Genomic DNA, 70,764 nt, shown 5'->3' on the forward strand with positions numbered 1-70,764 from the left:
ATTCTATGGGTCAGCTAAAGTCTTCCATTCATGTATTTACTTACAGGATTCTTGAAGGCCTGAAATTGCTGGGAGACTGCGGCTGCCAGCTATGCAGTGTAATTAGTTTCCTCTGGTGAGCATTATGAGTAGCTTATCAATGCCCAGGGAATCAGGGTGAGCTGTCAGGCTGTTATTAACTCGGTGAACGAGACCTCTGGCTGAACATTGAACCCTGGGTTCTTTTTCCACCTGCTCAAAGTCGTAGTGACACAGAATAGATCTCGGGTTAGTGGAAGCCATGACAGAAGCACAGATCCCAGATACCGTGTGAAGACACATATGGTAACCACCTGCCCGGGATGCTGACGGTGTCCCTGCCCTGGCTTATGTCAGGAACTAACCAAAGACCTGACCGCTCCTGCAGCGCTCTCGGTGCCAGCCAGGGCGGGCGGCCCGCCGCGAACACGCCATCCCCGCCGGGGACACAAGCCTCACTTCCCCGGCCCAGCGCGCCCCGACCGCCGCGGCGGGGGAAGGCGGCGGATCCCGCCCCCGGTGCGGTGACGGCGGCCCGGGTCCCGCCCCCCGCCCGCTCTATAAAAGCGCTGCCGGCGACGGCCCCTTCTTCTCGCCCCGTGTATCCGCTCGCTCGCTCGCAGCTCATCGGCCGCGCTCTCATCTCCGCTCGCCGCAGCCCCCGGCCCGCTCCGGCTCTGTCTCTCTTCGCCTGTGCCCTCTGGTCCCAGCGCTGCGCTGCGCTTTCCCCGCCGGCCGCCCCCGCAGCCTATGGCCCTGGAAGGCGCCGCTGCCGCCGCCTGTATTTCTGCTGTAGGTTCCCACATCCCTCTTTAAAAATTCCGCCTAAAAAGAGAAGACGATTTACCAAATCTTTCGGGCCGTTATCTCACGTGAGTACCGGAGCGGGAGTCCTGGGGCTCTCGCCGCCCGTGGGGGGTGGTGGTGGGAGTGAGGGAGGGAAGCAGTGGAGACGCCCACCCCAAGCTCCGAGCCGGGCCGGAGGGTCCGTGGTCACCGGCGGCGGGTGGTAGCGTTAGGGGCTTCCCTCTGCCCGGGGCCTGGGGCTCGGGGCAACGCAGGGAGGGACGGGCAGCGGTGGTCGTGGTGCCCGGAAAGGGCGGAGGGGCAGCCGGCGGGCAGTACTGTGGCGGTGACTGCTGGGGAGGTTTGGGGATGGGGCCAGTTCCTCCCGCTGCCCTTTCTCCGCCCGGCGGCATGGGGCGAGAGCGGCTGCCACCGGCAGCGGCAGATGGAGAGCGGCGGAATGAGTCAGGGCCGGAGCTCCCCCCGTCCCCCGGCGCGCCGGGCGGTGCGGGGCCGCAGTGCGGGGGCCGAGCGGGCGGGCAGCGGGACCCCCGCACCCGGGAGGTGTCGGCGGCGGCGGGCGGAGGGTCAACGGCCGCCGCGCTAACATGGCGGACAGCGCTGCGTGCGAGCGGTGACGGGGCGGGAGCGGAGGCCGGGCACCGGGGTGAACGCTGCGGCTGTGCCGCCGGTCCCCTTCTCCCGCAGTCCTCGGGACGCGGAAGGGCGGCGGGGCCGCCGGCTTCGCGGCCGGCGGGGGCTCGGGGCGGCCGCCCTAACATGGCGGATTCCTGCGGAGGGGGGCTGTACGGTGTCTTCCCCCTCGCAGCCGGGGCAGTGCCCGCGGCTGGAGACCCGCGCCCACCGGGCGCTGCTGCCTCTCGCAGGGCGCCCCTGCCTGGGAGTGGGGGCCGAGGGGAGTCCTCGCCTGGATCCCTTAGGGCGAGGGACTGCCCGATGCCCTGTGGCAGCAGCCTGGGCTGGCAGCACGGGCTGCGGTGCGGGTGCTGCAGGCTCCCTTTACGCGTGTGACCCACACGCCGTACGCTCCCCCGAGCCCCCGGGGGCAGCCGTGTGTGACAGGCTTCAGCGTTGGCAGCCTGACGGGGGCAGAGGCAGAAGTGCTGGTGGCATGGCCGCGGCGTCTCCTCGCCTGCTTCTCAGGGGCCATGTTGTGCTTCTGTGAGCGTGATTATCCATCCGGGCTCCCGCTGCCATGCTCCACTTTTCCCCTCACCTGAGCTGCACGAGGCCTCCTCACCTGTCCCCTCGGCATGGTCAGCAGGGGCCACGCCGAGGAGCAGGGCGGCAGCGCCGGCTGTCAGAGCAACGCCCGAGCCGTAAGGGCATTGCACAAGTGACGCTTTCCGGGACTGCCTTCACGCTGAAGGGCCGTGGGGTCATCCGGCATTTGGAAGGGGAACCCTTCCCTCCCGTTAGCAGTCCTCTCCCTTTGCCCGGGGAGTAGTTCTCTGGTGATTAAACGGGTGCACCCTTGACCCTTAGTGTAGCAGTAGCAGGTTTGGTGCCGCCGGTCCTTTTGGAGGTCTCTTGGTTGAGCTCAACCTTCTGGGCTTGGCTGTCTCTGCCAACGTATTTTGGTCCATTTGGCCACTGGTGTACTAGTGGCTTTTGGAAAGTATGGAGAAGAGATTCTGGTTCAGCTGCCAGCTGAATTCTTGTGTGTAAAGTGTGTGCACCCGAATGTTGGGGTAGCCAAAGTGTGTGCGTGTTGCCTGCAGTGCCGTTCCCTGTTTGGTAGGAGGACAGCAGAGTTATAGTGGTAGGAGATCAGTGGAGGTGTCTGTTCCTGGTGGTAGGGGAGCTGAAGGCACGGTGAGCAAGTGGCCTCGTGTGTGCATAAGTGGGACGGTGTCGTGGTGTGGCTGAAGAGGATGCTGGTATGACTAAGTACTGGACAGCACTGCAGATCTTTTCCAGTCATCAGTCTGAGCCCATGAAGATGCCTGTGTGTGCTGGGGGTTACCTGGTTGTGGTGAAAAGGCAAGAAAGTGAGCTTAAATCTTTTGAACCTTTCTGAAGGCATCCCCTGCGGTACTAAATCCTGTACGGCTGCCTTGTGCCTGTAGGCAGGAGAAGCACTGCATTTCAGACCTCTGCAGCAGTCTCTGGTGACTAACCAGGATACAATTGTGTAGTCCCAGTCGGTTGTAGCCACCCTGAATGAAAACACGGCGTGAAGGCAAATAAAACAGCGTAGAAATGCCTACCATCTAGTCAGATACGTGATTGGGTCTCTTGTGTGTGAGTGGATTGGGGGGTAGTCCTGCCCTACTTCTTCTGCCCTCCCCAGCTGCCGGATTTTTGTCTCTGAAGACACTGCACTTGCCCATTATTCTTCCTTGGATAAACGTGGGAGGCAGTGGTGCTGGGGGGGAGGTGGGGGTTGTGAATAATGGTGATGGTAGGAGGGGTTTGTTCCAGTCTGGACTGGTCCAGTCTAGTTCTTTCCTTCCTGTCACCGTGTGAACAATGCTGCTGCTGCTGTGGCTGATGGCTGTGACAAGGCAGCCCCTTCCCCGTGTGCCTCTGGCTGTGGCGAGCTCCCTTCTCTGCCTCCTCTAGGCCAAGACCCCCAGCCTGCTCTCCCCCATCCCTCCTGCTGGGCATTGAGCTCCAGGGGAAGGCTGTTAAACCCCAGAAAAAGGAGGCTCTTTGGGAGGGGGAGGGTGTTGTTTGGTGGTGAGCAGCTGTGGGAATGTTTCTCCTGTGGGCACAGTTTTACTGGAGGCAAGAGGCAGGATTACTGCCTTTCAGCACTGCAGCCGGCCCCTGGACCCGCAGCTCATGCCTCTCACTGCTCCCTGGCAGGCTGCTGCAGGTGTGTGATGGCAGCAGTGCTGCTGGAAATGATTCCAGCTCTCCAAATTCAAGGGCAGACAGAGTGCTCTGGAAGAGAATTAAGACTGTCCCTTCCTAGAAACGAGGCTTAATCGTGTAGTGCACTAATTGAGGTATAATGGTAGATTTCAGCTCTGGATGCCGTTGACGTATCACAGGAGCAAGAGTGTGGTTCATGGAGAACTCCTCAGGGAGCTGTGCTTCCTTCAGGACCTGCTCCCCCCCGGGCATCCCCTTGCCACAGTGTCCTCTCCCTGCTCTGGAAAATGCTAACTGTAACTCCAAAATACCTAGGTTTTTCTGGGAACCAGAGTAAGTTGGTGCCTTGGAGTCTGTCACTTGGTGTAAATGTGCAAGGTCATTGTAATTCTAGATTTTTAGGGTTTGGTTAATGGATATTTTTGCTCAAGCCACTGAAGGGTCTCTCCTCAGAAACAGATGCAGTGGATTTTTTTATTTTTTTTTTCAAGAAAATGGATTGATGCCTGGTTTTGTAGGCCTGTTATCACACACAGGGAGGTGAGGGGGGCCAGTGAACTGGAAAAAGCCTAGCCCTGCTGGGCACTTACAGGGCTTGCTGCAGGGGTGCAGGTGTTCTGACAGCTCTGTGCTGTGGACAGCTGGGGGGTGATTTGGGTCCTCAGGTGAGTTGTGACTGTTGTTGCTTGAGCTGTAGTCAAACCTCAGGAACCTGCTAGTAGAGTATACCAACAGATGAGAGACAAACACGTGCATATAGGTGCCACTTGAATATTAAAAGGCAGAGCTACCTTGCTTAACTATTCCCACAACTCAAAGCTCACTGCTTAGCAAAAAATACTTTTATACCTACTTTAAAACCTTTAAACAAGGAATGCTTCATTGTGGTTGATAACATGTGCAATTTTTGTAAAACTGGGTTTGCCCATATGGGTTATGGACATCTAACACTCTTGTGCTTAGTGGTAGCCCAGCTCTGCCACTCAACAGCAAAATCCCTTTCTACTGGTTAAAATAGACTAAAGTGACTGCAATTGGAAAAGCTCAAATTGTCCATTTTCCTCTGAATGTTTACAAGTGGCAAAGCTGCACAGAAAGAGCAGTCAGACTATTTTGTATATGTTTGTGGAGATCCTTTACATAAATATCATTTAGGAGAAGTTCTGAAAGACAGTTAGAACTTGGCACAACTCAGAGTTAACTATTGCTACAGAAAATTGTTGGGTTTCATTCCTGCTCCACAGGAATTTTCACTGTGACCTTTCCTCCCTGGGACATGGGAGAATATTTATTGGCATAATATTGCAGGTGTTATTTGGCTGAAGCATTGCATTTTAAGTTTTGCACTTAAGGTTGTGTGCTCTACCTAGAAGCACTTGTGTTTAATGACTTGTTTGGCTAGGAAGGTAAACTTAATTCCTGTCACTGGAAAATTTGTATGAATTCTTGAGTATAATCAGAAGAGCAGTAGGAAGTAGTGTGACTACCAGTTAATTTTAAATGTTGGCCACACCTTCCTGTTGTGTGCAGAACTAAATGTTACTAACTTCTTGCTTTAGTGAAAGAAAAGGATAAGCTTATATGTAATACATATGCATTAATTCTAGCTGGCAAAATTCTGTAATATCTCAATTTTGAAGCATCGAGGTTTGTTTTTAATGTTGCATGCTAGTAAATGCTAATTTATGTGGTAAAGCTGCAGGGATTGTTCGGTGGGAGCTGCTGTGAAACAGTTACCCTCAAGTTTCATTACCTCTGTGTGTTATGCAGTACTTCATGGAGTGCACTTGTTTAGTTTTCCAATAGCAAGAATTAAGTGGAAAAGTGTATTTCAGGAGTTTAACTTACAGGGCCGTGATCTTTTGTGTGGGGTGATTCCCAGAAGTCAGGCTTTTGTAGTCAGCTCATGTAGTATTACTTAAATAATGGAAGTAGGAATGGTTCATTTTTAGAATAGGTTGATATGTTCTATGTTTAATGCCATATATCGCAGTGACTTTGTAGAAACTTTATTGTATGTTGGGTTTACATGTGACCAATTTGGTAGTGTATTTAATTGCATGAAAATTATTGTTGCTTTTAGGAGGAATAACTTCTCAACAGGCCTAATAAATGTTTCCTTGACTGCTTTTATGCTCATTGTTCTGTTTGTGTGATTGCTTTACCTTGAGTAAGCTAGCCTTGTACTTTAAAATGCTGCTTTGCTGATGTGTGTAATAGCCTTTAAGGGCCAGCTGAAATGTTTCCTCATTCCTGAAGACAAGCATAAGTTACTTTGTTTTTACTGTCTTGCTCATTTCTGGATTTGTCTGTGTGGTGCTCAGTTTCACTATATAAAGCACTATTTTTCACCCACATAGCTTTTTCACCCACATGCCATGTTCATTCACAGCAGAGGGAGTAGGAACGTGGCAAGGGAATTCTAAAATAGAAAGGAAGTAGGGAGGGGAAGAACGCAGTGGTTACAGGGTTAAAAACACTTCTGGGAGAGTAATCCAGTGTTAAGGCATACTTACCCTACCATAGGATCATGTAGAGATCTTTGCCATTAGTTTTGAAAATCTTCTCATTCAGACTGTGAAAGATAAGTAAAATAAGCAGTCTCATGTGTTTTAGCAGTTCTTTGTACATCTGCCTTGTTCTGGCTCAGAGTTTGTATTAACTCTTGAAAACTGGGTGTTTGATGTGATTATAAACTTCCATGGTGGGGTGTTGCAAGCCTCCTTAAAAGCACTACTGAAAAGGTATTTGTTACATGTTCTATGATAAAGCTTTTATTCTGTTCTGGCTATGAAATTTATTTTTGTGTGCATTTTTCTCCCTACAGGGCAAAATCTCTGATCAAGTTTACAACTATCCAGAGGGCTTAGGAGAAGTGCTTTATAGAGAGCAGTTCGACTTCAACGCTGAGCCACCTTGGGAACCTAGCTGATGATAGTAGGGTTCCATCTCCTAACTTGTCCATGTAAGTCTCTCTTCATCTGTATGCAGGAGGATAAGCACTTGCAAAAATACAGCTTGTTTTTTGATAAGCAAGGTCTGGATGTAGATTAACAAAATTACATAGGACTTTCATTCAGGATGGCGAGAGGGACTAAACTAAACATTTTATTCACCTAACACATTTCTCAGTGCAATTATCTGATGAAATTCTGCAGTAAACTTGGTAAATAAAGCTACTTTTCTGAATTAGGGGTGTTGGCTGCAGAAATCCTGAAATAAAATGCTGTAACTTCAGTCTCAGTGATAATTCTGAAGTCATGAATTGGACTGCATGACTGTTAAGATCAACTCATGACTTGCTAAGTGCAGTGTAGTTTGAGTAGTTTATACTGAAATAGTTAAGATTTGCTATTGTAAACTAACTCAGGCTGATCATGAAGGGTGTGCCTTCCCAAATGCCTGTCTCCATTATTTGTTAATTACTATCCATTTCCACAAATAGTTGTAGTGGGGTTAGAGTAGAATGTGGAATTTAATGTTGGATGGAAAATGTGTACCAGTTATAAATGCCTTTATATTTTGAGGTGGCAAATGGGTATTAAAGGAAAACAAGACCATGATAATGGAAAACAAATGAATGCACTTAGCTGATCTTAAGGAGCATAGAAAACTCTGAAATGTATATGGTTATCATGTTTTGTTAACTTAAAATAGTTTTATGTGGTTTTTAACAATAGTCTTAGATATTACAAATGCATTCAAGCTGACTTTATACAGTATTTGTACAGTATTACTTTTTTCCTTTCTAGCTGAAGGCATTTTTGTTTGGCTTACTACCTATAAATTATGGAATGCTTTTTAATGTAGAACTTGCAAGTGGTTAAGTACATCTTACTGAGCCAGGTACTTTTTAAAGACCACAAAGATGCCAAATGCCAGTTGTGTTAGTATGCATCCTAATAAGGTACTTAATGTAGATAAGCTCGTTCTTTGAAAATACCACAATTGCTGAGGCACAGGATGAGCTTGGTTTATCCTGACTTTTGGCTCTATCTCCAGAGGTTATGTTCTTTGTTTTGTTTGAAACTTACTGAATTAACTGCATATATCTGGTTCTTTGTAGTTGAATACTCCAGTCAAGTGAATTCAGTTAACACTGAGAATTTTCTGAATATCACTGTTATGTTTAAGGTGTGGTTTTTATAAGCAAAATAGCTGAGAAAATTGCCTCTCCTGTTCAGTTTAAGTTTTGGGTTGCTCTTGTATGTGGCTAGAACTCTTGCATGACATTTTGCATTTGAACAGGAATAAAGTAAAGTAGTAAAAAGCTAGGAAAGGCAGAAGAATTGTTAGAAAGGAGTGAATAAAGTATACAATCTTAAGGTACTATACATACATCTTAATTTCTAAAACTGTTCTAAGAGACTAAAGAGAATTTTAGCTGTGACAGAAGTTCTTACTGTTGAGATGAAGGCTGTTCTGGTACCTTCTTTGAGATATTCCTTCTCTAACTGGTAGACTCCTGTGCTGTGACAAATGATACAAGGTATAAGTTGCCCTAGAATGGAAATGCCACTGGATTTGCTTCATTTGCAGCTGAATGTTCAGATAATGTGTATTTATTTTGAGGTTGGATCTATTATGTGTTCAGCAATTATGTACTGTACACAAATAGAAGTGATTCAGTATTGAATGTAGTGGTGATGTAGGTAGCAGTGGTGTTTGCCAGGAAATCTGCACCTGTTTTGGTGTGCTGAAGCACAGGTCATTGCCTCAAATGCAGCTAGGATGCAAGTTAAAAAGCTAATTGGTACTTTGTCTTGTTCAACTTGCAAAGTGATTTAATTGGAAAAAGGTCAAGTGAGCTTTTAAATATCACTGTAATGTTATATGTTAATGTTCCAGTGGAACTAAAATAAAAATCTTCTGTCTGAAGAAGATGTACTTACATTTCCATTAAACTCACTTCCTTTTTATCATTTTCTCCATCTCACTTTTTCATTGTATTACACTGGTGGGGGAAGACTTGGGGTTTAGTTCCGTCTGCTCTTCAGGCTCTCGCTCCCTGAGCAGTCCAGCAACTGTGGCCTGAAGTCTCGCTCCTTTAAAATCTCTTCTATGTGTTGCCCCATCTGATTGGCCAGAAATGATGGAAGTCTGATGTATTAGCAAGCTCTGGCTATGCTAAGTGGAAGCAGTAGCTATCTGGACTCACTAATTGACAGTCCAGGATACTAATTTTGAAAGCCTTAGTAACCTAGTGTAGCTGGAACTGGTGGCAGCTGGGGAACAGGAGGGCTGGGGGCTGGGAGTCGTGGGGGCAGTGGGGAGGCCAAACACTAACTGAGCAAGTAAGGAGATGGAATAGGGAAGTGACTGCTGGCACTGTTGTAAAAGAGAAGTGCTGCTCTGCTACCACGGAAGCATATGTGCACTCAGAGTAACCATTCTTTTGTAAGCTTTGTGACCTTCTTGGGTCTGAATAATGTATTCAAACTTGAGGAATGCAGAAGGAGGTTTTTGTTCCTGTACAAGATGCTGGATGGGCCATTATTTTTTCAGTTTCTATCCCAGTTGCTTGCTTCAGCAGAATTGTTCTTTCTACACTGCTCACTTAACTGTGTGGAATGCTGCTGAGAGAACAGAGTAAGCTGCAACTGACCTAAGCTGTACAGGTACCCTACTTATGGCCTTCAGTGGATTTGTGCTGAGAGATAACTTGAGTAATGCAAAAAAAGACACCTGTTTCAGCATTTCCATCAGCTAGTTAGTGGTGGTGTTCAGATAACTGAATTACAGTTGGTGAAATGGTGTCTTGGAATTTTTTTTTAAAAGATACTTCCATTATAATTAGGTATTCCCTGCACTGAAAGCGGAGGACTCGTGTATAGGGAGTATATATATAATATATATACTTCTCTACTATACCTGTTCTGTACTGAATTGCTCGTGTCAGTGACAAAATTTCTTGTTTTGATTTGTTACCCCTGCAGAACCAGTATTGCAAGGAATGAGAAAATAATTTGTTTTTAGCCCTTTTTGATTTTTGCATCAGCATAATTGTTATTGGTCATAAATACTTTTGTTTAATAAGTTGTGGTTGAGAGGCATTATTTGGAGCCCATTTCATTTGCAGAGACTTTTTTTGCAGAGGAAGTTTTTAATGAAAGACCTAAACCTATAGGTGTTTGGGGTTTTTAAAGTTCTTTTCTTAGGCCAAACAATGCATAGTTTGGACAATGTAAAGAAAATAAAATTGTGTGTGTTACGGATGCTTACATGTGACAAGCGTGTGTTTAGACTCTGTTCAGAGAATTTTAATTTTCTTTTATTCCAGATGTCTGCAGTAATTGCAGTGTTTAAATATGTACACTTTTATCTTAGAGTTCTTCATCTGGGAAGCCATTGTGTTAAAGAGCCTGAGGATGTAATGCTTACTTCAAAGAAAGCAATTACATGCCTATGTAGAAGTCTCATACCACTTGACAGCTTTTGTTTGACTTAAAATATATGTCCTGGAGCATTGTGCAGACTAACATTTCAGGTGTGAGAATGGATGGTGTTGCCACACCAAGTCTGTCAAATAATGACTTGCAGTAAGTCAGCATTTCCAGCAAGGAGTGAGCTCTGTGCTCTAATGAGTTCTGACTCATCTTACAGACATCAAAAAAGTCCTAAACCATAATTTAGATTTCCTTCTGCAAATTTTATCACTGATTCTCCTCACCCTCCTCAGGAGGGAACTAGTCAGGACAGAATAAGATGACAGCAAAGTCGCAAATCCTACTGTAAGGTATTAACCCCTTAAATTTCTCTAGCCACTGTCTTGTAGTGGTGCTGTAGCAGTGCTTCTAGGAATTTGTTTTTTCTTTGTAGAATATTCTTCCTATCAAGACTGAAGAGATGTAATTTATTCCAAAAAGGGGGAATTTTGGACAGTAGTCAAACATTAGCTTTTTTTCTACTAGATTAATTTTGTTAAAAGGAAAAGCTTCCATGTCTTGGATGTGCTTAGAAAAGGCAATAACTGTTTAGCATGCTGGGAGAGGATATATCAGTTGTTTATGGTTTGTTGCAATTGTCATTCAATCTGTACTGGCATATATTCCTTTTGGTGTTCCTGCCTCTTGACCATAAGATGCTTTTTGATGAATGAGCAGGAGACAAGTCTTGTTTAGGAAATAATCTTAATCAAAACTAACTTACTAGATAATTGTTCTTTTTGTTGGTGGTGGCTTTGGGAGTTAGTGTTAAAGAGTCCTCCCCCCCCATGCTTTACTTGAACTGAGTCTCCCCAAAATTAAAGGGGCAGCTTTTGAAGGAAAGTATACTTTTACACCATCTGTCTGAAAGCTGTGGACACCACAGTCATTAACTATGGAAAAAAAAGCCTTTCTTTTAAGACTACTAAACAATTAGCTTAAATCTACTCCACTGTAACTCAGATGAACATCCACACTCAAAGAGGAAAAGTGTGCAGTTAATTAGATTGGGCAGCTTCATTTGAAATACCAGGTACAAGCAATTAGCTATGTGTGTCTGGTGAGTGTAAGAATCATTCAGGGCTGTGCCTGGTTCCACTGGGTGTGCTGAGACCTTCCAGTAGGGTAGATCTGGGGTGGAAGGGCTCTTGACTGTCTGCAAGCTTTAGAGTGTAGGAAGTGGCTTGTAACATGGAAAAAAAAAACCTCAACCAAAATTTAAAAATCTAGCTAAGTAGTGCCCTTATATATACAGTAATTCCTTAAAATGTTTCAGTAAAAAGCTGATGCCAGCATTTCTTTCTTGGCGGGGGGGAAAGATAACTCAGCTTTTTGGTCCTCTGCCTCTGAAAACCATGGATATTTTATGAAGATGACTGTAGTGTTCATCTTTGTTGGACTGATTCTAAGGCAAACTAAGTTCACAAGCTTCTTTTGTTCAGTGGTGGTATTTTTTAAGGAGTTTTAGCTATTAGTCTCATTCTGAGATATGACTGACTAAAGACTTTTCTGGTTATTATAGTCTACCACCTAGTCATTGTTTTTATAACTCATTAAATCCTTACACAAATGTGATAATTATCTTGCTCTTCTGTGATTTGGATCTTCAGGATTCCCTTAAATAATCATAGGACTCACTATATATGTGTGAGACAACTTATTTCTTACCTGCTCTACTTGTCTTTATCGTTCAGCTTCTGAACAGAACTGAATATTCTTGCTGCTACTGACTTAGCTCACCTGGCAGTAAATTCCTCTTGTAACAAACATAGGGGGCATGTTTGAGTTCTGCAGAAAGCATATAAAAAAACCCTGCTGGCTCCTTTCCCGTTATTTGGCATAATGACAAGCAGGAGCAACTGCTGCTTAGTTGTGGTAGTATTAAACTACAGCAAAGTAACTTTGTTCCTATTGTTGACAACATTAACCAAACCTATGTTGCAAATTGTGTATTTTTTTTTTTTACTGTATGGAGGTGGTGGATGAAACATGAGACTGAGTTAATACCATGGCCCTGTGATGATTTGAAGCCAAAATTATCTTAATTTGTATAGTCTTAATGAAGTATTTTTGGCTTTCAGCTGTAATGGTTGTGGTTTCTATAAATACTTTTAATTAGAAAAATAATTCTGCTATTGTAAATCTAAGTGCAGGTGGCTTTAGAAAACAACCATCACATTTTACAAGTACTATGCAACTTCTGTTGAGATATTCAAAAAGCCTTAGGTCTTCATTTAGAGAAGGAATCTAGTTAGCTAGCTGGTTTTGATCCATCTTGTGTTAGTCATAAAGATGACAGTTGAAACAAAAATGTGGTCAGTGGGTTGATGTAAGCTAAGAAGCTGTTTTTAAACAACACCCACAACTCTAATGGAATGTGAACTGCAGATTGTTCTATTCATCAAGTAAAGCAAATGAAGGTATATAGTCAGCTGTTGGTAATTTTCTGCTGTCTGCTGATTTTTACTTGAGATTAGTCAATCTGCATTCTAAGACTATATTTAACAGTATTTTCAGTGTTTTGACCTTGTTGATTTAGATTGTCTTTTGGAAAACACTGTATAAACTACTAACTACCAAGCTAATTTGCAGTGAAGATCTGAGGAGAAGCAAGATGCAAATAAAGTTAGACTGTAACTGTTACTTTATTTTAATAACAATTCTACTTGCTAAGATTATCACTTTTTTAAATTACTTCTAGCCTAGTGGCTTCTTTTTATTAACCTCTGTTTTGCAATTAACAGTTTTAAGTGTTGTAGGCAATGTTATGAACAGAACAACAAAATAAATGTCTAATAAATACGATGTGTAAATGCAGTGGTTATAAATTAGCATCAAAAGAACTAGAACATTAGTACAGATATCACTGCTAACATTTAATCAATAAGCTACAAGTTTTGTATAACAAATTCAGGAATGTTCTGTTACAGGCAGTCTTCCAGTTGCACATTTGAATGCTAGCATTGCTTAAGATGCTTTACTTGAAAAGAACTGAGCTGAGGCATTTGTACAATTATGCTGCACTCGCAGTATTTTCATAGTTTGCATAAACTCAGTGCAGATCAGTGTGCATACAGTCTGGAATTCTTCTCAAGAACAGCCTTGCATCAGTTGTATCTGGAAGTTAGTGTCAGATTTTAAGTACCTAGCTTCTGTTTTATTCTTGGCTTCCATAGAATTATTCTATCCATATCTCTGACAAATGCAGGGTGAGCAGAGTAAAAACATCTTTGGTCTTTGTAGAGGGTGTGTTACTGTTTGTAGGACATCAGGTGTAGAAAGCTGATTTTTAAACAGCAGCATGGTGTGCTTTGTGCCTCTTTTTCCATTGACACTTGTCTTCTTTCTACAGTTTGTTGCATAATTTAAGGACCCGGATTTAAGGCTTGGAAGCCCATCCCTTGTGTTTCTTGGTTTATGACTGTCGGCTTTGTGGAATACGGCTGAGATGAAAGGATTTCTTGAGGATGCAAATTACTCCATTGGTCTGTTGGATGAAGGAGCAACTCTTGCAGATGTTATTGACAACTGTATTTATGAACATACTCATGTAAGTTTGCTTTTCAGGTCTTTTCATTTAGTTCCCTAAGTCTTCAAACTAGGTCAAAGTATTTTAGAGCTGATGAGCTGACAGCAACAGAGAAGCAGTCAGCTAAGCCTCACTCACCTTATTTATAATGTAGTTTCCTCTTCTAATTCTGCTGCTTTGCTGTTTTCTTGCTTTGGGCAGAATTCTGTTGGGGAAATTTGGGCATCAACTCTTACTGTCCTGAGTGTGACTAGCAGGAAAGTAGTCTGGCTGATATAATTAAATACAGGTTCCCATCTCACTGTTTGAAGAGATTTTATTAGCAATGGGGTTTAGATCAAGCACCTAAAATTATCCAAGTGGATATATTCAGTTAGAACCTTTTTGTTGTTATTTCCTTGAAAATATGGCAGAGTTCTGAAAAATGTTTATGCTGAGCCTGTTTAAAGCCATGTTTAAATTTTCTGTGGGCCATCATGGTTAATATTCATACATCTTCCTGTTACCCTCTCCCCAGTGGAAACTCTGGTACAAGCACATTGTGAGGTTCTCTCTTTCAAGAAAAACTGTAAAAGCTACTGAAGTTCAGCTGCCAACTGGAAAGAAAGTTGAATAATTCTGTGTATACAGTAGTCATTTTTTGAATAAGGCTTCACTCATTTCTTAGGAGGCAGGAAGATGTAGCTTTTGTTCTGTAGACAAAATTGTAGAAAGAGCAAACTTTAAAAATGTTTCATTAAGCAAATCCTGTGTTCTTCATATGCCATACCTGTGAGTTGCTCACTTTTCCCTTGGTTTATCAGAACTAATATTCATGTGCAAATGGTCAGCTATAGTACATCAAATAGCTAAATTCCATGGCCTTCTGAACTCAGGTGTAGGATTCCCAAATCCTGATTCCTAATATTCTTTTTCTGTCTAGCAAATAAATAGGTAAACTACTGGCAACATGTCATGTCTCCAACCACTGACTGGCTCACAGAGGATAGCTGCCTCCTGCTGCTTTCATTTACTCCTTTAGCTCAAGGGGTAGAGGCCTGTGCCATGGATCTAAAGCTCCAGATCCCAATCCTGCTGGTGACCCGTACAGGGGGTCAGTATGCTTCCACCCGATGGAATTTCTATTTGTGTTTTTTAAACAGAAATAAAGACTTTGTATAAAATAAGCCACAACATGTAGAGTTTCATATCTGCAAAAGTCAAGTGCTAGAATTAACATTTGATGTAATACAGTCTTGATTCAGATCCATCATGTGTTTTGTGATGGTCTTTGATTGATTTACAGTAGGGCATTCACCTACAGTACTTTTGCAGAGTGCACATTATGGGCAAATCTGGAATGATCTGTTTGCAGTTGGATCCACTACACCTGCATCATGACTCAATAGTGAGAAAGACTATATTGTAATAGATGTGCAGAACTTCACATTCCAGAAAAGTCTGTGCATTTTCTTAAAGATTATGTACTTGATTCTGTCACCTTTAACGTGAAGTCTAGTTCTTAAAATTCCTTTTGAACTTCATTCTTCACAAGATGTGGAGAACAGTCTCAAACTTGACTTCCTGAACTAAAATACCATCAAACAAATTTTCAGTAAAACAAGCTATTAGATGTTAAAATAATGTTAGTGCATCAGATTTTATCCATTTATAATAAAATAATTCATTGAGACTGTGGAAGCTTTCATCCCAATGGATCTTCTTCCTATAAATAGCTGCAGACTTCTGAAAATAAAAAGTTGAAAAAAGTGTGTAACTTAATCTGTGTTTTTTTATAAAATCAGCATTTGGCATTTAAGTAGAATCTTTTATTCAGGAATCTCAGAATATTGTCAATAGCATTCATAATATCTCTGAAGTGGTAGGTATTCCCTTTGGTTTTTTAAAACTAGTTCATATTGCTAGTTGAACAGAAAAACATTATTCAAGGTCAAATCTAAAAGTTAAGAGCAGGGTAAAAAAAGGTACATAGTTCTTTAAGACTTGGGGTTGTTTGTCTTGACAGCAAACCTACAATTTCAGACATTTTATTTTCCTATTCTTCCTTTTGCAGACTGGAAAAAAGGCATTTTATGTTGGAGATCTTGGAAAGCTTGTAAGGAATAACATGCAATGGCAGAACGTGATGGCACCAATAAAGCCATTTTATCCTGTAAAATGCAATTCTACTCCAGGTGTACTCGAAATTCTGGGAACCCTTGGTGTTGGTTTTGCATGTTCCAGTAAAGTAAGTTTTTCTTGCCTGTGTGCCTTATTTTCTTTCATATGTCTGCTGGTGTAAATTCATCTCTTCGGTGCCAGGTGCCATGATTATAAATAACATTTGAACTGTGAATTCATTTGTGACTCGCTATTGAAAATCTGTACTTCTGCCCTAGAAGCAGTAGATAGTTTTCACTTTAGTGTGGTAGAGGAGCACATCTAATAAAAATTCAGGAAAGATGGTGCCGTGCACTTTGTCAAACTCTGGTATGCTCCTGCTTTTCAGTCTGAAATGGCATTGGTACAAGACCTGGGCATTTCTCCTGAAAATATCATCTACACAAACCCTTGCAAGCAAGCCTCTCAGATCAAGTATGCAGCGAAAGCTGGGATAAACATCATGACTTGTGACAATGACATTGAGCTGAAGAAAATTGCACGTAACCATCCAAATGCCAAGTAAGTGTCAAAATCTTGGTTTTGCTTTTAATGTAGGGAAACTTTTTGCCTGTATTCTGGGTGGTTTGAGTTGCAAGCAAAGTTCATGGCTTCTTTAGTACAAATCACTTGTATCTGTTCTTCTTCTGTCTCCTTCGAAAATAGCATTTTTGCATCTGTTCCTACTGAGTCTTGGCTTCTAATACAATGGCCCTTGGTTTGGGAAAGATCTTGGGAGAAAGTGATTTTTTTTTTTTTTTAGGGCAATCTTCATGTAAAGGTTTCAGGGATTAAAGTTCAGAAGTCTATTATTTCATCATCTGCAAATAAACATCTTCCTCCTGCTCTGTTTTGCCTTCAGTGTTATGTTCCAGGGAGTTGTATTTGGATATTAGTGGCTCTGGCTGAAGTCAGGGCTGAGCTACCAGCAAATGACCATGTGCATTGGATCCCACCTGGGGTTTGGGCACACTCTGCAGGTCTATTAAATATACCTACAGGCATTTCCACATAATTAAAACAGGGAGAAATTTTTTCAGTCACTTTGGTATTAGCTCAGCTGCTCTCTGTAGAATAGTGGTCAAAGCTGATAATCTGGCTGTTAAATATGGCAACTTTATTGCTAGCAATGTATAATGGTCTTTTGGACTGACAGGCACTCCTGTCATTTCACATCACATCCCTCACATATGAATGCTTTAACTTTGGGCCATGCCTTTAAGAAATATGGAGCCAGAGTGAAGTGAATGTTACAGTGCTTTGCAGTGATTGAAGATGTAGCTTTCTTTAAATGTCATTGGAAAACATGAATTCCTGATATCCTTAACAAATTCCTTGGTTCTGAACAGTCATGATTAAAGTATTGTGTCATCTCCCAAAACTGTGACTTGTTTTGGTGCTTTTTTGGGGGGTGGTGGTATTTGAGAGAGTTTTTTTCTTTGTTCAAGACTACAAGATTTAATATTGCTGTTGCTGGTGATTACACTTCATCCTCATGGAAGTCTGTTTGTGCTTTGCATACTGGAGAGAAATTTCTGTTCAAAAATGTTATGCATGATAGGTAAACTTTTCTGTAACCGCTGGCCCTGGTATACTTAGTGGATTCGAAAGCCTTGGCAATGCTAAAGCTGACTGTTAAACCATTAGTGTTTTACCAGTTATTCACTGGTGGCTTTAGAGTTTTGTTAGTTTTTATGTTGATTTATTTCCATGATTCTAACAACTTCTTAGATTTCTAGAAGTCAGATTTAGTGGGTTTTGCTTGAAAATACCTTGATTCACTTAAAATGCTGCTATAACAATTTGTCAATTTAATGTTGGATGTCTTAAGGAGAGGTTTTAACTAATCTTAATATGAGGTTACAAATCATAGTATGGATTTGAATTTTTCTATTACATTTTAAAGAGTTTGACTTGTAACAATTTTTTGCTTCAGTTAGCACATTTTTCCAAATGCTTCACAGAATATTGTTTGACTACAGATTTTTTGAACACAGTTTTCTGTGCTAGTGAGAAGCAGGAAAGGAAATGCTCGTGAGTTTCTCAAGATTAAATGGTACAAATTAACAAGGATTGCAGGGCAACCTGTTTGAGAACTCAGGACCTTTTGCTCTTTACAAAATGCATGTTAAACACACCAGGAAACATTTGGAAAGTACTTGTAGAAGTCATGGTAGATGTTAGGCCAACTGTAGTGGCCAGGCTGAGTTCTGTTTGGTGCTTGTCTTATAAAGAGCTGTTTCACTCTGTGTGCAGAGTTTTTTTCACTCATTTACACTCCTCATCCTGGTTAGCTGCAATGTGCTCTGCCCAGTCTGCACGTATGTCATGACACCACCTCTGCTTAGTTTACTGGATGAATAATTACTTGATCTTATGGGGGGGAGGGTGTGGCTTTCTCAGTGGACAGCAGTTTGAATTTGGGAGGTTTGGGGGTATGTCTCTAGAGGTTTGGATGTGACCATGCCTTTGCCCCTCAAGTGTTACTTTAACATAGAGAAAGGTCAGCATTGGCACTGCAGTTTGCCAAACCTACCCAAAATGAGGCTTTGACCAGACAGAGGAAGGTGTTCCACTGCATAAGAATGTAATAAATGGTGCCTGCTGCCTCTGTGCTCCACAGTGTCCTGGAAGAAGGGGCAGGGGATGGACTGACCACCCTACCCCCTCATCCTGAGTCCATGTGCTCAGCCAAAAGGGGAGGTTATGTGATATCGCCACGGTGTGCTTTCAGCCTGGATGCTGAGTTTAACTAAATCTGATACATGTCTGACTGAAGGGGAACCTCTGGGCTGGGGAGGGGTACAAAGATGGGAAATATCATATTAGTCTTACTGATTTTTTGAGGAACTATGCTTTATTAGAAGGTAACATTATTTTTTATTACAGCACTCAACAGACTCTTGCTGCTGCAAGAGTCTTAGTTGCTGCATTTCGAAATCCCTTGTCCTTGTTGGCTCCATGTTTTAGCCCCTAATTGCTAGTTTTTTCTCTGTACAGGATTGTTATTATTAGGTTGCCTTGATTCATCCATCGATGGAGCTGGAGTACTGACAACATAATCAACACACTTCTGACAATCTTCAGGCTTCACATGTGCTGATGATGTAAACCAACTGCCCCAATCATCTTCCCCTTCTCTTAGGCTCTTACTGCACATTGCCACAGAAGACATTACTGCTGGTGAGGAGATGAATATGAAGTTTGGCACCACCCTGAAGAACTGTAGGCACCTTATGGAATGTGCTAAGGAGCTGGGAGTCCAAATAGTTGGTGTCAAGTGAGTAACTTCATTGTCCTCTGCTGGCTGAATAGATATTTGTGTGAGGTACTTAACATGTAAAAGAGAAAAGGATTTTTCCCTGGTGACACTATTTTACAGGGTTTTTAAAAAATCAACAAAAACCCCAGACAAACAATATCTTATTAATTTAGAATTGTGAGCTTTTGCTTGCAAGCACAAACTAGTATGAAACAAAGTAACTATTACAGGGATCAAAACAACAGGAAACTAAGTATCATAAATTCCTTCTGTCAGCATGAAAACTAAGTTTAGAAGCCTCTCTTATTCTCTAACTGTACTCTTGAGCTTCTATGGTAACTTGATTTGTATTTTTCCACGAATAAACATCATAACAGAAGTGCTAGTACAGCATGGAATAGGTTGGATAGTTTGAACAAGATGAACATGGGGTCAGATTTTGTAAGAGTTAAGGTTCTATATCACTCTTTGATCATCTCAAGACAAAATACTCAGATAAATTGTTGGCTTGCAGGTGGCAGGAATGAATCCTAGAGTTCCAAATTCTTACAAATCTGTGGTATTTTAATTGGAAGCTTGATGGATATTTTACTGAATCTGAGAAAAATGCATGCACAAGTCTGCTCTGTCTACCTTCAGCTACAAATCTATCACATGCTCATAACTGTTTTAGGAAAGCAACCAAACAAATAAATGGGTCATCAAGACAATAAAAAATTGTTAAGCCAGATTTTGATGATTTAAACCGCAAATGTTTTGTTGTGTATCTGTTTGAAATGGATGTTAAAGCATAAACTGCAAATGTCTTAAAAAATAGATACTACTGAAAAAAACATTCCTCTTCATATAGTGTCTTAACCAACTTTTATAAAAACCATTTGCCTCTTGTGCATTTTTTTAAAATAATTTTTAAATCCACACATGGATTCATGCAAGTAAGTTTGAAAAGTGACCTTTGCCTCAGAATGGCATTCTTTAAAGGAGTAGACTTGGAGTAGAGAACACTGTGTCTCGGGTGTGTGTATGGTCTGTCTAGAAGCAGTGGGCCATGTGCCTCTTGAGGAATCCCATGGGAATGCTGGCACTTGTTCTAGCACCTCAGTGACTAAGTGCATAGGGCAGTACTTGAATCTCTTGAACAAGGAACAAGAGGGGATTCAGGTGCTTGTGGTAGGCATCAGTACTTCTCTGCAGCTTTGGCACTACTGAAAAACAACTTTCAGCTACTTTGATAGTGAAGACTGAAAAATTCAGTAAATCTGTTGTTTCTCAAAGATAAGAATATTGTGGAACATTCTTAGGATTAAGAGGAAGAGAATTCTCAAGTACAAATTCAATAGCAGGCAGTGGTGGTCACAGTTTCTTTGCACAGTTGCTGTATATTATCATTTAATCTTGTTTTGGGGCACTTGGGAATGAATTGCTTCTGTTGCTGTTTTATATGATGAAATTATTTGCTTGGTCTGAAAGCTGCATGGTTCAGTGTATTTACTGTGTTTTTATTTCTTTCAGATTTCATGTTTCAGGCTCTTGCAAGGATCTGCAAACATACATTCATGCTTTGTCTGATGCTCGGTGTGTGTTTGACATGGCTGTAAGTACATCTATACTCACAAGCAATTGCTACAGTAGAGGAGCCATTCTATTCTGATTATATTAACAAACCAACTACATTCTTTCCAAAAGAAATCCTTGGAAATTGAACTTTTAGTAAGGGACTAAATACTGCTTTGTCATGTGTGATAGAAGTAAAACCAACTTTGTCCTAATTATGGTAATGAATACTGTCCCACTGACAGGCAGTAGCCTTACATGCTGTTTAAATTAGTTTCCCACTTTGGGTCAAGCCTTTTTGATATTCAAATCTCAGTCCTGTAAATACACAACTGATGCTTTTAGGTTACATTGAAATTGAACAATTGTATGCTGGCATCTATTGTGGTATGAGGAGTTTGTAAACTAAACAGAGAAGACTGCAAGTCTTTTTACTCTTATTACTGCAGTGCCTTAGCTGTGGCTGGTAACATGTGGGGGCAATAAAACTGAGGATCTCACTGATCTTTGTGCAAATTTGTTGCAGTGGTCTTGTCACAAAATTTGTGAAATCCTAAAATTGTTTTGTCAGAATACACCACCTGTTCAGCAAATACTGTCTGAATATAACAAAAGCCACAAGATGGGAGTTGATATTGCTGTGGGGCTTGCAGAGAATTATATAACCAGCCTCTACTGACATCCCAGTGCTTTGCTTCTAGATTTACTGGAGCTGTACTATGCCCTTACTCCCTCATTAGATGAACTCAACTAAATAGTTTCAAAAGCTTAAATACACAGAAAACAACCACAGTAAGGAGCAACAAAATCTTTTTGCATTTACTGTTGTTTGCGTACTTACATTCTGCCTATGCGTTTTAGGAAGAATTTGGCTTTAAGATGAACATGTTGGATATTGGTGGGGGCTTCACAGGTTCAGAACTTCAGCTGGAAGAGGTATGCAATGTGTTGGAAATTGAAACTCTTACTTTTGAAGATATTGAGTGTTTAACCTTCAAACTGTAGCTTGAATTGATAGCTGAAACATGGTTAAGTTCCATGTTAGACTGTAACTCAAGATGTCACTAGTTGGGTTTGTATTCTTGATCATGGATAGTGTAATCCCTTCTTGGAGGTGATCATGACTTCTTTTTAACCCTGTTCATCCGGGGTGAATGCTCATTTAAGTGTGTTAGAGATTAAATTGCTATCTGAAGCAGCCTCAGCAATAATACTTCAAGGTTTTTCTTGACTATTGTCCAGCTAGTGACTCTTGCATGGTTTTGGACAGAGTGCCTTAGCATGCTTTGGATCATTAACCCTGTTGCTACTGGATGAAAATTTCCAGTATTTTGCTTTGGAACAGAAAGCTAAAGGTCTTGATTTGGCTGGCCTCTGATTTGGCCTAAATGCCACCTTTAGTATGAAGTGGCATGTAGAACAGGATACCCAGTTTACACTGGTATGTTGTCTTAAACACAGGCTCCATGAATTCAGCACAGTGAAAATGAGGTGTTGCTAACAGCAATCAGGGCTTTTCTCTCAATTCTAATGGTTCTGTTAATGGATCCAAAATAAATTTGTTAATCTTGACATATCTGTCCTAATATATGAGCATTAGTATTAAATAATTCTGTTTCTAATATGATACTATTCAGAACTGATTATGAAAAGGTCCTTTACCCATTCTTGTGGGTTCATATGTAATTTTACATTATCTGATGTGCTGGATGGGCATTGAAGTTACTGGTGCACTTGTAAGTACCACAGCTTGAGCTTCAGTTGTGAAAAGAGACTGTGTAGTACTCAGACTCATGATTCTCAATCTTCAGTGTTTAGCAGAATGACCAGTTTTCTTACATGTTTTTTTTTATAAATTGTTTACCTCTGGTAAAGGCATTTCTCAGAGATTGGAGGGGCAGAGTAAGCATTTGGTGTGCTGACTAGACTTGTTGCTGACTGGAAGTATGTGTGTGATACATCTGTAAGCTGAGTTCTTTGGCCTTACCTCTGACTTCAATTTCCTAGGTTAATCATGTCATCAGGCCATTGCTGGATGTCTACTTTCCTAAGGAATCTGGTGTTAATGTGATTGCAGAGCCTGGATGTTATTATGTTTCATCTGCATTTACACTGGCAGTGAATGTCATTGCAAAGAAGACTGTTGGGTATGATAAACTTCTTCCTTCTGGAGGTAAGGGTTGGATTTGTTTTCTGTGTTACGACTCAGCACAGGTAACTGCCCACTATTAGTTGGGATTGACTAGTTTGTTTATATGTTTAGTGCATCCCCTAATTCTTACACTGTAATATGCCTTCTGGATTCTGACCATATGTTATCTGTGTGTCTCACTGGTACTTTTATGTGGCACTTCTTGTATCCTTACTAGGTTAAACCTGTATTGGGTGCATCACAGATGGTGTGTTAGAAGGTTCTGTATTAGAACATAAAAAATCATGTCACAAAGCAAGCTACTTCCCTGATTCTCTGGATTTATATTCTTAGCAGTGGTTATTACTAAAAGTATTAATTGTATTAAGCCTCTCAATGTTATAACTGAATTTATAATCTGGTCTCATACAGATTACTCTGCTTGTAATTCTCCTATTCTAGTATATATGGAACCCCCTTGTCAGGAGAAAGCAGCTGACTTAAGTTAGATTGCAGAAGGACTACTTATGACAAAACATGCATGCAAGACAAGTTCTTTTTTTACTTCCAGTGGAGCAAACCAGGAATGATGATGAACCAGTATTTACATATTACATAAATGATGGTGTTTATGGTTCTTTTGCAAGTAAATTGTCTGAGAAACTGAATACTATCCCAGAGGTTCACAAGGTGAGTCCTTCTATATTCTTCAGAGGTAGTCCTTTCTATCCTTGTCTATTGAATATATATTTAACACTTCATACATATATAATTGCATATTATTTATTAAATTAACCTTCTGTATATTTGAAAATTCTTGTTCAATAAACTGAAGCCTGAATTGCCTCAATCATTTCCATATAGAAATACAAGGAAGATGAGCCTCTGTTTGCAAGCAGCCTTTGGGGTCCATCCTGTGATGAGCTTGATCAAATTGTGGAAAACTGTCTTCTTCCTGAGTTGAGCGTGGGAGATTGGCTGATCTTTGACAATATGGGTTCTGGTACCTTGGGTGAACAGTCCGCCTTTAATGACTATCAGAGGCCACTGATTTACTACATGATGTCTTTCAGTGACTGGTAAGGAAACTGTCTTGGTAGTGGCAAGGTTGCTTTTGCTTCCTTCAGGAGTGTACACTTACAAATTACATTCAGTGGCAAATACAGGGAAATGCTGAGTGCAAGAATGTGCCTTTTTAGTTTGTGGATTTTTTTTTGTCTCTGTTGTTTTGACTGCTGAGACTAAACTGAGCTCTGTGATAAAATGCCTACTTTGCTTTAGGGCTGACAAAGGAAAGCAGAATACCTGACCGATCTTACCTGTGAGTTCAGTGGCAGTCGTAAAGTCTTGTACTGGCTTAACAAAAGCTGTTTAACATCAACCTTTGAGCTTTCCTAATACACATATCCACAGCTTGTGTGCAGTGTTGTCACCGCCGTGGGCAGGAAGGGGAGTGATGCTCTTGTGGTGATGGGGAGTGTGGTACTCCATTCCTGTGCCCAGGCAGGGCCCTGTGCTCCCACCCTGGCGAGTGGCAGCATTTCTGAGTGCCAGGCACTGGCACAGCTGGGCTGCCCTCTGCTGAGCCAGGGCCAAGCATGCGGGGGCAGTTGGCTGCACACACTGCGTGGCAGCTGCTTTCTGAAGGGAAATTGAACCGGAAAACCTGCTGTTACATCTCTTGACCTTTTCTGCTGCAGGGATGAGATGCAAGATGCTGGGATTGCTTCAGACACATTGATGAAGAACTTCTTCTTTGTGCCTTCGTGCATTCAGCTGAGCCCGGAAGAACGCTTTTCCACTGCAGCTTAAACAGGCATTAACGCTTCATTTAGACCTGCAGTTGCAAGTCTGTAGTTTGTCTGGTCAACATTCCAATCTGGAAGAAATGGAACAATCTTCAATTCAATTCATTCTCTTCAAAACTTGAAAACATATTAATAGTAATGGGGACCAGGCAAAACAAGCTACAGCTACAATTCAGTGGGAGGGGGGAGGGTTAGATAATGGTGTCCAAATTTAAAATCAAGTTCATTCAACCCCTGAGCGTTAAATATGCAACAAAATGGATGACTTAGTGGAGATGGAAACCCATCACTTGGGTTCTTCAACAGTTTACATACAAGTACACAGTTTTTATACTAAGGATTCCTGTTAGAAAAGTCTTGTAAAGTTATTGTCTTTCGCCCAGATATATCAAATGTCAGTGGGAGACCAGTGTGACTTCATTAGATGTTTTAGTGTATTTAGAATGTGTAAATTTGTGCTTTGAACTGTAGTTTAATAAATGTAAAATTGCATCATAGTATTTGTTGTATTTGACCCATGATGTATCCCTTGTATGATTGCAATAAAACTTTGTGTAGATTTTACTGTTTTTCAGGCTAACTTTGGGAGGAGCTAGGCAGATAGCTATAAAGTAGATGTATATATGATTGATTTGAGAAGCTTTCTTTTCTCAAGCCCATTGGTTCAGCTTTGTGTTAAACAGTAAAAATGTTAAGATTGATCAATCTGTATGAAGTGAAAGTCATGTAAGTTCCTGGAAGGCTAAAAGGCAATTTGTGATGTGTTTTTAGAGCATGACCTTAGATTCAGTTCTTCACACCAACCAGCTAACCTGCACTAGGCATGGGTGTGCATGGAGAGGTTGTCCCAGCTTGTGTGCATGCAGTGCCCTGAGGCAGCATGAGTTAGTCCAATTCTGCATGTTGTCACAGAACCTTTGGCTCCTTTTTTAATAGTGTTTGTTTGAAAAGTCTTAACTTTCAACTTTAGCTAGTTCTGTATAGTGCTGACTCTAGGGTAGGGCTGCACAAGACTACAGAAACCTCAAATGCTCTCTTGCACTGGACTTCATTTCTGTATCCATAATGTAAAGGTAAATCAGACTGCTGCAAGTATATGTGCATTGAGTAATGAACTGCTTGAACTGGTCAGAGAATTTCTTTTTGTGTTACTTTAGCCTCTCAATTTCTTCAAGGTCCTTTGCTTTCTCACTTTAACTTTCCCTACTTGAAGACTGGGGGAAGGAGGAGAAGGGGGTTTTAGGGTTTTGAAATAATGCACTGAGGCCTAGATCCTACAGATAAAAGGGACTTTTTGAACCCTTTAGTTGGAGGTAAAATTTATACCCTTTGGCTGCAAGTGTACTTCACATGAGTGCCAGCCAGGAGGAAATTTTATTTTCTGACTCTGTAAAGGAAAGGTTTTATGAAACTTCATTAAGTTTTACTTGAAAGTAAATTCTCAGTTTGGATTTTTCAGAACAGTTTTACAGGTCAGTTAGGAGATAAAAAATGGCTTATGCTTTGGAGATGCAGTCTAAGAAGCACTTATTACTGTAATTAAATGTACAACTGAAAAGGGAGTAAATTAAAGGGGGGAATGTGTGATTTGGTTTGGTTTTGGTTTTCTTTTTTTTTTAACCTGAAGTTACTAGCTGACCCATGTCAAGCAGTGATAAGCTCTTCCATTTACTGTTGAGGTCTTTCTAGACAAGACAGACTGCTGTGTGGTTTTTGACTAAATGCAACTACAGTTGCCTAAGGTTAGATAATCAAACAGGTTTCTGTCATACAGTTTTTAAAAGTTGTTTTATGTTAACATACAGAGAAGTAGAAAACAATTTCTCTATAAATGCAGCAGTGGTCAGAGCAGAAATACTTGCTGTACTTGAAGACAGTCTGCCATTAAAGCCAACCTGGAGTCTGAACACAGTATGTATTTCAGTTTGATTTGCTGCGTGCTACTGTTTATGTTGTAACTGCAGTTCGGAATTTTTACCAGATATGAAAGCTGGATGATTTCTTTAGATTACTTGGAGGTGATGTAGCCCTGTTGTGCTCGCTGGACAGCTGCAGCCCCTCCTGCTGCCGAGGCTGTGCAGGAGCAGGGGTGTCTGACACAGGCCTGCAGACGCTGCTTCCCTGTGTGCTGTGCTGGTCCTGCATGGCCTGAACGCTTCCCTGACCCAGCCCTGCAGCCTGCCTTCCATTGCCTAAGAAGGATCCAGGGCTGTGGGCCCAGAAAAGGCTGTGGTACTGGTGTTGCCAGTTACTTCTTAGGAACAGGAGGAAACGGTTCCAACTTTTCATTGTGTGCCCAAGCAGCTGCACGACTGGCTTACCTTGGATCAGAATAAAAGTGGGTGCCCTGGATCCACGACTGGATCTTTTGCTGCTTCCTATGTACTCTTGTTTCTGCTTTTTGGGGAGGGGGAGGGGTGTGTGGAATTATCTATGTCTCAGGTTTGAACCCTTGGAGTTCTTTTAATTAAAAAACAAAAAAAACACCTAAAACCAAACTAAAAGAAAACCTGCCACCCAACCAAAAACAACACCCCCCAAAAAAAAACTCGGGCTAGAAAACAGCTTTTAATCCTTGACAGCCAGGCAACTGCCCTTGTTCTGGTCCAGACTGATCTTGCTGAACCAGGACTGTACCTTGTGAGTCTCCTTTTCTGTGAGGTGAGGAGGGGCAATGCTTTCCGGGCTTTTCTAAGGCCTTGGGCAACAGCTGGAAAGCAAATTCAGCCCTAGGAAGTAGCCTGGATGCCAGCAAGGGGGTGGAAGTGGCTGCCTGTAGGAGGGGTTCAGTGGCTGCTGGCAGTACCAGCTGTTTGCTGCAAGGAGCCAGGAGAAGCAACAGGGTATGTACCAAAGATGGCTTAACTGGCCTGATTGTAATTGAAGGAGAAAATATCTGTGGCTGCCACATGTACTGCAGGAGGGTGTCAGATGTTACACGCCTAATTTTTCCTTTTGCTGGAAGTAAAGTACTTGCCCCGAGTTTTAGGGAAAAGCATGATCTGTTGTATCCATTGCTGAGGGGAGTGGGGGTGTCTGTGGCACTGGCGGAGGGGCTGCCACGTGAAGGTCTCTCTAACCCAGGACTCCAGGGCTATTCCCTAAGATCTGGTCCTTTTACAGATGTGGGAGGGTGGGGACCCTTCCTATTACAGTCCTTGTGCTTGGAGTAACACGCATATTCACTTTATTTGCAAGCTTGTTTCCCTCTACATTTCCATCTATTTGCAACTCAGTCTCAGAGTTGAATTAGGGGCATTAACAGGATTACCCTCTTGGCTCACAGGACAAAGCTAATTGTGTTTGTCAGCCTGAGTTTGGATGTGGCAGCAGGGACTCCCTGCTGATCCCCCCTGTCTTCAGCTGGCTGCTTCCCATAAGTTCTGTTAAATATAATCCTTTATTTTAATGTTCTCTTGAAATGATTGAATGCTGCAGTGGGCAGTAGTGCAGAGCCCAATCTGTCACATGTGCATCGTGTCTTGTCCTACTGTGCCATGTCAATACAGGCAACTCCTTCGTATCAGTCAAATAGAGGAGAGAATTCAAGCCCAAGATTTTGCATTTAGATCTTGACTATATTTTGCTTAACTATCCCCTCTCTGAATTCCCTTCTTCATACCCTTAAGCAAACCACTTAGCTATGCGTGTCAGCAGCTTATTACCCCTTTCCAGGGGAAATCCCCGGATTGAAGGTGATGAAGCAAGGAGAAGCTGTGCACTACAGGTCACTTGTCAGTCGCTTGCTGCAGCCAGGGATGGCCGAGGGATGTTCTGGGCAGCAGTGCTGGGCTCCACGGTGGACACCCTCCTCCCAGTAACTCCCCTTTGGAGCACCAGCAACACGCAGCGAGCTCCAGTGCGAGTAGTGCCGTTCGGAAGCAGCCCCTGAAGCAGCGGCCTTGGGGCACTGCTGGGTCTCCCGGCCCCTCTCCTTCCCCCGGCGGCCGCTGGAGCTGTGGCAGCAGCGGGGCCGCGAGAGCTGCGGCCAGCAGGGAGCTCCAGCGCCCGCCCGGAGCCGCTGCGGGGGGGGAGCGGGGAGGAGGGAAAAGCCCTGCCCCGCTCCAGGCCCGGTCCAGCCCCTCTCCCGCCCGGGCCCTGCGACGCTCCAGGCCCGGCCCTGCCCCGCTCCCGCCCGGGCCCAGCCCCGCTCCCGCGTCCCGGCGGCGCCGGGGAGTCCCCGCCACACGCTGCGAGCCGCCACGTCACGCTGTAAGGCGCTCCTTAAATGCTCTTGGAACTCCGAACGGGGAAAGCCTCTGGATGCGTGAGGCAGTGCCAAGGGCTGCCCAGACAGGCTGTCGGGATCCTTTCCCAGCCCCGACGGGACACAGCCCTGGGCAGCCTGGTCTGACCTAATGGCTGAACCTGCCCAGAGCCCGCAGTTGAACCTAAGACCTGCCGGGCCCTCTTCCCCACAGAATCACCCGGTGAGTCTGACAGCGGATCACAAACCCCCTTTGCAGTTTGTGCTGCACCACTGCCCTGGCTGAGCGCTGCTGGCCCACACGGCTGGAGCTGTGCTGGCAGGTGCTGGCTGGAAAAGCCATTCTTTTGAGCTGTCTGAGTGAGGATCCAAAGCCTTTCTGTTTCGTGTGAGAATGGGGACTGACCTACCCACACTAGTACCAGATACAGGGGAAAGGTGGGAGACACTCCAGGACACAGGACCAGGGGACTCTGTCTCCCATACACATACGAACTTTCCCATCAAAAGTTGCAATTTCGACAAATTACTACTCTTTTCCAACAGCGAACACCTGAACAGCAAGTTCCCAGCCCGCCCTAGGTTTTAAAGTGCGTGGTCCTGGGATATCAGCACTGAGGGGAAGGATGAGGAGCGGACACTCCCTTCTCCAGCTGGGCTTCACCGGGAGGCGCTCGCCCCCGCCGGCTCCAGGCCGCGGTCCCTGGCCCCAGGCGAGCTCCCCTGGCACGGCTTCAAGGCCGGCGCTAAGGGCTGTGCCGTCAGCGGGGCTGGTGACATGGCCCATGTTATTCCTGCAGGACAGGGATTAGCCCCACCAGCCACCGCACCCAGCGTCCCTGCCGCTGCACCCGCTCCATGGGCTGCACCGAGGGCAGGGACTGCGGCGGGGAGACGGGGACAAAGGTGGAAAGGCAGCCCTGAGCACCTGGAGAGCTGGCGCGGTTCATTCCCTGGCGGGGAGCGGTAACAGCGGCGGCAGCGGCCCCGCCGTTTGAGGGCTGCATCCCAGCGCTGCGCTCCCCTGGGCTCAGGTTTCCTTCCTCCCCACCGGAGCCGCTGCCAGACCCAGCCCTGCCCGCGTGGCAGGCACGGGCTCCTGTGGAGCCGTCCATCTGTCCGTCCGTCCGTGCTGCAGAGCCAGCGGCAGCTGGGCCTCACCTCCCTTAACCCCGCCAGCTGAAATCAGTTCAGATGAAATTTTCCACTTGAGAATCGTGCGAGACCAGAATAGCTTTCCAGGGTATTCTTGTTTTTTTCCCTGCTAGCTAGAGGAAAGCCAGGCAATGCTTTGCAATATTTGCATTTAAAACACTCTCTAGATGGCTTTAGGAAGTCTGTACTGCATGGGCAGCCCCACAAGGAGCACCACTCAGGCTCCAGCGTGCCAGGCTGTGGCCGCTGACTCGGCTGCTGTTCCCCTGGCAGTCCCATCCCTTGGGACCATCAAGCTGAGTCCCACGGAACCATAGTGCATTTTTCCACAGTGCTGCTGCAGCGGCTGTGGGGGCCCTGTGAGATCCTGCAAGGAGCTGGACAAGTGGGGAATGGACAAGCGGGGGAAAGGCAGAAACAGAAAAGGCATTCCCAGCTTCTGCTCAGGCCCCAAAGTGGTGTTTGTTTGGTGGCTTGTGAGAAAAAAAAAAAACAATCCACAAAGCAAAGTTGGTTTGGCTTAGCACATTTAGCCTGCTGTGCTTCTGCTTCTGCCAAATGCATTTTGCAATGTCCCTGGAGCTCTCCCATCGCTGGTGCTGCCAAAGGGCTGGAGCCCCTCTCCAGCAGCAGCAGGCAGCCACAGCCCCAGCCCCACTGCACCCATGGCATGCACCCACCCCCACGGGCCACTGCTGCTCTGCCTGCATGGCTGGCATGCAGCTGCTCTCCCCTGAGCCTAAGGCCTTGGAGGATGCCACCTGCTTGGGCATTCCTCTGGGGTTCAGCCATCTCAAACCTCAAAGCCAAGATAAGGGGAGTCATCTGTAGCCTGGCAATGAAGTGGCAGGCACATAAAGCCCACAGCAGCCTTGCAGCCCACGGCTCACACATAGCCTGGCTCCAGATCCTGGTGCTCTGGATGACCTTCTGGTGCCTCTCACCTGGCTGCAGGCATGGAAAGCTGTGGCTCCAGGCACTAGCTTGGCACAGCACACAAAGCTGCTGCTGCTGCTGGCCCAAGCAGTCTCTGGCAACCATGAGGTAACACCTCCAGCTCAGAGCAGGGAGTTTCTTTGACATTAAACCTATTAAACCATCAGACTGGTTATATTGGATGCACCTTGAGCAGGATGAGTCCTGCTCCAGTGCAAAACCCTGGAGGACACCAGAATTAGAGAAGTTTTAGAGGAGAGATCTCTGTCTCACATGCCAAGTGCCCTATCATGCACTCACACAGGACTAAAGCACTCAGATGAGATGGTGGCCACAAGGCCCTGGTGCAGGAATGCAGACAGCCTGCATGCCACACCAGGGCCACACTGCAGCCACAGCCAAGCTGTGTGCCTGGCTGCCAAGGCACTGGCATCCTCCACGCCTGCCAGCCAGAGCCTTGCACCTGCCAGGACAGGGCAGGAGACCACTCTGGATGTGACATGGCCAGCAGAGAGAGGAGAGAGGGGATATGGTGCCACTGTCACACTCTGTCACACCACAGCCCTCTGCAGTGCATCACAGCCCCCTGCCCCCAGCAGCACTGGGTTTCCTAGGAGCTGGTGCAGGCTCCCTGTGCCACAGACTGAGCCCATCTGCCCAACGTGCTGCTCTGGGCTTGGAGAGGGTGCAGCTGGGCTTGCTCCACCTGCCTCTTTCCATATGATCACATTTTCTTTCTACCTGTGACTTTCTATTGCCTCTCCAGTGACTACTAACAATCCCCTAAACTCAGACTGACGTTGTCTCTTCAAGCTTCTGGGGTTTGTCTCATACTGCAGCAATTTCACCTTAAAACATTGTCTTGTAAGCTTCTATTTCCACACAGTGCATGTTTTACACACACAGCATACTGGGCTTTCTGCAGCATGTCCCCAGGGTATTCAATAAACCAAAAGCTGTTTCTTTACCCAGTACAGTTCCCAGCTTCCCACATAAATGAGATCTAAGGTGATTTGTTTCATTTTTAATTCCAAATGAATGATTGCAAGTCCCAGGAGCAGGGTTTCAGATAAGATGCACAATGGAAAGGTGAAGCTGAGGACATGCACCATAACATATAAGGCATCATGGTCTGGAATTAGCTACACTCAAACCAGCTGAAGGCCCTGACAGCTAGTCAGAAGGCATTGTTTCAGCATTAAGTAGATTGCTATTTTTTTCCAAAGACAATCAATTTCTACACTAGGCTCCCTTGCCCAGTTGAACAAACTGATAAAAGCAAGAAGCAGAACTGTAATGCTCCAGATGGAAGCACAGTGTTTGGCTTGGTATCTAGTCTGTAATTCACGCAGTGTGTCTGTACTACTGTCTACAAATGGCAGGACCAGATCAGTAGAGACAGCTTATTAAATGATTGTGGCTTCTGTGGATGTTTTAAAATCAGTGATCTTGGGATTTCACAACAGATCTCCTAAAGGTCCTTTTGGATGGTGCACAGGCTGTCCTGTGCCCATGGAAAAACAGCAAAGGAGGAGGATGACATGGTAGTATGCCTGTCTCACTGTCAAGGAAGTTTCTCTCTCCATTTGGGAGCCACTCTGGGAGTCTCACTCACATTACCCAAACTGGGCAGCTCCAGTGAATTGCCAGGTGCCCCACCTGACTCCAATCACACACCACTCACACGGTCACCATCCCCACCCTGCCTTTCCCCTAGCAGAATTTCAAACATCTGGCTCCTTTAAGTATTTTAATTGTGGGGCAGCAACAACAGCTTGAGCAGGTGCCTCTGGGGAGGGAACCCCCATAAAGAGATCTCCTTGGTTTCATACCTTCACAGTCTGTGCACCTGCTCTTCGCATGCCTTGCACACATCTCTGAGTCCACTGATGATCTGGGGTCTCAGCTGTGCTGTTCATCGGGCCCGGGGTGACCGTCCACCCCCACTGGGTCCCCGTGCAGGCAAAGGGTTGGTGTCCACTCATGGCTCGTTTCCTGCAGGCAATTATCCCCCCCAAGGCATGATGAGCAGCTGGCACACCCAGCTACTGGCACACCCAGCTACTGGCACTCAGTGTGCTCCTCAGGCCTCTCCTGAGCTGGCATGGCTTGTAGATGAGTAACTGAAGGGTGATGATGCAGCCATGAGCTGTCACTCACTGCATGTGCTGTAGGTGCTTTCAGCCCTCTCACCTGGAGCAGAGAGGAGCTGCTGGCCACTCCTCATGCCCTTGGCAGAACATGGGGCTGCTCTTGCTGCAGGCAAGAGGGAGCAGGACCCTGGGGATGGGGCTGATGCCTCCAGCCTGCTCTGTGGCCACTCCTGTTCAACCAGAGTCAAACCAGAGTGTGTCTGCAAGTGTGCAAAGGAGGCACACCCTGAGCTGGCCGAGCAAGCCCTGCGGAGGGGATTACACTCATGGCAGGGACCACAGACATCAGGGAGCCACAGGCTCCCCTCCTGAGTGCCAGCGGCTCCGTGAGTCAGGCTACAATTAAAAAAAAAACAAAAAGGAGTGCAAGAGAAGGTGCTGGTGCTCCATGGTAGTTCTCAGCCCTTTTGGTCACAGGGACAGCCACAGGGCATGTGGTCCTTCCAGGGCTTGGAGTCTTATTTGTCAGCTCTTGTTCTTGGGGCTGGAGAGGAAATGGGGAGGGAAGCACCTTTGATAAATTGCTGGGGACAATTGAGTATTTTCTTTAACAAAACACCTACAGCATTTCCATCACTTGCAGACAACCCAAAATCTGAAGTTCATAGCATTTCAACATGTACAGGTAAGGCAAAGTAATGTTTAAAAACGGGTCTAAAGCTATTGAGTTGCATCTTCTTTTGTGTGTGCCTAAAGCACAGCCAGTCAGTCCCATGCTCACTCTGAGAATAAGCAAAATCCCAAATTATGGTATTCCCAAGGAAATCCTCTCCTTGGTGGGAGTGAATGAGGAAAATGTTGCTCTAAACTAGAAGTCAAACCCAACAGAGTGCCACCCAAAAGATTGGCAAGGAGATCCAGGTCAGGTCTGGGGATGGGCTGGTTTTCCCCACACTTGGGCTTGCTCCAGCACTCTGCAGTGCACCAGCCCATCTCCACCATCCAGGCAGCTCAGAAAGGCATCACTCACCCTGTGCAGCCTGGAGCTGCACTGGGTACCCCGCTGACAGTGCTAGGAGCCCCATGTCCACTGCCCGCAGCCGCTTCCACTGCTTGCACTGGCCTCCCCTGGGCTGCGGGCCGGGGATTTCCTTGCAGTGGAGCAGCTGGGAAAGGCACTGGGATGGATGGATGGAGGGATGGATGGATGGATGGATGGATGGATGGATGGATGGATGGATGGATGGATGGATGGATGGATGGATGGATGGATGGATGGAACACGCTGCAGCTGAGGCTCCTCAGGGCTTCAAGCAGCACCTTGCCAGATATGGAGAGTGGCGCAACGAGCCGCCTGGGGAAGCAGCACCCAGACAGGCTGTGCTTTCCTCTTCCTGCCCGGACAGAGCTGCCTGTGCAACATGAGCGCTCCCTGCTCGCACGGTGTAAACAGAGCACCTGCAGCCTTTCACCTACTCTGCTCTGTTTACAGATCCCATCCTCCCTCTTTTCCCACCACTGCACAGCAGCTCCTGCTCTGTGTGCGCGGTGTTGCACTTGGCAGGGCCGTGTGGTGCTCTCCTGACATACATCTGAGGCCAGATACGTAACTGTACTGCTGAGAGATTTAAGATGAGAAAACCTTTCCAGGACATTTAAGCTGTACAAATAATGATAATAAAAGGCCTTTACAGATGTATAGGCTTAGTCCAGACAAACCCTTTGCTACTCTGCTCAGTACAAAATATAAACAGACTGTGATTTAAGAGCTCCCTCAGTAAACGAAACAGCAAATGAGTAAAATAAACTGATATGTGTAGAAAAACAAATGCTTCTTAAAATTCCACTAAAACACATTTTTATTTCATGGCAGCAAGAAAAGAGCACTTAGAAATTATTTTAACATGGAAAAGGTCTTACCCCAATATGCTAAGATAAGCAAAGAATTATGACTGAGATTTTCAAATCTACCTAAGGGATTCAAGCCTCCAATTAAAACAAACAAAGTTTTAATCTTTAAGCAGCCTTGAAAACCATCCTATCTCTGTGCACAGGTCCATGCATATAAAAGTATATAGAGCTTCATGAGTAAAGATCTAGCATAGACCAAAGCAAGCATTTCAAAGCATTCTGAAAATATAAATACATAAAAATGAACTCTGGAGACTTGCGGTATTTGAAAGAGTGCTCATATGATCTAATCAATACTCACTGTTTATTTAACAAGAGTAAATTTGATCCAAAAGTTTCTAAAACCTCTAGCTCTCCAACACCCAGTGTCAGCAGGATTATCCAAGGGCATTCACCCAGAGTTGCCAAATAGCTCTTCAGTAACCAAACAGACCCACACAGCATTTGAATTTGGGCTGGTCAGATACTGTGCCAATAATAGTCATCCCAAAGAGAGAAGAGGGGTCTGTGCATGCAGGCTCACTCGTAGATCTGCACCTAAAAACAAACATGTCTTTGCTGTATCATCTGTGTCATCCTAATTTGGATCCAAAAAGCTTCCTTCAGCATGGGTTGCTATGCTGTGTTTCTTTAATTTAGGAAATGCTTTCCAGACATGGTTTTATTTCACGTTCATGTACTTTAGTGTCTCAGCTTTGCCCTCCATGGCTGTGCTGACCAGGATGGTACAGCACTGATTTCTCTATGACAGCGACTCCTCCAGTTGCTCTTAAATGACATCTGAGCTTTTAATTAACTGAGCCTAAGGAAACAGACCCAAACTGTGACAGGCTGACAATATGTGACAATGCAGCTCACATAGGACACAAAACACTGCAGGGAATAAGAAGGAGGTGTCACACCAATTTTAGGAGTTCCCAGGACTTCACCAGAAGCAGGAAGTCTTGTGAACCTGAAGCTCAAACAGCAGGCAAAGCTTTCTGGAGAATTGTTACGGATATTACATGTTCCAGATAAATTACAGTTTAGATCATTCACTGTCTCATGAGACTGACCTGGATTTGAGGTTAACATCAAAGCTTCCTGAGGACAAAGGAACCCAAAGGGCTTCCACCTTTCTCCTTTTTTTCTGTACTCATGTTCCAGCACTGGTCCCAAACAGTGCTCACTGATTGTGAGCAGGACCCCTGAGAGCAGCATCCACCACCAGTGCATCCAGTTTTGTGCAGCTGAAGAATGAACTCACAAGCAGAATAAAAGTGTGGAAAATGTGACCCACTTTATCTGACAAAGCCTTCTGCAGGCACAAGAAGACCCTGACCCTCACTTGCTGCTTTCTCTTCCACTCACACCCACATTGATGCTGGGAATGCCTTTTTTGGGGGGGCTCTGAAGACTGTTCCTGGTGAGTGCATGATCCTGACTGCACAGAGCAGGATGTACCAGTTTTCTGACAGTTAAAACTGTTCTAGCTGCAAAACAAACACATGTACACACACAGACATTATAACATCAGTGGGGTTTTTTACATCTGGTGCCATCAAATATATGAAGATGGTCTTCAGGACCATCTTGAAAACTTCTCAAAACTAACTAAGGCATCTTTAAACTAACCAAAGCATCTTGTTAGCTTCTTGAAACTAACGACTAGATGCAAGCTTTCTTCTGGTACACACCTCTTTCCCATTGCCTTTTAGTCCTTGCTCTTTACTCTTGATGCCAGTTCACTGCACTGGCATCAAGAGCTGCAGAATCACACTGTCTTTATTTCTGTCCAATATTTGCATTTTCAATCCCTAAAAAAAGGGAGATGAAACAGTATTTTGCAAGAATAATTTTGTCCTTCCACTACTGCAAAACAGTAACTTTTCAACAGCACCTGTGCAAAGGCTTCCTGAAAGTTTGTGATGGAAATGAACACATCAGTCCATTTTCAGCCAATCCTCTTTGTGTAGAAATAGAGCTTACCTTCAAAACCCACCTTAAGGTAACTCAGAAACAGAAAGATACTAGAAAAATGTTGAAAGAAAAAAAACATTTTACAAAACCAAACGTTCCTAGAAGTAGCGAGAAATTAATGTCAACTCTCTCCTGGGAGAATGGAGCTAGTTACACACAGGCTGTCTCCTGACTTTTAAAATTATTTTTCAATACAAAATATACTTGTGAAAACTAAACTGAAAACCAAAGGGATCACAAAGCCTTTTACATCAGTCCTTCAGCTTTACCCAAAGAGACAGAGCCAGGGGCCAAAGAAGAGATTTTCACGATGGACAAGCGTGTTCCTGAAAAACCTGGAGGAACAGAGCCACTGCCCCTCAGCAGAGCAAACTTGCAAGTGACAGCTGCCATGCTGTGCAGCACATCCAAGGGGAATGGACAAAATGGAGGCTTCTGGTGCAGGATAACGGTAACCAAGCTTCCCCTGAGGCAGCTGCTCTGTGAGACCCTGGTTCACTACAGGATCTGAAACTCTCCTTTATGTGTCCTGTCTCAATAGCTACAACATACCTTCTTCTCTGCTTCCTTGGTGCCCTTGCAAGTCCCTCAGCATTTTCACCTTCTCTAAATTTGAGTGCCCATCACAGTGTCTCCTCTCTCCCCTCAGTTTTTCCCCAGGTCTCTTGGCAGCAAAGAGTGGTGTGTGCTGTTTGAGCTGCAGAGGTGGATGTGAACACCTGCACGCCAACAGCCAGCAAACAGCCTGAACTGCTCCCACTGTACCTCCACAGGACTCTGCTCTGCCCAGCTGATGGTTCTTGTGGGCTTGTGGTGGGATCCACCTCACTCCACCTGCTTTGTAGAGTCACCCACTGAGGCTGCTGCCCAGGTTTCCATTATCATCAGGGAGATGGAGTCAACAGAGCTCAGAATGTAGTTCATTCCACATCAGGGAAAATAACAACTTGCTTGAACCTGGTGGTTTCTATTTATTACCCCTTCACTGATGATAAAAAGAGCTATAAAACCAGATGCTTGTGTTATAAACACCTAATCTTAAATGAATTCGACCCATAGTGACTCTGGGTACACTTATATACACTTTGCTGTTGAAACCGAAGAACAACCATGGGCCCAGGGTCAAACACTGCAAACTGGCTCAGTTCTCTGCTGCAGACAACAAGGATCCTTTGGAGTAGACAATTTGTACCTACAGAGAAGATGAAGGGGAGCATGTCAGCACAGGGCCCACCTGCCCAGGTCTTCTTGCCTTCCCATGCCTGTGTACTCTCCATGCTCAAGAGCCTTCCATGGCTGTTTTGCAACAGATGCATGCCTACATATTTACACCCTTTCAGACACTGACCTTATCCGCTGTCCCTTCTTCCCCTCATGGAGAGGAGACTTTGGACCAGGGCAACAGCAGTCATAGGCAGGTTCAGGTTGATGAGCTCTTTAGAAGGCTGCTTGCCAGCCCTTTAATGCCAACACATCACTCACAGGCCCTGCAGAGTTGTGGGCACCATAACCAGCTACATGGACCCAGTCTGCACCACAGATTCGGTTGGAAAAATGTATCCTCGCTACTATAGACAAGACAGTCCCTCTTCTAGAAAAGCTTCCATTAGGTCAGGATGCCACTGTGCATGTCACCTCAAACAAGGCTCATACTGTCCCCTTTTCTTCTTACTGTTTGTTGTGGTTTAACTTCAGCTGGCAACTAAAGACCATGTAGTTGTGTTTTTGCTCACTGCTCCCCCCACCCCGTGGGATGAGGAAGAGAATTGGAAAAAAAGGTACAACACTTTAGTTGAGATAACAACAGCTTAATAATTGAAATAAAATGAGAGATAATAATCATAATAATGAAATATAATATATATGAATATAATGAAAAGGGAGGGAACAAAAAGAGCTATAAACCCAAGAAAGACAAGTGATGCATAGTGCAACTGCTTACCACCCCTGTCCAATACTCATCCTACCCCTGGGCAGTGACTAGCGGTTTCCAGACAATTCCCCACAGTTTATGTACCGAATATGGTATTCTATGGTATGGAATATCCCTTTGGCCAGTTCAGGTCAGCTGTCCTGGTTGTGCTCCCCACTGTTTCTTGTGCAACTACTCCTCATTAGCATAACAGAGAAAGCTGAAAAAACCTTGATTTTTGGCAAGCCCCACTAGCAACAACTAAACCATCAGCTTGTTATCAACATTATTCTTATCCTAAATTGAAAACATAGGACTGTACCAGCTTCGGGGAAGAAAATTAACTCTATACCAGCCAAAACCAGGATACTGTGGCTCCCACAGAGTGGGATGTCTGTAGGACCAAGGATGAGCTGTGGGAGTGAGGTGACTCTCCAACAGTGAGCTGCAAGACCAAAGTGTCTGTGTCCCATGCAGAGCTGCAGGAATGAAGTGTATGTCCCAAAAACTGAGCTGCAAGAGCCAAGTGAGACACACACAGAGGAGAATTCAGGGAGCAGATGGATGCTGGCAGCCTGCTGCCACCCAGGGTTTGGTATGCATAACCTGCTACACCTGGGATCCCAGCCACACCTGGGATCTTGCAAACGGATGAAAATCTTTGGGCAAGTTTTTCTGGTCATGAGGGCAACCCCACTGACAGGGGTTCCCTCCCTGAAGTCTCTGACCAAGCCAACACTGTCCCTGCACATTGTGCATTTGGAAAATAAAGAGAGATCTATCTCCCTGCAGCCCCACATGCCAGTCTGAGCTCACAGTGGAGATACTTGCACTGAGGAACACCAAAGCTGGCTTTCACAAAGGCTCTTGTTTTAAAGATTTAAAGTAGAATTGCTTAGTCCTTATATTGCTGCTAAGAGACTACATGAGCAGCGAAGGTGTGGCTCTTATGATGTCTCTAAATGAAACACAGGGCACTGATCTCCACAGGTCTCACAAGTGTGCCCCTTGCATTAATTCCTGTAAAATCTTAAGAAAAATAAGGAAATCAATTACTAATAGAGAGTGGGTGGCTTAACAGCGTGTTGGTGATGTGTTTTGTACCATGATGCCAAGGGTGTGGTATGTGAGCCAGGAATTTGGCAAGAGACAGCAGCAGGACATGGGAGAGCTCAAGGCCTGCTGACACATACAGAAGGAGTGTATCAGCTGCAAGGGGCCAAACTGGATGCAGTTTAGTCTCTATCAGATGAAGGACATGCTACCTGCCCTTTTTCATTTTAATTTTCCTATCTAGAGATTGTTTGTTTGTTTGAATATAAACTGAGATACACAGTGGGTTCAGGTATTACATTCATAAATTAACACTGTGGGAGCCATTAACATCTCTATCTCATTTGTCATATGAAGATTAAATTAGTCAATAGTCCAAAAATAATTAAAGGTAGATTTAAAGGAAAGAAGATCCTTGGATCCCATGACTTCTATCAAAATACATGTCATGGTTAAAACCCTACCACTCAGCATACACAGCCACTTGCTTATTCCCTGGCAATGGGAAGAGAATCAGAAAAATGAGAAAATTCAGGGACTGAGATAAAGACAGTCTAATAGGAACACAAACAAAGCAAACCAAGGAATTTGGAATTCATTCACCCCTCTCCATGGACAGCCAGGTGTTCAGCCAGCCTCAGGAAAGCAGGGCTCCATCACATGGAATGGTGACTTCAGAAGACAAACGTCATTGCTCCAGACATCCTCCCCTTCCTTCTTCTTCCCCTGGATTTATATGCTGACCATGATATGCTGATCCATAGGGTGTGGGATATCCCTCTGGGATATATAGCTGGCATCAGCTATCCCAGCTCCCTGTGCTCCTCCAGCCTCCTCACTGGGGGCATGAGGTGAGAAGCAGAAAAGACTTTGACTCTGTATTAGTGCTGCTCAGTGATAATGAAAACATTCCTCTGTTATAAACACTGTTTTCAGGACAAATCCCAAACACAGGCCTAAACCTGCTACCACAAATAAAATTAGCTCTACTGCAGCCAATGCCAGCACCTTCTCCACCCCTTGTTCCACACCTTTTATGCCATGCTCAGGTCCCACATGGTGTGGGGACCTGAGCGTGATGTTCTATGGTCTGGAATGTCCCTTTGGCCAGTTTGGTTCAGCTGTCCTGGCTGTGCTACCTCCAGGCTTCTGTGCAGCTCCTCACAGGCAGAGCATGGGAAACTGAAAAGTCCTTGACTTAGGGGAAGCACTACTTAGCAACAACTAAAACATCAGCATGCTATCAATGTTATTCTGATGCTGAATCCGTAACACAGCACTGTACCAGCTACTGGGAAGAAAATTAACTCTATACCAGCCAAACCAGGACAATACCTATAGTGGGAGGTCTGGAAATTCCTGTGTTAGGAAAAAAGGCAAAGTGTCCCTGCTGACTTTTATATTATAGTGCTATGTCCCATACCACCACCACCTCATCTCCTTCATACCTTTACGATGGTAATTTAGGATTTAGCCCATCAGATCATCTTAAAATGAAGCAGCCTTTAGGTCACAGTGTAATAAGCAAATTCTGTTTTGGCAGGAAAAGGACACAAATGTGTTTCTAACACTTCCATTGGGAAAAATATTTATTTGATCATAGCAAGAACAGGTGGCTTTGTTAGCTACACAAGCTTATTCTGCAACGTTTACAGGCTGTCTGCTTCTCATTTTATTGGCTGTCAGTTCAGCTTCTAAGTAACTGATTTTTGATAGCACAAAATTCAAATTGATCATTTAAGTTTTATACTGAATAGTTAAATCAATCATGACACTGAGAAAACTTGAAATATATTAAATATACCTTTTTAAGTGGTGAAATGCACAGACCTTTATGTTATCCTCTCAAGCAGAAAACATTCTCTGTTGTGTTTTCTGATATTTTCCAAGCTCTGTCTGCAACAAAAGCAATGTCACTTTGCCACACTCTTCCACAGCTCTCCAAAGGTACCTATATTGTTGTGAAATGACAAACTCCATGTGACACAGCAGTGTTGCACTTCACTGGAGGTTATCAACAAACCCACCAGCATTGCACAAGTGAAGAAAGATCACACAAGATACTAAACAAAAATAAACACATGGTCACACCATGGGAAGTGAAATAGTAAGCACTGAAGGAATTAACAAATCATTCCAATATTAATTCCTGATTGCCACTGTACTCCCAGGATTTCTTGGGTCAAGACACTCAGTGAGTATGTGACTTGGCTGGTTTGAGCTGACCAGACTCCTGTTTTGGTTTGCCTTCCAAAAATGCAGATGGAAGCAGGGCTGTAGCTGTGCAGGACCCACCATCCTGTACAGTGTCCTCAGAAGAAACACAGCCACAGGACCCAAGGAAAGTTCTTGTTGGCATATAACCTAATCCTGCACTGAAACAGTTGAGTATAAAACCTCTCACAATTTTTAGTGTGTGTTGAAGCAATCTTTACTTACCTGGGTTCTTTCTGTGCTGACTAAAATAGCCATCTTGTCCTACAGTCTTATGTGAAATATGTACTCATCAGAAGTAAAAAATACCCCTTGATGTCCTGACATGAGAAGTGGAAAATGTCTCTTGCTTATTTGTAGGTAGAAATCAAAGAGTTTAGGATAAAGGAACAACTTAAAACACCTTCTTAATTTTGCATGTCAAAGCCAAGATAAGCCACAGATAACAAAGCTGTTTTTCTGAAGTGAGGGGTGAGATTCAGGAGACTGTAGTTTCACCTGACTTAGCCTCAGCCCCTAGATCAGTTAGAAAGCTGGCCAGTACATTACTAGCTGTGTTCCCAATTTTCTTTTCTAATTTATTGTCCCAATCCCATGACAATTTAGCTTTTCAATCAGAAAAACAAGGTACTCTATCCCTGGAAGAGTTCACAGCCAGGCTGGATGGGGCTTTGAGCAACCTGGTCTAGGGGAAGGTGTCCCTGCCTGTGGCAAGGAAGTTGGAAACAGATGATCCTTAAGGTTCCTTTCAACTCAAACCATTCTATGACCTGCAGGATGGACAAGTGGGTCTTCTGGAAATTTAAAGATATAGCGTAAGAGGCATACATAATAACCAACAAGTGCTTAACAGTCAAAATCCTAAACATACATACAAGAAAGAAAAAAGAAACATACATTTCCTCCTGGGTGGCATAAAACCACATTCCCAGCTTCTCTGGGAAACTGATTGGAAAATACTTGTGAATTGACAGTGATCCTTTAGCTGCTTCCAGTGCTACCAGAGATCAACTTCACTGGAAACAGCTCACTTGCCAGAAAGAAGTTTCTCTCACCTGCCCTTTGGCTTCACTAGGGATGTTTGAGGTTTCCCCTGACCCCACGAGGCTGTCTCCTATGGCAGCAGTGCAAACATCAACACTGCCAACAGCCTCTGAGCCTTCCACTGAGCAGGCACAGCAGGACTGGAACTGCAGTGACTCAGGCACAGCCACAAATGCTCCAGAGACAAAGGGCCATAAGCAATAATCTGTAAAATGCACGTACACAGAAACTGGGGTGACTATCACACAGAGCTGTGGAGGAACATGGCACTGCCAGGCAAACAGAATTTGCTCCATCTGGCAATCAGACTGGTAAAGCACAGTAAAACCCATAAACTGAAATCTTAATGACAAGTTCTGTTTTTCACTTGGTATTCCAATCAGCAATTGAAGAACTGGGATGAAGCAGATTTTTCTTAAGGTTAGGATATGTGAGGAAAATGGGGCATGAAGAAGAAGGAAAAAGGAGACGAAAAAAGCACCAAGCTGTCTTGTTGCTGACTGTATGCTCCCTCTCCCCAGTTATCTGATATATCAAGCTTGGCAATTGCTGTCAGTAGCAGCAGAGATACTTATCTAATTCAATAACTGAACGGGAGCAGTAGAAGGACAGGGGGAAAAGAACAGCCCCACACAGTACAAGCCTCTCATGGCCTGGACTTGCTGTCTGCTGCCTCCGGCCCTCCTTCCACCCCCTCCCCGTTCTTCATTTGCTCCCTTCCTTCCGTCCTTCCTCTCATGTTCCCCAGCTGCCATTTCAGAGCTGCCAGTCCCCGGCCACCCCCTCAGCCTCAGCTGCTTTCAGACACCCACTGCATCGTTCTGCATATGAAAATGAGCTGTCACATTTTCCAGCCTCTGAAGCAAGAGATTATTTTTGGGAGAGGTGGTTTTGACAGTTCTGCTCTGTAATTCGAAGGCAGAGCACAGAGCAGGGGGAGAAGATACAGTGTATGAACACACACACAGGGCTCCTGACTGCATTTAGAAGGGACTGGAGGTCTCTGGGGGCACACAAAGCTGCTGTGGACTGTGGGACTCAAGGAGCTGATATGTCTCCTCAGTTCTGAGGACTGCTCTTCCCTGAGCCAAGGCCAGCTGCTACCAACACAGCTACAGGACATGCCACTGAGATGACAGTCGAGCCTGCTTGTGGAGGACAGGCACAGCAAACCCCCTCTCCACCCTCTCACAAAGTCCTTCACCCCACCTGCATCCCGATCCCCCACACCACCAGGCAGTCTTTCTTCCAGAGCCCATACCCCCTGCGAAACCCAGAACTGGTCTGTAGATCTGGCCTAAAGGAGGGGAAGTAAAACAGGTTTTTGACCTACCAGTCCAACCCCAGTCTTTCTGAGTATTTTGGCTGCAGCTGGTCAGTGCACAACGCAACACTTGCAGAGCCCTGCACCTGGATGGCAGCAGCAGCAGACAAGCATTGACATGGTGGGACAAAGCCCAGGGGTGAGAAGAATCTCTCACACAGCAGCATGAGCAAGAGCCTGCCTGAGTAACCAGACAAGCAGACTGGAGAAAGGTGTGGCTGCAGAGGGCTGCTCTGGAAATTACAGTTGAAACAAGCTGGTTTAAAGAAGCAAAGAGGGCAGTTGGGGAGGCAGGGCTGGAAACATCAGTGGCTGGAGGTGTCAGTGAAGGAGGAATACATTAGGGAGGGTCCAGAAATGGTGGAGGAGGCAGCAGAATCTGAATGGCCATAAGTGATGCAGAGCAGGCTCTGGCAAGTGCAGGTTACTGGGAATGAGGCTTTCATGGAGCAAAAGCAGTGCAGACATCATGGAAAGGAAGGTGCACTAAGGGGTATTAAGAAACATGGTGTGTGCCAGGGGCACATGAGACTGGCAGCTGGGACAGGCAAGCCAAGAGGACCTGTGGAGAATCACTGCTGAAAGGGGTGCCAAGGGCAGCAAGGGTGATCCTGCAGCAACCACAGCAACAAAGAGCTGAAATGGCTTTCTGGGAAAGCGAGAGGAGGATGGGCAAGGAGATAAAGCAAGGACAGGGGAGAGAGAAGTAAGAGTGGGAAGAGAACAAAACAGAACAGGCCACCTGAAGCATGAGCTGCCATTGCACGTCACGCCTTTATTTTCTCATAGTCACACCATAGCAGAGTCAAGAATACCTGTCAGTGTTGGATCCTAACTCACTTCATGTCACATAAACAAAGAAATATGGCCAAAACTCCAAAGTCATCCTTACGACAAATCTGAAATGCACATGATCAAGCTTAAACATCACTACACTAATTTCACCTTTCCATTTTATATGAAAATAATTGCATTCCCTCCAAAGAGCACTTTACTTATAGAAGATTACTGTGGAATCACTGTAACTTCTTCCAACAGTCCAGCACACACCTTCAGGATGTTGCCATAGCAAGCAAACTAAAAATGGTGACAGTAGTTCATGTTACAGACTTCTGTTCATGTTGGAAACTAGATTTTTAACAGTTAAGTTCTTACTGTATCAGTAAAATATTTTTTATATGCATTACATACAAGTAAGGGTGAAAAAGTGTCAATTTTCTGCTGAATGCACAGAGAAACTATTAGTTTTGTGAGTGGATTTATAACGTTGGCTGGTGCAACCTTTAAGATTTAGTTTTAGTGGCAATAATTTGTTTCAAATGAGATTTCAGAATGTTTTAAATAAAACTACTTGCAATCACAAAAACTATAACAGAACTTGCCATAAACAGCAAAAAAATAATTTCACCAAGAACTACTGAGTAGTTGTTCCACAACCTTTATTTCAGCCAGGGCAGATGCACTTGTGAGGCAGGAGCTCTCTCCCCAGCTGTGCTTTGTGTGACAGTAGCACCTTCTGGCAAAGGACAGCATGTTCTGGGAGCCAAGCAACCATTTTATCAACATTTTTCCCTGTAGATTTGAGTGTGAAACACACAGTAAACACACTTTCTCCTTTCTCCACCCAGAGACATGGGATCCAATGCAGTAATTTGTAAACAACTGCTTGCTACTAGTAGTGAAAGGAGTTTGGATCATCCTGAAGTGAATTCTCTTTTGGGAATTCCCTCTAGATAAGGCAGTCAAGCCCCAGTGTGTTTCCCTGCAGGCACTGCAGGAATCTTATAAAATCTATCAGAAAGTCAGGCAGATACCCAGGCTGCAGAGACAGGGGATGGGAGATGCTGGTTTCCCTCTATGGCATGCTTTCCTACAGGTGCCAAATGTGGCAGCTGTAGGAGCAAGGAGAAAGGGATCCCACCACTGGCAGCCTGGTGCAAGGGGGCATAGTAGGAGAGCACATCCCATCAGATGTGCCTGGGTACCACTGTGAAGCCAAATAACAGAGATTCCATCTGTACAATGTATCAGTTGAAATACTGAAATTGAAGCAATAAATAAATAAACAAATTTTAAAAGTGTCTTCCTGGGAATAAAATTACCACTCTTGTCAATACATGTGTGTGAAATGATTAAGTACTACTTTAAATTACTTACATCTATGGTCATGTTTTGCAATATTTATATCCTTTTTATCCTTTTTTATCTTCAGGCTGGAGAAACTGCTCATTTCTTGCAGGTTGGTTTGGGTTTTTTGGTGGGTTTTTTTTGTTTGTTTATTTGTTTTGGTTTTTTGTTTGTTTGGGTTGGTTTTGTTTTGGTTTGGTTTTTTTCCTCTTTCAGGCATAATTAAACTCTCTGGGATAGGTGTTCCTTGCTTCCTTGTGCTCCAGCAAGTTACAGGAACACATCATCTGCTGCCAGACCCCTTCTGCCAATTGGGATTGGCTGACATGGGGAAGAATTCAACAGAATGAAAGAACAGGACTGTGACACCATTGAAAAGGGGAAGGACAGGAAGAATGACACAATCACAGAACAGTTAGGTTTGAAAAGGCATCTGAGACCTTTGACTGAACACCACCATGCCAACTGGACCACCTGAGTGCCACCTCCAGTCTTTCCTTAAACACCCCCAGGGATGACTCCAGGGCCTCCCCGGGCAGCCCATTTCAGTGCCTAATCACCCTTTATGTGAAGAAATTCCTCCTAATGTCCGACCTAAACTGTCCCTGAGGCAGCTTGAGGCTGAATTCTCATCCTGTTGTTTGCTGCCTGGGAAGAAAGCTCAACCCCCACCTGGCTACAACCTCTCCTCAGGGAGTTACAGAGTGATAAGGTCACCCCCAGCCTGCTTTTCTCCAGGCTAAGCACCCCAAGTTCCCTCAGCTGCTCCTCACGGGACTGGTGCTCCAGGCCCTACATCAGCTCAGCTATCCTTCTTTGGACTCTCTCCAGCACCTCCATGTCCTTCTTGAATTGAGGAGCCTTGAACTGGACACAGCACCCAAGGTGTGGCCTCACCAGTGCTGGGGAGGGTCACTGCCCTGCTCCTGCTGGCCACACTATTGCTGATGCAGGCCAGGATGCCACTGGCCTTCTTGGCCACTGGGCACAGGCTGGAAGATGTTCAGTAGCTGTTGAGCAGCACCACCAGGTCCTTTTCTTCTGCACATCTTTCCAGACACTGCCCACAGCAGGTAGTGCTGCATGGGGTTATATGGACAAAAGTGTAGGACTGAGCAATTCTCCTTATTGAACCCCCTACCACTGGCTTTGGGCCATGGATTCAACTTGTCCAGATCCCTCTGCAGGGAATTCCTACTCCACAGCAGACTGACACTCACACCCAGCTTGGTGCCATCCACAAATTTATTGGATCCCCTCATGCAGATCATCAGTGAATAAATGAAACAGGACTGGGCCCAACACTCATCCCTGGGGGACACCACTGGTGACTGGATGCCAAATGGATGTAGCACCATTCACCACCACTCTCTGGGCCTGGCCATCCAGGGAAGAACTTGCCTCTCCAAGCCATGGGCTGCCATCTTTTTCAGGAGTATGCTATGGGACATGGAGTCAAAAGCTTTCCTGAAGTCCAGGTAGGCTACATCCACAACCTTCCCCTCATCTACTAGGCAGATCACCTGGTCATAAAATGGCAATCAGGTTGGTAAGGCAGGACCTGGCTTTCCTAAACTATCCTGGCTGGGACTGATCCCGTGGTTGTCTTGTATGTGTCAAGTGACTGCACTCAAGATGATCTGCTTCATAACCCTGCTGGGCACTGAGGTTAGGCTGACAGGCCTGCAGTTCTCTGGATCCACCTTCTGGCCCTTCCTGTGGATGGGTGTCAGGTTGGCCAGCTTCCAGTCACGTGGGACCTCCCTAGTTAGCCAGGACTGATGATAAATGATGAAGAGGGGCTTGGTGAGCTTTTCCACCAGCTCCCTCATCACCCTAGGATGAGTTCAATCCAGTCCCATGGAGTTGTAAGCATCTGTGGCACAACAGGTCTGCTTCCTCCTGGATTACAGGGTGTCCATTCTGCTCCCTGTCCCTGTCTACCAGCTCAGGAGGCCTGAGGATAACTGGTCTTACTGTGGAAGACTGAGGCAAAGAAGGTGTTAGAAAGAAATAAAAAAAAAAAAAAAAAAAGGAAAATGCTGGACTGCTTGGGAGGAGAAGAAGGAGGGTAAATCTCTTAAGTGAGGCTAAATAAGCAGGAGGAAAGAAACTGAACCACAATTAAGCATCAAAGCATTTCTAGCGCCCAACACCAGTCACAGCTGCAGCCGGGCCTGGATCTGGCTTCTCAGGTCCTGACACACACAGTCGCTCTTTCAACTCTCATTACAACTTTCTGACGGGAAAGAGCCCGCCCTAAACCCTGCATGGAGCAGAGCGGCTGACACGGCTCCCGCCCTGCTGGCGCGCCGCAGCCCGCGGGGTACCGCGATCAGCAGTGACCCAGCTAAGCCGCAGCTGTTCCGAGCCGCCCGGGCGGCAGCAGCCGCGGAGCGGGCGAGGCAGCGCGGGCAGACACGGCCGAGCCCCGCGGGGCCGACCTGCCCGGGGTCTCCTCACGCCGCGTCTGCCTCGGGTCCCCGCCAACAGCGGCGCCCTGGGCTGGCACGGGCAGTGCCGGTGCAGACCGGGGTGGTCCCGACGCGTGGCAGCGACCTCCCCCACTCCGAGGGTGCTGCCAGGACACAGCAGCGGGTCCCCCGGGCGCGCCCAGCCACGGGCACGGGAAAGAAAGGCCCGAGGAGGTCGGAACGACCGTGCCGCTCTCTCCCTCCCCCTACCCGCCCGCGGCCCCGCTTCACCTCAGCCCTGCGGGGAGCGGGGGCCGCACCGGGGAGGCTGCTCCCTCCCCCGCCGCCGTGTGACCTCATGCAGGAGGAAGCGCCGGGCCGCCCCCGCCGCTCCCACACGGATGCCGGGGAGGGGAGGGAAGGGCACGGCAGGGGGGGCGGGGGCGGCCGCCCTGACTCAGCCGCCGGCGGGGACACGCCGCGCTGACACTCCGGCCACGCCGCCGCGCGGCCGCCGATCACGCGCGGCAGCCCGGCGCCCATTGGCTACCGCCCCACACACCTTTGCCGGCGATTGGCCGGCGGGCGGCCGGGGCCCCGCCCACCCCCCCGCGCGCGGGCCCGGGGGCGCCGCCGCCCGAGTGGGGAGCGGCGAACAAAAAGAGGAAAACCGGGAGAGCGGCGGCGGCACCTCAGGGCGGGTTGGGCTCCTCCGGTGAGCGAACCGGGCATCCCGGGGGTCCGGGCGGCTGGGACGGAGGGAGTCCCCGGGGGTGGTGCGGCACGGGGATCCCTGGGGCACGTGCGGGAGGTACCCCCCGATAGGAGGGACGGCGGGCGGGAGGTCGGGCTGGGGCAGCGGCTGGAGGGGCTGAGTCGCGGTGTGGGACTGGAGCTGCTGGGGTGGGCTGTAGGAGCGCCGCCCGCGTGGAGAGCCCTCCGCGGGGCAAGCCGGCGAGGGAAGCCGCGGGAGGGACAGAAACCGCCGAGAACCTGTTGGCAGCGCCGGTCCGGCGCCGTGCAGCCTCTTGTGCCTGCGTTCCCGACCAGGTGCGGGCGCTGGCCTCGGCGGCTGCATGTACCGGGTGGCAGCGGTGACGGAGGAGGAGAAAGCCGGGGGGATCCCGGCGCCACGCGGGGTGGGCGGCGCGGCGGCAGGGAAGCGGAGCGGCGCTGCGGGAAGAGCCGGCCGTCGCCCCCGTAACCCGCTTCCCGCAGGGTCGCCGCTTCGCTTCGCTTCCCTTCCCCCACGGCGGGAGGCGTCGGGTGTGGCGGCGCTGACCCCAGCCCGGCCCCCGCCCGCGGTGACGGCTCCTCCCGCCCGGGCTCCTTCCCCCGCCCGCCCTCACAGCCGGCCGCCGCCGCGCGCCGGAGGCGGGGGCACCGCGCGGGGGAACTGGGGGAAAGGTCGGCGCGCGGCGGCGCCCGATCACGCTTTGTTCAGGTGCCCCGCCCCGGGCCGCGCCCTGCTCGGTGCGGACCAATGGGCGCCCGGCGCGGCTCCGGGGGAACCAATAGGGGAGGGCGGGGGCGGTGCGCGCGGGGGCGGCCGGCGGGGTGCGCTGAGGTGAGGGTGGCGCGCGCCCAACAGCCGGGGGTGGGGCCTGCTCCTGAGCCCCGCCCACAGCCTGCGTGAGGGCCGGGCAGGGAATACACAGAGCGGGGCTGCGGACGTGTGTATCTGTACGTGTGTCTCGGTTCTCCGAGCAAGTGATTTCCCTTGCATGTACGTGTGTGTGAGAGAGATCCTTTGAGTATTTTCTAGAACATTTTTTGTTGTTAATACCTTTCGAAGAAAATGTGAATCAGCCCCAATGCGGTTCTTTCTCATGTGCCAAAATAAGCACAATCCTGAGGGGCTGTGTGTTTCCAAAGCAAAAATAGAAAGAGGGTGGGAGGGTGGAGGAAGCTCTGATTTACTTTTTTTGGGGGGGTGTGAAGATTTTTCTTAAGTTCTCAGACACAGCTCTTGCAATGTGGAATAACTTTAACATACTTAAGATCCAGAGTAGTTCTTTTGTCTCAAGTAATTATATAATTTTCATCTGATGGTCAGATTTCCTCGCTAACAACTTCAGAAAAATATTACATAAATAAGGAAGGCAGGAAAACACAGGTACACGAAATGGATTTACCTTGTACATGTTGCCCCATTTGTTTTTACCAATGCCTTCTTACAGGCAGCTGCAAAATACTCAAACTTAGCACCAGGTTTAAAGTTTCTCTTTTTTTGTCTAACCAAAACAGGAGTAAGAAATGGAGATGATGACTGAAAAACAGAGAGATATGAAGTATTTCTGGAACAATACGCCTGAAAAAAGCGATTATGAGGCTGTAGAAGCCCTTATTTCTATGAGTTGCAACTGGAAATCAGACATCAAGAAACATGCAGAAATGAGACCTATAACTCCTGCATCTGACATGTCAGAAGAAAGTGACGAGGCTTTGCTTCCTGGAGCAGCAGACTTCAATGCCATACCAGCATTTGTAAGTTTTCCAATTTGTGTGTGTGTGTGCTTGTTTTTAACAATTAATGTGGTGATGTCCTGTTAGCATCCCCCCTTTACTGTGTCTCTTTCTCCTTCACAGTGCCTGACCCCTCCCTACAGCCCTTCTGACTTGGAGATGTCGCAGGCGATCCATCCTCTCGGCAAGGCGCTGCCCGAGGCTGCCAAGCCTCCTCTGGCCACACCTCGGAGAGAAGCAGAGAGGTCTCCAGCAGCCAGGCCTCTGAAAGCTCGAGTGACAAGTGTTATCCGCCACACGGCTGATGCCCAGCTCTGTGACCACAAAACCTGCCCTGTGAGAGCAGCCAGTGTGCTCCAATACCAGGACAGTGCTCGGAGGGAAGCAAACAGGAAGCAGAAGGCCAAGGAGGAGCCCTCTGTGTGCTCTGCCGAGGCACCGAGTGCAGCCACTGCTGAGGCCAGCGAACTGTCCGAGGCAGAGGGAAGAACTGCAGAGCCAGCTGCTGGTCCCGTGCCCTTGACAAAGCCCTCGGTGAGCAAGGAGGAGTCTGTCCCTGAGCCAGCAGAGCAGCCAGCGGGGGCAGCACCGCTGTCCCCTGCCCAAGGCAGCGGGGCCCCCCCTGTGCCAGTGATTTGCCAGATGGTCCCACTGCCCACGAACAACAATGTTGTGACGGCCGTGGTGCCCAGCGCCGCGCCGAGCCAGCAGCCTGCCCTCTGTCAGCCCATGGTCTTCATGGGCACCCAGGTTCCCAAGGGTGCTGTCATGTTTGTTGTGCCCCAGCCAGTTGTGCAGGGCACAAAGGCTCCCATTGTTAGTCCAAATGGCACGAGACTCTCTCCCATTGCCCCCGCTCCTGGCTTTGTACCTTCTACAGCAAAAACCACTCCTCAGGCTGATTCTTCAAGAATAAGAAGTCACATTTGTGGCTACCCAGGATGTGGGAAAACGTACTTCAAGAGCTCCCATTTGAAGGCTCACGTCAGAACACACACAGGTTGGTTACTGCTGCTGCATGCTAAAATCTAATGTAGGAAACTGTGGTTGTGTGTACACCTTGTTACAGTTGTAGCGATTTCTGGGTCTGTTTATTGAACAAATGGTGGGCCAGCAATGAAACACTCTTTTTGCCAGTGTGCATTATAATGCTGCCTAATCTCTGACGGGAAGTCTCCCCGAGGGGAAGTTGACTCAGCACTTTGTTTGTGCTGGACTCGCTTTGGGTCAGAAGGTGTTCAGTAATGCATCTGTGGAAGCAAGGCATTGCCCAACGTGGAGCATGCTTTCCAGAGTTAAAGATGCCTCAGTAGGCTTTTCCTCAGGAATGTCTTTGCCAGAATGGGTGAAACTTGGAGATAGTTTTATGAGAGGATGTGAGAATCCACTCCAAACTATTCCTGCCTTGGTTATTCTAGAGTAACTTCTCCAGGTTCAGCCCTTAACTGCAGTAGCAGAAAGAGTTCCATGTATTTTCACAGAGGCTCACAGTGCACTTCTGGGGCTCAGTTACATAAAGCACCACTGCAGGCTGCGCTTCAGAGGGGAGTTTTGGGCGTGCTGAGTCATCATTATCCGCAGTTTACACAGAGCTGAGTGTTAAAATCAGCTGTCTTGAGATGTGAAGAGCATTTCAAACAATTCGGTTCCGGAGAATTTTTAACCTTTAACCCTTTTTAATCCTTTAACCCTTACCCATACTACTTAGCCTTGGAGATAGTGAGTCTGCATGTTTAAATATTAGTATATAAACAATTTTCCACATTTTGTGTGTATAATGCTTGCTTACTTAGATTTTTGGTTCAGCTGCCTTAATAGAAACTTTCCTGCCAATTAAGTGAAATCCTCCCAGTTTAGGCAGCGGTGTTTATTGCTCAGTACTCACTGCGTTTTTCCCTTTGTACTTTCTTCCCTTCCAGGAGAGAAGCCGTTCAGTTGCAGCTGGAAAGGCTGCGAGAGGAGGTTTGCCCGCTCTGATGAACTGTCTCGGCACCGCAGGACGCACACCGGGGAGAAGAAGTTTGCCTGCCCGATGTGCGAGCGGCGCTTCATGCGCAGCGACCACCTCACGAAGCACGCGCGTCGCCACTTGTCAGCAAAGAAATTACCCAACTGGCAGATGGAAGTGAGCAAGCTCAGTGATGTAGCCGTGCCACCAGCCTCTGCGACCGCCCAGTGAAAGGACTTGATCTGAAGACGGTGGAATTAACTGTTGTTGCTGGGGTGGGCTGGCTGAAAAAAGGCTTTTTCTCCCGGTCTGTGGTTCTCCTGCACTGGCTGCTGCCAGCAGTACAGAGAGGCAAAGGCAGCCTGCGCTCAGTCACAAAAAATGCTGCTGGGAGAACCAGTGGCTGACTGGAATAGTGGGTGTCTTTTGCACTGGTGAGGAGAGAAAGAAAGGGAAGGCTCTAGCGCCGAGCAGCCACATTGTGCCAGTTTTGAATTTTGCAAATCACTTGTGTATGCTCTAGATCCAGTCCCATGCAAGTGTTTCTGAGGGTTTGCTGCTCATGCCTGAGACCAACTCCAGTTTTAGCTGTCAGTTGTCCATCTTCAGTAGGCGCAGATAAGGACAGCGGCAATGTTCAGGCACAGGCTTGAAAGCCCAGGACCCACCTGCGTAAGATAATCTAAATCTGTTTCGCTACTTCTGCCACCTTTGCTTGGTAGGAGTCTTTTTCTCCTAACTGTTCTCCAGCCCCATCGTAATCGATGATTTGGTGCCAGACTCCTGGAGATTTTGGACATCTCCTTCTGCATGGGGTGGTTTACGCACCCAGCTTTACACTGCTGTGTCCAGAGGGGCTTGGGATGGGCATGCAGGGGCAGTGCATGGGCAGCCAAAGGGCAGGAACATTTCCGAATCGTTATTAGCTTTGTAATGTTTTCCCAGCTGCTTTGGCAAGCTTTGTGATTGTTACAGCTGGTTATAGCTGGGCATCGCATGATGCTTCTGCTTTTGTGTTGCTTATGGTTTCCTTTCCACCTTCTCACTGCGCTTGTCATGAGCAGGTAACGGGCACCTTGAAGACAAACTTGGTAGCTGTAAACTACTCTGGTTGATTAAAGAGGAAAACCAAGAATCTTAGGCTTCTTGATTTTGTTATTCTTTGAAAGGCAGTTTATGCTAAAATTGAAAGGGATATATTATATATTGTATTAAATTAGAAAGTTGTGATTCAAAGAGGAAAACAAGGCAGTAAAGACACGGGCATAGAATTTAAACCAGCTTTTGTGACAATGCATCAATTTTCACTATTTGTATTTTATCATATTATGTTGAGGACACATATCAGAAAGTGAATGGTTTGAAAATAGTGTATTAGATCTGCTTTTTGTGACTACTTTAAAGATTTGCACATTTCTTATGTTGTACTTTATACTTTGTTTACAATAAACCAATTTTCTGTAATGTTGACCTTTTTTTTAAATTCATAGTGGAACTTACCCCTTGCAAGGAAAATAACCTCAAAATAAAATTGTCCTGACCAATGGAACACTATCTCTTAATTTTTCAATATTTTAAAGCACTATAAAGCCCATGGGAATGGAGTTTCAAGTCTGTGCTTACTACTGTGCATCTCTTTTGGATTGATTTTGGGTTCTTTGTCCCAGCTTTTCATCCCCCTGCTTTTCTTCAGCACCCAAGCTAATCATGCCTCTGTGGGCCATTATGACTCTGTTGAAAAGTATTTCCTTGACGTTGGTGATTGCACTGCCTTCCCCAGGAAGGAACCTGCTCGTGTTCCTGATGGCCTGGCTGTCGGGCAGAGGTGGTGGCTGCCACCCCACAGTGTGGGATCTGGGTCCCTTGTGGCCCTCCCCAGGGCCACTGGGCATGAGGTGCTGCCACCAAGATGGGCTCCAGGCTGGGGGTTTGCCTGCCCTATTGCAGGTGTTGCTGCAGGAATCCCCTGCCAGGAGGAGAGCAGGGAATTGGGGTTCTCAGGGCAGAGGCTGGGCAGTCTGGCTTTTCTGGCTGCTGTCCTGTGTGCCAGTGATGGCCATTGGCACCGCTCGTGTGCGCTCTTCCGCCTCCTGCTCAGATCCCTGCACGCAGGGATCCCCACATTTCATAATGGCACGGATGCTGACTCAGTGCCCTTCCCTGCTGTGGGTTTGGGGCACTCCTTACCTTATCCTGTGTGGCACAGGGCCCTGCGTAGGGAGCCTCTGAGTCATTGCCCTTCTCGTTCCAGGTGGGATATGCCATCATAGCCCAATGCAAAAGAGAGGCTCCTTCCTCAGAAATGTGAGATTTGAGTCCCATTCCACCATCTTGCTTCATGGTATTTCTCATTTCATGGCCATGAGATAAATTATTTTAACAGCTCTGGGTCTGAGACCTTTCCATATTTGCAAGTAGCCACTGGACTAGGAACAAGGTCCCCTCATCAGCCCTCCTGTCATGCTGATCCTTGAGTGCATTTTCTGCTGCAGGCCTGCAGAAGAAGAGCATACAGAAGGTGCCACCTCCCCACTGGTACTGTGCCCATGCAATGTCACTGTCCCTCCTCAGCAGCGCATGCCGTGCGCTTTGAAGCCCCTCTCTCTAAGCATGGAGCTGAACTTAAATCTGACTTTCCAGGCAAACACTCTCCTGCTGCCATGCAATAACAGAGGAAGAAAGTGGGTTTCCATGCCGTGATCTCCACTGCCTGTGTTTTCTGAAGGAAAAGCAGCTGCTGGTGCTTTTTGAGCAGCAACGCACTCTGGAAGTATGCAGGGGCTGTGCCCTGGGACCACCCACTGGCTGCACTGCTGGGAGGCTGCCGAGGGAAGCTTGTTCCTGGCATGCTGTGAGCTAAATAAAATACAGCTTCTCCCTCTAAATACAGAACTTAACAGCAAGAAGTGCACTTCTGGCTGGTTCCAGCTGAAGACAGAGTCATAGTTGTGAATTTACCTCATGCCATTTTTAAAGCTTAACCGTGAAAGCCAGCTGGAAATTACATCAGCTATTTTGGGGTTTAATCCAAGGCTAACCTGAAAAATGTAGTTGAAAGGGCATTATTAGACACCTTTTCAATGCTAACTTTATTGTGCAATCAAATTTGGCTGCATAGTAGGAAGATTGATTTTTATGAATTTTCTACAGATTGCTGTGAATAATTAGAACCTCCTTATTCCTGTATGTAAAACAAAGGCACACCTCGTACTTTTTCCTCCTGTTTGGGTTCAGTGATGAAGCCAAACAGAAATACAAACCAAGACGCTCCCAGCAATGCCCACAATTAGTACTTGGATGCCAACACTGGCTGGCACTGGCTGTGGCAGGGCTTGCCAGGGTGGCCACGACTGTCATTTGCTGTGCAGACACGTGGCTCTGGGGAGTTAATCCAAAGGGATCCAAGAGATAGCATACATTCTTGGTAGATTTTGGAAGGATGGATAAAAGCTCCAGCTTGCAGCTTAGCACTGCACTCTGGAGTGAGGCACACACAGAAAAGTTGATGCTGCAGGGCTGACATGGATTACAGGAGCTGGAGTGAGACACATTCTGTGTCTCAGATTGCAGTAGGGAAGAGCAGTGGGAGTGTCACAACAAACTGTCCTGGGAAAGGAGGGAGCTAGCCCCTGTGTCCAAAGCAAAGCAATACCACCCCACGCTCGGTGTCCCTCCCTTAGCACTGGGGAAGAGCAGGAGAGGGAGGCTGAGGGTGCCTGCCTGCCATGGGTGTAGCACAGGCAGCTCATTCCAGTCACAGGACTGGCATCAGCAGGATAGGTTAGTGGGTTTGAGGTCTGCTTATCCCACCCAAACGGATCAGCAGTAGGGAACTGCAGTGCCAGGGTACCCTGCATACACCCTAAGTACTCTGTGAGTGTTCAGGGATTTCAGTCTCCAGAGAGGATGGAGAGAAGGCTGGAAATAGCAGACATTTTTCCTTGTGGTTTGGAAAAGAATGATTTCCATTACAGCAGGAGTATTTGTGGGAGACTTAGATGCTCTATGAGTGAACTAATATGTATTTCAAAAGAAGAAGGGTCCTGAGCTGGGTCAGCATGTCTGGACCCCCAAATGCAGCTGAGACAGGAACCAGGGCAGCCTGTCTACCCTTCTTTCCTGGTGAGTGCGGCTCTCTGAGGCTTTTCCTCCTGAGCTTTACCATTCAGCAGCGCTATTTCGAGACACCCTTAACCAACCAGTCCTGTAATCCTGGCACAGGCTGTCTTCAGCCTCTGTGCCAGGGTGGGTGCCATAGTGCAGATGGGGCTTGTGCCCAGAGAGCGGAGAGGAAGGACTCGATCATCAGCTGGCCTGAGACTTGCATGCCACATGCAGCGACATCAGGTATTCCCTTGGCAGTTCCCCACTTTTACTGTAAATGGATGATTCATTTGTCTGCTTTGGCAACAAACTTGGATAACCAAGGAAACAATCTGTTAGAAAAGCTGGAGCACAAAATCAGGTCAAGAGAAATGATGAATGAATATGTGCATTATGGGCTCAAGCTTTTAGTTCTGTCTCGCATATTTTCTGCAGAGAAACTTTGCTTCTCCCGGAACATGTGGTCAGGGGGAGTAATATTCAGCTAGAACAATTGGGTTTGGGTCTTACAATGTAATTTAACATGTCACACAGAGCTTCCATGTGTAGGAATATGAGGATCTGGAATGCTTTCTGTTGTGCCCAAAAGAAAATGTGATACTTTGGCAGTAAGAGAACAAGAGCAAAACACATCCTTAGCTATCTCATTATATTAATGAAAAGACAGGAGATAAACTTGCTAACTCACTTCCTGTGCTGTGATATAAATCAGGTAATCATCATATAAAATGCATTAAATAATTCAGAAGCTTTTTTAGGATAACACAGTTTTGATGAAACTTCATACTTGACTATGTAACCTAAGCTGAAAGTCATAGTTGTCTAAGGAAAAAAAATTCTGCTGTTACCATGACTTCATTTCAACTACTCAGGAGGTTTTAGTAGATGTCAAGGTACTTGCATGGCAACAACTTCCTAAAAAATGTACACAGCTGTGGTGGCCACTGCCTGTGCACTAACAGCTGTGGAGAGGCACAAGCTCACCCTGCCTTAGCTAAGTATTCCCCAGACCCTCAGCAAAACTTAAGTGGCTTTGAATAGCTAGGACAGAGTCTCCTCTCTGCCCACCTCATCTCCTGACTGCTTCCAACACATGCAAGAGGATTTGACATTTGTCAAGTCTACCTTTAAAAAAAAAAAAAAAAACAAAGAAAATAACAAAAGCCTTCACAAACTTCTCTTTATTGCCATCCGGGCTGAATTCCATACAATTGTCTTTGTTTAATGGTGAAGACTGGGATCTTCCCAGGGATAGCCAGGAAACTGGCATGGGGTTCTTGTTGTGAGCAACAACCTCAGGCAGTTAAAACCCTTCTGCTTGTGAAACAGAGCCTTTAGTGCTTAATTGCCTGGCAGTCACTTGGAAAAGAGCAACCCTCACCTCCCCTAAATCAGAGAGTATTGCATGCAGCCTGTCTGGAATGAAAGAAAAACAGGATACAGAGAGTACCTTAATGGCCTAAAATGCAGGGTTATCAAAACGTGAATGAAACTCCCATCCAGCAAACAAAGCAAGTCCCCTGAGCACCCATCAGCCGTGATGTAACATCACCAGTCGCTGCACAGCAGAGGAGCAGCTGCTAAATAAAAAGGCATTTGGGAGGCACAGCATAACAAGAGGGCAGAGCAGCCATCTTCAAAGAAGCTGTGCAATCAGCTCAATGAAGACAGAACTCTTGATCAGCTGTAATCAGTATTCCTCAGGTAATCCTGACTGAGGCAGCAGGGGCTGCAAAAGCAGAAGTGAGGGCTAGGAAAACCAAAGGGATTCCCCTGTTTGCAGCTGAGTGTGTTGTGCTGCTGCTGGCATCTGGTTGCTATGCAGGTTTAGGGAGTAGTTGCCTCTAACGCTCTTGGTTGAGCATAAGTGGTTTTACTTCCTTTTCTTCTCTCCATCATGACCTGCCCTCACAGTGCCATGCAGGTGCTCTGAGATGTCAGGATTCCTGCCTTCCTGGAGATGAGAGCACCTGTTCCTACCTGCAAGTGGCTGAATGCAGTCCTGGCAAGAGGGACTCTCCCCACTCTTGGGCTGTGGGGCACCTTACCAGGAACTCCCACCACAGGGAATTGGGTTTCCCACTGGTACCACATTCCTTCCACCTGCAGGTGACAGTCACCCTGTCACCCCACCTTGTGGCACCACTCTGCTCCTGGTTCTTCACCAGCTTCTGCAGCCCAGAGCAGGGCTTGGGGCATGGGAAACCAGAAGCAGCCCTGTGGCACAGCAGCCTTGCTGGGGGCACTGGAGCAGCTTGAACCTCTCATTGATGCTGCTGGCTGCATCCCTCACTGGCCCTGACTCATGGGCTCACCTTCCTTTCCAGCACTGGCACCCACCAAACCCCCAGCCCAGCTTGGCAGCCATCCAGAACTGGGGGCTCTTCTTCTCCTGAAGCCTGGGAGATGTTAGTTAGTGTCTTTGGGTCCTCACCTCCTCTCCTGGCTGCAGCTGAGGTGTCCCAGGAGCTTCCCAGGCTGCCAGCAAAGCTGGTGGCTGCTCAGGAGGGTGGTGTGAAACCTCCACATCCTTTTGCTAGGAAACCATGCTGGCAAGAGAGTCATTCAATTTTTTGAAATAAAGGGAAAACTGTGGCATCCCTGCGAAATTCTCAATGCAGTACACGAGTCAAAAACGCCAGTCATTGAGCTAAGGGAAAGAAAGAAATTGTTACTGTCTGGAGGTACCCAGAAGGAAGCAGGGCAGGCAGAAAGGAGGAGCACTTACAGACTGGCTGGCCCAGATAGCATTGCTCTGCCTCGCACTGATTCATCTCAGCATGAACCTCCCAGCCATGGGACAGCAGGAATTACTTCAGGTCTTTCAGTATGAAGTGGTCAGTTGGTAATCTGCAGCTGGGGAATTTTTTTCCCCCATTTAAGCAAGGGACTTTTCAATGCCCTATTTAAGTGAAGCAACAAGTATGATGAGTCGATGATGAGTCACCAGGCCAGGAAAAAAGCTGTAGGAAGGCTGGACTATTTATAAAATGTAAAAGAAAGAAAGGAAATATATTCTAGATGCAGTTAGATCTGGACGGTGACTCCAACTTCTCTTGTGGGACAGCATATTCCCAGGCGCCAGACGGCAAACCTCTCGGGAGGGAGGGAGGGAGGGCAAGCGCTGCCAGGGCGTACACGGATTTTCCGAGAGGATTCATTGGCGCGGCAGGGAGCGAGGCGCTCCGCAGAGCCGCCGCCTACCGCGGGAGAGCTCCGCAGTCTGCCCCGAGGGGCACGGCCGGGCAGCCGCGCTGCATCCATGGGAGCGGAGGGACATCGGGCAGCCGGGCTGCATCCATGGGAGCGGAGGGACATCGGGCAGCCGCGCTGCATCCATGGGAGCGGAGGGACATCGGGCAGCCGGGCTGCATCCATGGGAGCGGAGGGACATCGGGCAGCCGCGCTGCATCCATGGGAGCGGAGGGACATCGGGCAGCCGCGCTGCATCCATGGGAGCGGAGGGACATCGGGCTCCCCGGCTCCTCAGCGCCACGGCACAGGCGTGGGCTGCGAGTGCCGAGGCGGCTCCCGGCGAGCGTGCGTCACCGCTCGGTACCCCCGTGTGTCACAGCCCAGTACCACCGTGTGAATCCCCTCTCGGTACCCCCGTGTGTCCCCGCCCAGCACCCCCTGAGTCCCCGCCCGGCACCCGTGTGTGACCCCGCCCGGTACCCCCTGAGTCCCCTCCCGGTACCCCCGTGTGAGTCCCCGCCCGGCACCCCCGTGAGTCCCCTCCCGGTACCCCCGTGTGAGTCCCCGCCCGGTACCCCTGTAAGTCCCCGCCCGGTACCCCCGTGTGAGTCACCGCCGCGGCCGCGCAGGCGTCGCGCTCCGCTGGAGCGGCGGCGGAGGAGACTGGAGGGGATTCCTCCTCCTCCTCGTCCTCATCCTCGTCCTCGTCCTCGTCCTCCTCCTCCGCCGGGAGGCCCCGGGCCCGAGCGGAAAGCTCTCTGTAGCTCAGCCCCTGCAGCTCGGCTCCTCAGCTCACACCACCGTCCCGCAGGGAGGGCTGCGGAGGTGCCGCGGGAAGAAAAGCCGACCAAAAGAGCTCTTTGGCAGTAATTGTGCGGTGCTGGCACGGCTGGCAAGGGCAGCAGTGCGAGTGCAAGCCGGCCCAGGGGATCCCACAGACAGGAGACAGCACTGCCTGACAGGAGGCTGGGCAGCGGAAAGCAACGAGAGCTTCACCTCCGGCAAGCACGGCCCGAGCAGACGCCAAGGGCACAACGCGGCATGGCCTCCTGATACAGCAGATATTTGTGTGCAATATACACAATCCTTGGCCTTTTGACACTTAAATTCTGGACAGTTGTAGCTGTTCTGGAATACAGCTGGGCAGGGTTGGAGGGAAGGACCCATTGCTGGGAGCAAAGAGCATCTGAGAGCCTCAGAGTCTCACTTGCAGAACAAGATCCGTACCGGTGGGAAGGGGTTGGGCTGCAGGAACACCTCGTGCTTTGGGTGCAGAGGGGTCCTGAGCACGGGTCGGGCCGGTGGCTGACACAGCTCTGTCCTCACATCCCTGCCTACGCTCACATCATCCCTACTTCTGGCACTGTGTCAAAATCCAAAAGCCTGACACAAAACCGTGTCATGGCACGGTCAAAGAGGTGCTTAAACAGGACAGGGGGACCAGAAGGTGACAAGCTTTCTTTATCACTTTAGACATGGATTATGTGCTGCTGGCTTGATCCAGCGTGATCCACAGTTCTGATTCAGGACATGGCTTGGTGCTGATGTTCAGCACGCCCCAGTTTGTGGGACATCTGCACACCTAATGAGATTAATACCTTTAGGAGTTTATTTAGGCTCTAGTTTCATAAAGCACAGGATCTGGGGAAGAAGGAGGACAAAACTTGAGCGTTTAGGTGACGGTGTCTCTTGACTGACTGAGTGTACTCAAAGTGAAAATATGGTCAGTACTATTTGCACCCACTTCAGGCTTTGAATGGGCAGCAGCAGCCTGGTGAGTGAGCAGTGTGAGCTGAGTGGCAGCTCCTCACCTGCTGTATCTTTAAAGAAACCACCCGGATCAGTGTGTTTCCAAAGAGAAATCAAAGTGATGCCTTACTGGGGAAAGTTAGGTTTTTTTGCCATAGTTAAGAAAGCTGACTGCCCTTGTTAGCTACAGCCTTTAAGGAACAAAAAGAGGAGTCCAATTTGATGTACTTACAGTATTTTTGGTGTTAGTAGGTAGCAAGACAAAATGTGTTCCTGTGAGGCTATTTCAGTGGCTTTTACCACCACCACCATCAATAGAAGCTTTGCAACAAAGGATTAACAGATTTAATTTTTCAGTGCTGCTGCTGGGGAGGAGGAGAATTCCTCAGCAGTATGACAGTGCTGTCTTGTGTTCATCACATCATGTCAAAAAAATACAGACCCTGACTCCTGAAAGAACTTCAGCCTATGTTGAAGACCATTTCAACACTAAAGCAAATTTTAATTGACCTGAAAGATGTTGTTTTCTTAAATTACTTCAATAAAAATTATTTTTTATTACTTACTCCCAGTAAGGAACGGATCTGCTTTATTTCTGCATGTTGCTAATGTTGGTTGGCTCAAATAGGCTGTAAATAAACTTTTTTTTTTTTTTTTGCTTGCATTGTTGCAGCATGCAGTCTGTGTTGGTTTGGAGCTCTTGGGAAGGCACTGCCTTACTCCACAGAGGCTGAGCAGGGCTTGCAGGGTCTGGCAGCTTCAAAGCAGGTTTTAGATGCTACAAAATCTGCTGCTCCAGTTTAGTGCCAGGTGAGACAGCCTGAAGTGTCTGCAGGCTGGAGACACCTCTCTGTGTCAGTATTTGGATGGTTGTATGTGGTTCTGGGTGTCTTTCCCCTGGACTCACCTTCCTGTCCGGAGCTCTGAGCCTCTGGTAGTTACTCTGTGAGAACTTTGGTTCTTGTCTTACTGGCAGCTGCACTGGCTGTGCTTGGCAGAGAGGATTGCCTGTGCTGTGTTGGAGAGGAGTCAGGAGGGGCAAGCACTGCTTGGGCTCAAGGGCAAAGGGTGGTTTCCATTTCCCTTCTTTTTTCCTCTGCTGGGTGTTGATTGACTGGGGAGAGGGAGGTGCACTTTGCCCTCCCCATTGTGAGCCTCTGAACTGGTACAGAGGTATTGGTACCTCAGGTGTGGGGCTTGGGGGGAGGAGAGAACCAGGCAGGAGGAGCAGAGGTTTGGGGCCAGCCCCGCACCCACCTGCACCAGGAACCACAGCTGAGGCCGTGCCACTGTGAGTGTAATTAATGCCTGGGTTACAGGGGCGCTTTGCAACCCTGAGTACCGATTGCAGTGTCATTTCAGGGCTGGGCTTGACATCACAAGGCTCTCTCTAAGTGTCACCCAAGTAAAATAAATTGTTGCTGTTAATTAACCCTTTTGCCTTTTGGCCTGTTTTTTTCCCTGGTACTTTTTGTTTACACACTGATGTTCTCCTTTCTGTTTTCCTTGTTGCTGCCTACTTACTTCTGTCTTCAACGTGTATTGAACAAATTTAATTTCCTATCCTCTGCACAGTTGATTTGCCACCATTGCAATTTGTCCCCAGCTTTGTGGGTGCACAAGTGGAAGTGGGATGCTTTAATACGCTGGGTTGGATTTTAAAGTTTTGACAAACACTGATATTTCCCATGGCAACAAGCTCCATACAATACTCAGCACAAACCTTGCTCTTGCAGAAACAAATGCAGCTCTGCAGTGTCAACTGCTTAGATATGAAATGGGCTTCTGTGGCTCAGGTAGGATGGGGGAAGCCCCAGGGCTATGCTGGATGCCACAAAATTAACCACACAAATTTACTGGATGTGACCTGACACTGTGCAAGATGAAGAGCCTTTGGGTTTTGCTAGGACAGTAGTTGGTGCAAAAACCTCTTCCTGTAAGTCCCCCTTGGTCTGGCACCCTTCTGGATCCCCCAGAGAGCAGGCACCACTGCCAGTGTTCCAGGTCTGGGTACTTGCTGCCTGACCTGTTGACATGTTAAACTGAGCACCCCTCTGACCAGGCATTTCCAGGGCAGCCCAGGACATGCCCCTGTGGAGCCAGCTGAGCTTACCCAGCTCTCTGGTCTTGGTTTGCCTCCTGGCTGGCCAGGCTTGGAAATGCCACTATGCCATGCTATTTCCTTTGCATCCAGTTTCTAAGGACATCTAGGAAAACCCTCCTGATCCTGAGGCCACAAGAAGAAATTTAAATCTGTGGTGGAGCTGCTTTAAGCTCTCCCTTTTTGTACTTCCCAGCATACCATAGCCAGGACTGAACTACCTTGTGTTTCAGAGAGAAACATATACAGAACTCTGTGTGAGTGTGTGTACCCACTTTTCTTTTTTCCTAAGAATGTCCAAAATTGTTTATTCCTGACATTTCATTCCGAACCAGCACTTGCACAGCTGCCTGCTGAGAGGTTCCTGAAAGGTACAGCTTTCCTACATGACACATCATTTGTGTAGGACACACCATGTGTCTTCTAAGGCCTCACAAACCTGCCTGAGCGGGGGGACCATGTCACAGGGATGCCAAGGCTTGAGCAACAGGGGAGAACTCCTGGGAGGAGGCAGCAGTCAGGGGAGGGCTGTTGCAGAAGGACCACTTGGACAGTGTGTTCCACTGGGCAGCACCTGTGCTGTGAGCAGTGAGGGCTGGCTGGACACAGCAGCCCCAGCTGTTCTGACCACTGTGGTGCAGCAAATGGAGCTACAGAGGAGGAAGTTGTCAGTGTAATGGGCCAGGACCAGGTAATAAGTTACATAGACCCCATGCTTTTATAGAAGGCTGAATATTTTTATTAAAATATTTTTTATTAAGAAACCCAGGCTTTTATACCTTAGTTTGTTACAGGTTGACCTAATTGGTCCTTCAATCAAAACACTGTCACCATTGGCTAATTAAAAAACCACCCTTTGCTAAACAAATCTCCATAACACATTCCACATGTTCACAATACCAGGTGTAGTAAGTTAAGAATTGTTTCTCGTTCTTTTCTCTGATCTTCTCACAGCCTTTCCCAGAGGGATGCCTGGGAAAGTTGTCTGTTTCTCTCTGTGGCCAGGGAGCTGCTGGGGGTGCCAGGGCTCTGCTTGAGGCACACGAGGTTTGCTGTCCTGAAGAGAGGGTCTGGAGGAAGACTGAAGAGTGAGAGGCTGGGGTGGGAATTGCAATGGGTACCTGAGGGAGCACAGGGTATGGGTAGGGCAGGGTGTCTGCTGGCACGCTGATAGTTTGGAGTTGTGGCTCATGGGGTTCAAAAATATGTTACCCTAGCATTGTGTAAAGCGTAAAAGCTGTAAAAATGACAAATTTAGTTGTAGCTCGGCTTCCCACAAAAAAAAATAAGCCCAAGTAATGTTTTCCTTTTGTTGTTTTCTTCCCATTCTTAAGTGCAGTGCATTGGCATTCCTCATGCATTCCTCTCCTTGAGTCAGACCCCGGGGGGAGAGAGCAGCAAGGGCCAGGCCAGGCCAAGGCTGCAGGATCTTGGCTGCAGGATCTCAGCTCCAGCCAGGCCAGGGCTGCAGGATCTCAGCTCCAGGCTGGGCCAGGGCTGCAGGATCTCAGCTCTAGGCCAGGCCAGGGCTGCAGGATCTTGGCTCCAGGCCAGGCCAGGGCTGCAGGATCTCAGCTCCAGGCCAGGGCTGCAGGATCTCAGCTCCAGGCCAGGGCTGCAGGATCTCAGCTCCAGGCCAGGGTGAGGGCTGCAGGGATCTCAGCTCCAGGCCAGGCCAGGGCTGCAGGATCTCAGCTCCAGGCTGGGCCAGGGCTGCAGGATCTCAGCTCCAGGCCAGGGTGAGGGCTGCAGGATCTCAGCTCCAGGCCAGGGCTGCAGGATCCCAGCTCCAGGCCAGGGTGAGTGCTCTGCTGCAGGGATCTCAGCTCTGCTGTGTCCATGTCCAGCAGAGGCCAAGGCCAGTGCTGTGCTGCAGGGTGGCAGCTCAGTGCCATCCCATCCCTGCTCCTGCCTGTCACACGCTCAGGAATGATGCACAGGGAGCACTCGTTTGGGGGCTGTTTTTATTGTAGATGTTGTTCCTTTTTCCCCTTTCAGAGTTTTGAAATCAAGGGCATGAACTCTTCCAGCAGGGATCTAAGACCCTTTGACAGGAATGTTGCATGTCCCTGGCACAGGGAAAGATGGGGAAGAAGGGCTGAATGTGCCTGTCAAGAAGGCAGCAGAGAGCAGCAAAAGCAGAGGAAGCTTTTCTGCTGTGGCTGAGCTGGGAAAGCTGTTACCTGTGGCTCCTGTAACATCACCTGCAACCTCCTTTGAGGCAAGACCTGCAGGACCTGCAGAACCTGCAGCTGGGAGTTTCATCTTGGCAATGTCTTGTATTTTTTTTTCTTTTTTCCTGTCCTGAGGTAATTTATTTCCCCTTCCTCCACAAATTAAGCAAAAAGGGGCCGAGAGGAGTTTTGTGACACACAACATGCCTGCAAAGCAGGAGACATGCTGTGCTGCCAAGGCTTTGCTCGCCATCCTTGCTGGAGCTGCCTCTGCCTGCGTGTCAGTCCCCAGGAGCCACCGTGGTGGGACAGAACAGCCTTGGCACGTCCTGCTCAGAACGGGCTCCCCGGAGCCCAGAGCTCCTCCCGGAGACTGAGCCGCGATGCAGGCGGCCACCCCTCCCCTTCTGCTGCCATGTGACAGCCCGGTTTGCAATTCAGGAGAAAAACAGAGAAAACCTGCTTCTATTAATTTTTATTTTGGCATTAGAAAGGCAAATTGCAGTTCTCAGCAGATTGGACTGATCTGATTAAATTCTAAGTGGTTCCTATGCTGATGGCAGTGCTTCAGGTAACTCAGTAACTAGCCAAAAAATACTGCTTTACTGAGAAATATGGGAGGTTTATTTTTCAGTCCCTGTAGCTGCTTTAAGATTTTATTTTTTTAAAACAAACAAACAAACCAACCAACCAAACCAAAGTAACAAAAATCCCACCCCCCTTTTCTGAATCTGAATATACTGATTTGGAAATGAAGCCATAAACTTTGAAATCCTCCATCTCAAGACCTTGGTGTCTGGGACATGGACACAGCATTTTGTTTCATGCAATGGGGTTTTCATTAGTCAAAGCTGACAAAAAGCCTCCAGCCCGATTCTTATCATTCTCCTGGTGTTTCCAAGGGCATTTAGGGGATCATAAATACAATAAGGGCCTTTAGGAAAGTTTACAAAGGAACAGAGGAAGTTTCTAAGCTATAGTTGACCCCCAGAGGTATGAAGGGCACTGGTAACTATATGGAAACCTGATTTTAGGAAGTTAGTTCTGTAGTAAAGTCTGTGCTAATAAAAGATAGAAACACATCTTCACACAGTGACACTTTCTCTCTGCCATTGCACTGTTGGAAGAAATCTAAGCCAGCACAGCAGGAGGGTGTTCAGCAAGTGGTGCCACCTGTGGGGATGTGGGTACCTCCAGAGCAACCCCACAGCAAGGGCTGCCCCTCTCCCAGTGTACAGCCCAGTCACTCCACTTGCAGTTTGCAGTTCCTGGTGCTGAGCCTGAAGATGCTGAGGCTGCCCAGCACAGGTTGCCCAGAGACATTGTGGATGCTCCACTACTGGAAGTGTTCAAGGCCATGTGGGACAGGGCCCTGAGCAACCAGATCCATTGCAGTAGGGTTGGGACCAGAGGGACTTAAAGGTCCCTCTTCCCCAAACCATTCTATGGTTTTTCAGCAGGAACTGGTGTGGGGACATGCTGGCCCCAGTGCCAGGCACTTGGGATCTGAGCTGGCTGGGCTAGGTCAGTGGTGAGCAGCATGGGGAACAGCCACATCCTGCCCAGGGAGAGAGCCTGGGACATTCCTCTGTGCCTGCCTGCACCCCAGCCCATGGATTGCACTGCCCAGGTAAATGCCTGAGCTGCTGGAGCAGCAGTGAGGAGGACAAGCTTGCTCTCTCCTGGCATTGGTCACTGCACCCCTGGAAAGGTTGGCTTTGGATGGTGGGAGAGAGCCCAACCCCTCAGCCACAACACCCTCCTGAGCACCTGGTGTAGATGCTCCTAAATGGCAAATACAGGAGAGATGCTTACCCAAGGCTGCAGTCAGGAAGACTTTGCCCATTCCGTGCTGTGGGCTTTTCTTGCCCAGCTCTGCCTTTCCTGCCACAGAGAATTGATCTAGGCTTGCCCACTGTCAGCTGTTGCCTGGTGGGCTTCCCTGAGCAGTGGTCCTTTTGGGGCAGGAGGTGGCCCAGGACCAAATCTGCAGCCTCCTCTGTGTGTGATACTGAGATGTTGCTGCAGAAAGAGCCCTGCCAGCACCTGTAGTGGAGCTCTGGAGAGAAAATAATTTTAGCTGGCTAGGCTCAGTGCTCAGCAGAGGCTGAAACAGCCTCTCCAAGAATTTCAGCCCTGTCCAAGACATCTTCAAATCCTGGGAGACTGGAGCTGGGAGCAGAGTGTGACAAACTGCCGTGCTTCTGGGCAAACACTGGAGGTGGTGAGGAGGCTGTGGTGAACCTGATGCTCCCTGGCACCACCTGGATGTTCCTGGTGCTCCCTGACACCACCTGGATGTTCCTGGTGCTCCCTGACACCACCTGGATGTTCCTGGTGCTCCCTGACACGTGGGTGCCCTTGGTGTGCTGAGCAAGCACGTCGCTGCAGCGTGGGCAGCTGCCTTCAGTCTGCTGCAATCTGGCTCTCTGCAGAGCAGGAATTGGAGCCAGGTGCAGCAGTGACCCAGGGAAAAGACAATTTTTTATTTCCTTTTAGGCTCCTAAATGAAACAGAAAATAATGTTGTGCTGCAGATGGTTTTGAATGCTTCTTTTCTGTAAATATACCTGCATCCAAGATCCAAACTGCAGTTTCTCTGTGCCAAGAGTAGTCCACAAACAGCGACTGATGGCCTTCTGTACCAGGAGTGAATGTCCTAAAATAAACAAGCAAAAAAGGGGAAGAGAAAGTTTGATCAAAAGGAATGTCAGTTGATAAAGTAACAAATCCATTTGCTTATGTAACTTTTACAACCCCTTAGAACTGTGGCCAAAAATTGAGCAATTCCCTTACTTCTTTCTGGTGCCAAGTGACTTTCAATCTGCACTATCTATATTAGCTCATATGAAACTCTTTTGCTACTGCTTTGTTGATTTTAAAGCCCAACTAACTTGGTGTTTTGAATTTAAATTACTGTGACATTTGCTGGTGGAAAACACAAGCCTGTGTGACTTGCTTTTGTTCTTTATTTTTCTTTATTTGGAAATTTTAAGTTTATTTCTTTGCCCAGTCAATGACACTGGTGATGGTCACTTTTATTTCAGCTGAAATGTGTCTTAAAACCTGCTGGAGAGTCTCTTTGGCAGTGTGAATGTCTTGTCCTCTGAATGCCACCTGCCCCAGCCTGGGGTCCCTATCCCACCTGGTGGTGACAGGAGCCAAGGTTTATCTGGTCAGAAGAACCCAGCCTTATGTGGTCAGCATGGATGGATTTGTAACCATGTGCCCTCTGTCCTCAGCCCTTTGTGTGGAGCTGGGCACCTCCTGGCAAGCATTTATGTGGTGTAGGAACAAAAGAACAGGTGGGATATGTGCAAAAGGATTTACTAGCACTTCCTTTAAAATGTTAATGCTGCCTCGGGCCTTTTGAGGGTGTTCAGTGATGTGCAATAAATTGCTTTTATATGGCTTTGTAAGCAGTTGTGAATTTAAGACTGTTTTCAAGGAGCAAGAAGTGGTCTATCAATAATCACAGTCAGGGAGATGGAATAAAAACCTTTCCAGCAAGCGAACATAAAAATATCTGGCCTTTACCTTTTAAGTCTTCTTGATAACATTTGAAATCCAGTTAAACCTCTATACCCAGGAGAAAACTAGCACAAATAATGTCAGAGAGATTGATGCTAATGCTAAGCAAGGGACAGAGCCTTGGGCTCTTCAAGCACATTCACTTACCTTTCCTTCTGTAAAAATAAAAGGAATATTCTAAAAATGGTATATTATTAGAGGTCAGCTCATCTCCCTACTTGTGATTTGTCATACTCTGCTCTGGCATAATAAATGTAAGTGATGAGCTGTTGTTTTTGCCAGATCTCATGGGCCTTCCCACATGAATCATTGGGAGCAAACTGAACTTCATCTCTAATTGGAATTCAAAGAGGCTGATGGATAGAAAGCTGTTAATAGGTCAGAAAGAATAAACTGAGGGCTAGAAAGGCACCTGAATTTGAGTGGAAAGTCTGGCTCTCCCTGAGGGAAAACAAAGTGGGTGAGAAGGGTAGGTGCTGTGGGATGTTTCACTTCCAAGCCAGCCCCCATGATGGCACAGATGAAGTCAGGTCTCTGGGTGCTGTCAGGAGACACTCCTGCACAGATCCCAAGCCTCAGACTTACATCTCCAAAACATGATGGGCCAGGACTGACCCAATATTGCTGGAAGAAAAGAGATTAAGGACCAAAATTC

The 70,764-nt window shown here is 47.0% G+C and overlaps 2 protein-coding genes across 2 annotated transcripts; both read left to right on the forward strand.

The window, feature by feature from the left end:
- Positions 1-605: 605 nt before the first annotated feature.
- AZIN1 (antizyme inhibitor 1) lies at positions 606-26,400 on the forward strand. The gene is made up of 12 exons (XM_066564856.1): positions 606-890; positions 6,473-6,610; positions 13,423-13,620; positions 15,653-15,826; positions 16,088-16,260; positions 18,884-19,018; positions 20,513-20,594; positions 21,416-21,490; positions 22,562-22,727; positions 23,257-23,375; positions 23,550-23,764; positions 24,386-26,400. Exons 3-12 carry the CDS (start codon positions 13,519-13,521, stop codon positions 24,495-24,497), a joined length of 1,353 nt encoding a protein of 450 aa, XP_066420953.1. The 5' UTR covers positions 606-890; positions 6,473-6,610; positions 13,423-13,518; the 3' UTR covers positions 24,498-26,400.
- Positions 26,401-49,456: 23,056 nt separating this feature from the next.
- On the forward strand, positions 49,457-54,805 carry KLF10 (KLF transcription factor 10). Its single transcript, XM_066547613.1, has 4 exons — positions 49,457-49,557; positions 51,090-51,329; positions 51,432-52,308; positions 53,228-54,805. The coding sequence occupies exons 2-4, from the start codon at positions 51,099-51,101 to the stop codon at positions 53,485-53,487; spliced, it is 1,368 nt and encodes a 455-aa protein (XP_066403710.1). The 5' UTR covers positions 49,457-49,557; positions 51,090-51,098; the 3' UTR covers positions 53,488-54,805.
- The last annotated feature ends 15,959 nt before the right edge of the window (positions 54,806-70,764 follow it).

This window comes from Molothrus aeneus, chromosome 1, assembly GCF_037042795.1.
Source record: "Molothrus aeneus isolate 106 chromosome 1, BPBGC_Maene_1.0, whole genome shotgun sequence".
Lineage (NCBI taxonomy): Eukaryota > Metazoa > Chordata > Aves > Passeriformes > Icteridae > Molothrus > Molothrus aeneus.

What these genes read in the sequence shown, in the direction of transcription:
- AZIN1 (XM_066564856.1), top strand. Translation starts at nt 13,519, where the DNA reads ATGAAAGGATTTCTTGAGGATGCAAATTACTCCATTGGTCTGTTGGAT. An exon ending in GTTTTGCATGTTCCAGTAAA is followed by an intron (nt 15,827 to 16,087) that starts GTAAGTTTTTCT and finishes CCTGCTTTTCAG; the next exon opens with TCTGAAATGGCATTGGTACA. An exon ending in TAAACTTCTTCCTTCTGGAG is followed by an intron (nt 22,728 to 23,256) that starts GTAAGGGTTGGA and finishes TTTTACTTCCAG; the next exon opens with TGGAGCAAACCAGGAATGAT.
- KLF10 (XM_066547613.1), top strand. Translation starts at nt 51,099, where the DNA reads ATGGAGATGATGACTGAAAAACAGAGAGATATGAAGTATTTCTGGAAC. An exon ending in TCAATGCCATACCAGCATTT is followed by an intron (nt 51,330 to 51,431) that starts GTAAGTTTTCCA and finishes TCTCCTTCACAG; the next exon opens with TGCCTGACCCCTCCCTACAG. An exon ending in TCACGTCAGAACACACACAG is followed by an intron (nt 52,309 to 53,227) that starts GTTGGTTACTGC and finishes CTTCCCTTCCAG; the next exon opens with GAGAGAAGCCGTTCAGTTGC.